The 70240-nt window shown below is 48.4% G+C and overlaps 4 protein-coding genes and 1 non-coding gene across 5 annotated transcripts; 3 read left to right on the forward strand and 2 right to left on the reverse strand.

Annotated features, from left to right (window-relative positions):
* Positions 1-4833: 4833 nt before the first annotated feature.
* On the reverse strand, positions 4834-32194 carry LOC137913643 (C-Jun-amino-terminal kinase-interacting protein 4-like). Its single transcript, XM_068757284.1, has 29 exons — positions 31497-32194; positions 25509-25629; positions 24951-25021; positions 24578-24672; positions 20622-20769; positions 18912-19362; positions 18686-18788; positions 18221-18345; positions 17651-17708; positions 16750-16902; positions 16623-16680; positions 16262-16392; positions 15931-15987; positions 14514-14693; positions 13511-13640; positions 13314-13403; positions 13016-13177; positions 12764-12935; positions 12462-12656; positions 10100-10253; positions 9718-9849; positions 9529-9609; positions 9383-9450; positions 9158-9306; positions 8684-8855; positions 8493-8606; positions 7829-8005; positions 6937-7071; positions 4834-6856 (listed from the first exon to the last, which is right to left on the reverse strand). Exons 1-29 carry the CDS (start codon positions 31794-31796, stop codon positions 6738-6740), a joined length of 4101 nt encoding a protein of 1366 aa, XP_068613385.1. The 5' UTR covers positions 31797-32194; the 3' UTR covers positions 4834-6737.
* Positions 32195-34515: 2321 nt separating this feature from the next.
* Positions 34516-41071, reverse strand: LOC137913633 (diacylglycerol lipase-beta-like). Its single transcript, XM_068757273.1, has 15 exons — positions 40951-41071; positions 40704-40855; positions 40154-40328; positions 39816-40083; positions 39551-39673; positions 38840-38967; positions 38369-38495; positions 38149-38232; positions 37769-37846; positions 37589-37669; positions 37353-37480; positions 36826-36894; positions 36539-36611; positions 36199-36452; positions 34516-35484 (listed from the first exon to the last, which is right to left on the reverse strand). The coding sequence occupies exons 1-15, from the start codon at positions 41043-41045 to the stop codon at positions 35286-35288; spliced, it is 2034 nt and encodes a 677-aa protein (XP_068613374.1). The 5' UTR covers positions 41046-41071; the 3' UTR covers positions 34516-35285.
* A 1652-nt stretch (positions 41072-42723) lies between these two features.
* On the forward strand, positions 42724-42795 carry trnaq-cug (transfer RNA glutamine (anticodon CUG)). The gene has a single exon. It is a non-coding gene; the product is annotated as a tRNA-Gln (tRNA).
* A 151-nt stretch (positions 42796-42946) lies between these two features.
* Positions 42947-44031, forward strand: LOC137913642 (large ribosomal subunit protein mL62-like). The gene is made up of 6 exons (XM_068757283.1): positions 42947-43087; positions 43161-43185; positions 43277-43336; positions 43409-43491; positions 43700-43869; positions 43947-44031. Exons 1-6 carry the CDS (start codon positions 42947-42949, stop codon positions 44029-44031), a joined length of 564 nt encoding a protein of 187 aa, XP_068613384.1.
* Positions 44032-60519: 16488 nt separating this feature from the next.
* Positions 60520-61402, forward strand: LOC137913620 (large ribosomal subunit protein mL62-like). The gene is made up of 5 exons (XM_068757261.1): positions 60520-60556; positions 60648-60707; positions 60780-60862; positions 61071-61240; positions 61318-61402. The coding sequence occupies exons 1-5, from the start codon at positions 60520-60522 to the stop codon at positions 61400-61402; spliced, it is 435 nt and encodes a 144-aa protein (XP_068613362.1).
* Positions 61403-70240: the final 8838 nt, after the last annotated feature.

Below are 70240 nucleotides of genomic sequence, written 5' to 3' on the forward strand. Positions count from 1 at the left end.
CGTCCCTCTCTGGGTCGTCCCTCTCTGGATCGTCCCTCTCTGGGTCGTCCTTCTCTGGATTGTCCCTCTCTGGGTCATCCCTATCTGGATCGCCCCTCTCTGGGTCATCCCTCTCTGGATCGTCCCTCTCTGGATCGTCCCTCTCTGGGTCGTCCTTCTCTGGATTGTCCCTCTCTGGATTGTCCCTATCTGGATCGTCCCTCTCTGGATCGCCCCTCTCTGGGTGGTCCCTCTCTGGATCGTCCCTCTCTGGATCGTCCCTCTCTGGATTGTCCCTCTCTGGATCGTCCCTCTCTGGCACACATGAGCTGATGAGGATCAATGGCAGATCAATGGCAGATCAATGGCAGCCGGCGTTAGCACAGACGCTAATAACGCTCTAAGATGTCCTTCCCTCTGCCGCAGGCACACACAGAAGCTCTCACTCTGTGGTTCCACTGGTGCAGCTCTCGTTTCAACACAACCAGAATAGAACGGGCTCAGAGCCAACCAGGCGCCTTTTCTTTCATTTGTTGACATGTTGGTGGCAAAAGGAAAAAGGGGAGCAGCTGTCAGAAAAGATGTGACAGTAAAAGTCAAGTTTCCTGCTCAGTATGCAAAGTGAGCACAGATGCAAATGCTTGTGGCAAAATCGATTAATCCTCCCGTTAAAATGAGGGAGTCTGTTCATCCGTGTTCTCGACACACCAGATCAGTTACTCCTGAAAGAAGGTGGAGCAGGAGGGAGGGTGCGATCAGCCAGAGAGAAGTTAAACGACATTTAAAGAGTTAAAAACAGGGTTTAATCCCCTCATGGGGCGTTCAGGGCCCACTTAAAGAGTTAAAACAGGGTTTAATCCCCTCATGGGGCGTCCAGGGCCCACTTAAAGAGTTAAAAACAGGGTTTAATCCCCTCGTGGGGCGCTCAGGGCCCACTTAAAGAGTTAAAAACAGGGTTTAATCCCCTCGTGGGGCGTTCAGGGCCCACTTAAAGAGTTAAAAACAGGGTTTAATCCCCTCATGGGGCGTTCAGGGCCCACTTACTGCTTTTAAAAGTGATAATATGCTGAATATGCATCGTGTACTTTAAACATTAAAGTTTACTTTTCAGCAGTAGATAATGAGTCAGGCGTTATTTAGCACAGTCATTCTCAGTGTTTTGATCAGTGATTATGATTCTGTTGTGTCCTTATTCTACCTACCCCCCCCCCCCCCCCCCGGTTTCTTTGCCAGCTAAAATCTCTGCTTTATATGTGCAACCACGATGAAACTATCAAAATAATTTATAAGGCCTCGGCCGTCGAGGGGAGGATTGCGCAGAGAGCAGCTTTCATTTTCTTTCCCGGTGTCGATCAAACCTTCCGAGGGATTTAATGTTTACTATTTCAGCGGATCCTAAATCATCCGTCAGCGTGCTACGACTGCTAAAGCGCACCGCGTTCGCCTGTCCTCCAGCTCTGACTGCGTGTGACGGACGCAGCGGGCGGGTTCGAGGCACGGCGGCGTGCTTTCAGACTGGGAACTGATGTCGCTCATTCACATGGACAGACTGATAAAAGCACGCGTGCACGTGCTGCTGCGTGCTGCTGCACCGCTGCTGCAGGCTGCTGCATGCTGCTGCAGGCTGCTGCAGGCTGCTGCACCGCTGCTGCATGCTGCTGCACCGCTGCTGCAGGCTGATCACAGGCGCTTCGCTGCAGCAGCTCAGCGTTCGTGCAGACACGTCCCATTAACCTTTGTGAGGTCACCCTCTGCTTCTCCCCGTCCCCGGGTCAACTTTAGCCCCCACTCAGACCAGACTGACTGTTTGTGCTCAGACCTTTCAGGTTCTGTTTCGTTAGATTTGGTTTAGAGAGAAGCATCGACGTACAGATTGTTTGAGGCTGACCGTAAACATTTTGAACGTGCCGCTAATAGGTTAGATAGGTAGAGCGATGGTCCGTGGCGGCTATGGGCCATCGCTCTATCTAGCTAACCTCTCGTCCATCTCAGCGAGGGCCTGTCCCGACACCCTGAGGACTCTCGGAAACAGCCATATGTCTCCTCTGCGTCGTCACAGCAACAATCCAGGACCATCATGCACTTCTCTCTTATCGTGCAAATGAGGCAGGGATGCAGACCGGCGGCCTGCAGGCAGACGCCGTGCACAGCAGAGACGGACCAGCTGCCTAATGGGCGACTTCCATATTTATTGCCTCTGCGGGGGGGGGGGGGTTAACTGGTGTAGGTTTGCTGGTTTAGCTTAAGGTTGACTCAAAAGATAATCATTTTGATGAAATTGCTTTTATAGAAGTCAGGTTTGGCCCGAGGAACAATCCATGGGGATGATCCGGTTTACTATCAGCGTGCAGAACTTCCTTTTTAAAGTTTTATAGTTCCCATTGTGGGATGAACCAGGTGTAGAGTATTCTCTCTCTAGTGATATTCCAGGTTTAGTGATCCTGAGTGTTAACATTTATAAAGAAAAATCTCTAGTGCACAAATAATAATTATCCGGACTTAAAATCAATCCATGAGCCTCATCCCTTTGAATGCTCCTTCAGAGATTCTGCACCCACGTAAAGGTACTCGGCATTGCTGTTAAAGCCCAAACAGCATCGGGCTGGTGTGAAGCAAAACTGAATCTACAGCCCTCACCATCTTCAGGTCTTCTTCTTCTTTTGTCCCCCGTCCATCCCTAACCCTCATCATCCTCCTCTCCTCCGACATCGCGCAGGCAGCATGCAGACAGAAGTGGGTCATCGAAAACCGGAAGCCAGCGGCTCATTTCAACTCCAGAGTCAGAACCTTGAGGCCGAGAATCAGATTCAAACGTCAGATTTTAGTCCTAACTAAAAACCTTTTTTTTTAAAGGATGGAGACCGTCTGCTCTTCTAGGTTCCTGTCCTGAACACCAAACTCGTCCATCACTTCTTCTTCTCCTCTATATTTCCTTCACCAACATGCCCATTGAGGTCTGCTCCAATCACGGCTCCCTCACTGCCCGGGATGCTCTGAACCACTCCAGAACTTCTCCTTCTCCTCCAGAGCAGTGTTCTCTGCAGCCCCAAGTCAGTCTGAAGGCAAATGCCCTCCATGTTTATCTCATCGAGACGCTTCACACGAGGCTAATCCAGAGAGGATTCAGCGGTGTCTTTTCAAACCCCCCCCCCCCCACCACCCTCTGTCTCCGGAGGACACCGGGGACTTCGGCTTGCTTCAGGATGGACTGGAATGGCACTAGAGCTCCACCAAAGCCCTGGAATTCAAACTCACATGATCCATCTATCGAGAGCCGCTGCTCTCGGTGTCCAACCAGACTCGTTTCATTCAGGGACGTTGATCCTGGGAGTGTTCGGGCAGATTTATGGGATGTGAGCAGCCCTGACAAAACAGATCAGGTGCAGAAGCAGCAGGAACGCAAACGGAGAGCAGAACATACGGACATTTGTTCAACGCTGGAGACAAATGAAGAAAACACAAGGATATGCAGCAAGGCTTTCAGAGCACACACACACACACACACACACACACACACGTTAATCCTTGTGTAGTCGGGACGTTACCTCAGAGCAGTTCTGTGTTTTGAACAGACATTGGTCAGTTAACCTTCCGCCTTCCCCCGGGAGCCACCATCTGACGCCCCTGCCGAGATTGTAGCAAATTAAAACAGTAAATTAAACATTATTTAGTAAAACTGGTCTTAATATTGGGATTTTTATTACGTTCAGCCTTTTTTCTGCCCCCATGCTCTAACTTCTGAAATCTCCACTGGCTAGATAAATTGAATCTATAAAGTATTTTATTTTATAATTTAAGTTTGTATTTGTTAGATTAATTTTTAGTAGGATGACGCGTGGCAACGACTGAAACCTGATTTTTTAGAATTTCTCAGTATGTAATCAATCTTGTTATTTATTAAGTTGCTATCAGATGAGAGAATCTTTGCAGTTCTGCAGATCACTGGTTTTTCTATTTTGTCTGTCGTCTCACAGTTTTGATTATCTCTGACAGAAGAGCATCCTCTGGCCTCTTTGAACACGAGCCGCCAGCCGCGCAGTAACGCGTTGTGTACTTCCCACTCCACTGTGATGACTGATCCATGAGAGCTGGGTACCCTGGAGATTAAATCATCGATGCGTCTCAGCCTCCTTCACTACATTGAACAGAAGAGTGGGGAACCAATCACAGGGAGGGGAGGGCTCGTCTCGAGGACGGTATTTGTGTAGCCCAATCATACCACCTAGTGTTAGTCCGGTACGCAGGATGACCACAAGGCAGCTCACTTTCTCCACTAGATCATTGTGGCTGATTGATGATGAAAGCCTGGAGCTAGAATATGTTTATTCCAGACAAACAATATTTCACTAACGGTTTCCTTCAGGATGTCAAATTTGACCCAAATGAACCCAAATAAGTTTGCTTCCCATCCCATCTTACTGTAATCAAAGTCTTTTGTAATCTCAGTGATTAATTTTCTGTCAACATTGGGGATGACTAGATTTGGAATATCACATGCCAAATGGATGTCGTCGTGTTTCTGCAAACATTTTATTCATGACGTTATTAGTAAAATACAAATTTGTGATTGCCTCTATTCAGACTTTCATGAATCTTTTTCTGAATCCAGATGATCCGGTTACCACCAAATCCTAATGGATCATCCCGTAGGTCAGATCAGGGCCCTGCAAAAATCAGTTCAATACCGGCGATATATATATACAAAAATAAAATAAAAACACTCGGGTTATGCAGAAAATATTCTTTGCAGAATATCGTACTGGTGGATCTGACGCGCTGAATACCTGTTTTATAATCGAGACCAGCTGTCAGAAGATTCTGGAGATGAAAACAAACTTTACAAGGAGACCAAACGTACAACCTTTTTTTTTTAATTGGGCTTTAAAAAAATAAGTCAGGCTCGAGGTGCTAGAAGTACAGAGAGAACGTCTGCCAAGGTCATGATGCTCGTATGCAGACGACGGGCGGGGCAGACTCTTTTAATGCATTAGAACTAGAAGGTGATCTGAGGACAGGCTGCAGCGTAGCTACTAAAAAAAGGTCCGACTCAAACGTCAGACGGTGCATAGCCGAGTGAAGTTAAGCCCTAAAAAGCAGATTCATGTTCTTCCAACACAAACAACTGCTGTCAAAACAATAAACCCAGGCTTGTCTCATATAATTATATATATTCAGCATCCAAAGATACATTCTGAATTGCAATGGCTCAATCTTCGCAAATAAATACTGCAATAGCGAAGATTGAGCAAGAGAGAGAGAGAGAGAGAGAGAGAGCGCACACACAATCATGATGAAATGACTTTGCTACAAAGATGAATACACGGAATGCAATATCATAGTACATGCAGAATATCATCTTTGCACGACAAGATTTTAAAAAGTTCATAAAAATAAGCAAAACGTTTTCAGACAGTCTTTTCCCACCAGGAGGGACATCACTGAGAACACAGTCTCGTACAAAAGGGCAGAGTGGAAAACAAAGTGTCCGGATTAAACCGGCTTGTTTTATGTTCCAGTAACGGCTCTAAAACATTCTCATCTCTCACGCATCGAAAATATTTCAATCTTCTAGTAAGAAAGTCTAAAAATATATCTAATCTATAAACCAGTTACAAAAACCTGCCGGGAGGTAAAGACGGTCAAGACGGCCATCTTTAGTTCTCCATCCTTTGGTAGTAAACATTACATTCTTTCAAGACAACAAATAATTACTTTGTGAAACTTGAAAAGCCTGAAAGTGAGTCCTTTCTAAGGCATTTTAATAAAGTGTCTATAAGACGGAGACATTCTTCAATACCCGACTAAATGTGTCTGAATATTCTAAGAACTTAAAGGGAGGACTTAGTATGTGGTGGCAGATTTATTCATGAATATAACCTACTGGGCTCCAATAGTGGTTATAAACTTTATATTTACGTTATAACACACACACATTCTGTGATGAAGCTAAATGCGAACGCTAAAGCCTTACTGATTTCATTACAATGCTCCTACTAGCATGTTGTTTAGCTCCCAATCATAGATCAGCGTTATGCGTGCTAACGTGCTAGTTAGCATTGATCACAACGTATAGGAAGTTCAGTTTGTAGTTGTTTGGTCTAATTTAGACCCGATGATGGCGCTGAAGGAAAAGAAGGATCCCCAGAGCTCTTAATTCATCCTGGGGGGGGGGATGATTCCCATGTTTAGAACCAGCTGCTCTGGGAGAATAGAAAACATGTTAAAATCCATTTTCGATTCGCACCAACTGGAATCTAAAGAAAAGCGTTTGTAGGGATGCCAATCTAAAACAACAGGCTACCCTTGCCCTCACATACAACTGCCCCATTATTGCATAATTGAAGGCAACGGGGGGAGATTATTGATCATTGTCTTCTTTTAACCATTTAATATAGAATGAGCTCTGACCAGGAGGAAGATTTATTGCTGTGCAAATATGACACAGAAACAAATCTGTACAAACACCTCAAATAATATTCAAAGAAATGAAGACATTGTAACATAATGAAATATATATTTATATAAACAAAAGAGAACAGCTAACACTAAACGATAGCATGCAGTCGAATCTGTCCTCGCTGCTCCAGTCTGGCTGATCTCTCTCCAGGCTTCTGCTTGTTTCTCTGTTCAGGTCTGAACGGGACAAAAAGTGCTGAGTAAAATGTACCAGCGGAGGGGAGCAGTCTGCCTGACTCCTCTTCCTCCTCCTCCTCCTCCACGGCAGCAGAGTTTAGAGAACGCTGGCCCGAGGTCAGAGGTCAGTCCTCGACGGCCAGGAGCTGCCAGACGATGAGGTGGCTCCGCTCGGCTTTAGCCAGGGAGGGCTGCATTTTCACGGGGGTGTCCTCGCCCTCCTCGGCCTCGCCATCCTCATCACCTGTGGACGGAGACAGAGACATCACACCCGTCTCCAGATCTGCCGAGCCGATAGTGAATGATATCCGTCATGGAACTCACCCATCCTAAAGTCTATGTATCCCTCGCCGCCGCTCATTACCAGCACAGACTTGGCTCCTCCCCGAGCCGAGGCATCCGCCACCTTGTCGCCTCCTCCTGCGTCTCCTCCACAGGACGCAGACGGAACTGTGTGACCTGAAAGAACACACAAACTAGAATGCGTCTTCCTGCTACAGACTATTATTATACCATCTTTAACAGGCTGAGCTCTCTGGCTCACATGGCATTCATTAATATAATATATGTTTTGTTTTAGATTTTATACTTCTACTAGAAAAGCACTCAGAGGTCAGACCTCCGCCAAGCAGCTCATTCTCCTCCTAATTGGGTTTACATGCTGATCTGGATCAGCACCAGAAGGTTCTAGATTGTTCTTGGTATCTTTACACACCAACCATGAAAAGTCAAAGTGAATCAATGTAAAAATGTAATATTTTCTTCCTGACCTCATTCTGGATTTGATCCGGATAAGATTCGGGGGTGACCCGCCTACATGACTGTGTAAAATTCCATAAACATCGGTCAATAATCAATCGAGATATTGAGGAAAACATTTTGAAGCTCCATTGACTGCAAAGTTAACAGAAACTTCAAACTGATCCAGAATCCAGATTCTGGATCGGCACTAAAATCTAATAATTTTGTCCTGGTAGCATTCCCAGCATTTCCTGGAAATGAAATCAATATCCGTCCATAACTTTTTGAGTTATCTTGCTAACGGACAGACGGCGGTGAAAGCGTGACCCCCGCCTCATGACCCCCTGATGGCGTCGCCTCGTTTGCGATTCCTCACATTGTGCTGCAATACCAACAAAAAGGATGTTTTCAAACATATAAAAATAGCATCGCAGAATGTCTAAAACAAGCTTGAGAGCGGCGGACTAAGGGTTACCTGGGACGGCAGTAAAGAACTTTACAGCGTCTCTGTGGCCGTGGAAGGACAGCTGAGCGTGAGCCATGGAGCAGTAGGGGACAAACGTCCCGGCTGTCACTCTGTCGCTGCTGTCATCACCATAGATACGAAGTGCGTTTCCTGGTTGGTTACCTGCCGTCTTGTTTTCCTTGTTGGCTGCTGATGGAAAAGCAAAAGGGAGGAGGAAGTGAAATCTAAACATTTAACATCCTTGTTCAACGTTTCAAAAGCGTAGTGGCCGTTATATTCCTGGTAGTGAGGACTCGGGAGCAGCGTCTGTATGAAACCATGCAAAGGGCGTCGTCCATCATTTCATTCAAACAGTGAAACTTTCCTAGATTCATTAAATTAAAATACGCTGCTTTTTTTGTTTTCACTTTGAAACTTAATTATTAAGGCTTATATTTCATGAAGATCAAAAATCTGCTATCTCTAAACTGTAGAATATTTCACAAGACCAATCAAAACACGGTTTTGTGATGAGGGAGACAAAGACTGTCCCTTTGAAGGGAATGCTTGAAACATGTTTACATGTAATACAAAAAATAGTGAAGCTTTCCGCAACATTCCAATCGTTTAGGATGCGCCTGAATAAGGAAAGGTACAGGCCGCACCAGGAAATACACCAGGCCCCTACACTCACCGTGCGTCAGGGGAATGGAGATGATGACTCCATTCCCAGTGCCAATCCACAGACGATTACACGACACCATGAGAGTCGTGATCCTCACAAATGAGAAGCCCAGTTTCCCTGTCCCTGAGAAGAAGAAATAAAAGCACGTTCAAAGACAAACGCGCGTTCTGGCTCGGTGTTGAGCGAAAGCGCGAACCGACCCAACATCTTGCTGACGTAGGGCTCGATGTCGACGTCCTGGAGGTGCTGGAAAGTGTGAGCGTGGTACAGCCGGAGGGTGGAGTCCAGTCTGATGGACACCCAGATGCCATCGCCATCCCACGCCAGCTGACGAACCTGGCTGTCCTGACGAGGGTGGGCATCGAAAGACTTCTGCGAAAGGATGATATACATGCACGGAGGAAAGGAGTGCAAGAAAGACAACTTCAATGTGAGGCTGTCAATAAAACGGAGGCAAACTACGCAGGAAAAAGAAATGTTGATGTTTTTTATACTCGATTCGCTCGCTTGCTTTCTGGTATGTCGTAGAAACGCCCGTAAACAGACAGACGAAAGCACTCAGCAGTAGCTGAGCTGCTCGGCTCCGTCCTCATCAGAATATTTATTGAGCATAAATGAACCTTTAAACGCTTGAAATCATTTTGCATTGGCGTAACGAGGCCAGGCAGCCGCACCTCTATCCTCATGGCTTTGGGCTGCACCACGTAGATCTTGTTCCTGTTCCCACACCACACCTTGTCGTGCACGACAGTCATGCAGCGGATGGAGTGTGGCGGCTTCCCCAACTCGACCAGGTGATAGTTGGTCAGGTCCCACTGGCCATCTAACACAAACAGGAAGTCAGTCGGAATGATTACGGAGCGACGCCACCTCCGGTGGACACAATGCGTCCCCCTCACCTTCTCCTCTGTGGAAGATGGCTACGGAGCCGTCAGAGAGGCCCACCAGCACACGGCCTTTCACGTGCCTGTGTGGCAGGAACGTTTGTGGAAGTCATCTGCTGCACATTCGAACCGGAAGCCATCATTAATGTCCAGCTACTCACACGACGCCGAGCACAGAGTCCTTCAGCTGGACAGAATGCAGACACTTCCTCCACTGAGCGACAGACGAGTGGACGTAAACACTAGAAGAGTCAGAGTTATTGAACGCCAGTCATTGTAGGCTCCAAAACTAACCAAGCCCCCTCGGCCGGGGGGTCAAAGGTTAATGTCGTCCCTGTGCGTCACCTCACCATCCATTCTGTGCGCCGAGCCACATGGTGGGCAGAACGCTGCTCATCTTCTGGGCCTCTTCCCTCATCAGGTCCTGCTGCTGCTCTGCGCTGCGGCTTGAACTCACCCCGTCCTTCCACAGGTCACTCTCCCTGCCAGTCGCAGAGAGTGGGTTGAGCGTGAACAACACGTCACTTGATCACGAAACAGCAAATAAAAAATAAAAAATCAAGAACAGAAAAGTCAGTCCTAGTTCTGAGACATTTTAACCACATAAAGCGTGACGCTGTACGCAATGATAATTTACCATCGTACATATCTTTCCTACTGCTCTGATGAAATAGTTTATGCTGCATTGGACTGACAGAAGGCTAATAAAGGCTAAGGGGCTACTGACGTCACCTCTGAGAGTAGTTGGGCCGAGCCTCTGTGTGTCGAGCTCTCAGTGGGTCCGTGAAGACGGCTTCGCTGTAGGCTCCCCTCAGACCTTCTATTTGGTCAGCAGGCCCCGAGCTGCCCTCCGTCGCTGCCGTATCGCCATCTGCTGCTCTGGAATCTGCACAGAGCAGCAATTCTGAGCAAACTATTTGCATATTGATGGTCATTATGGGATGCAGGTCTTTCCCTGCCACACATGTAGCCTTGAGATAATGTTCTGTTATGATCTGGTGCTATAGAAATAAAAATGAATTGAATTAAATAATTGTATTCTGTACTGTTGGTTTTGGGATTTTAAAATGCAGTGCATGGCTTCTACCACTAGAGGTCGCAATAAGAAACAAGACTGAACTGAGGGGACATTTCTCCGGGTTTTAACACACAAAAATGATCATTTCAAAACTACACAAAATAGATTTCCATTTTATATACATTCTATATTGATTATAAAAACTATTGTTCAATGTACCGTATTTTCCGGATTATAAGTCGCGGTTTTTTTCATAGTTTGGTCGGGGGTGCGACTTATAAATCGGAGCGACTTATATATGCTTTTTTTTACAAAATCTGTGAGCGCAGAGACAGTAGCCTACACATTTCTATAACAGGTGTTACAGGGAAGTCTGTGACCCGTCAGAATCTGTCGCGGTTTCTGGAGGTTCAGAGTTATCTGTCACACCTGTTATCTAAAAACACAAATTAGAAGGGCTGATTGAAAATGGCGCCGAAAAGAAAGTCATATTCCGCGGCTTACAAGCTTCAGATAGTGAAATATGGAGCTGAAAACGGCAATCGAGCAGCAGAAAGAAAGTTTGGAGTGAGCGAAAAACTTGTAAGGGACTGGCGAAAAGCGGAGGTTACACTTACTGAAATGAAGAAAACAAAGAAAGCTAATCGCGGGCGACAAGCTAGGTGGCCACAGTTGGAGGAACGAGTTCACGCATGGGTGCTTGAACAACGTGCTGCTGGGAGAGGTTTGTCAACGGTGCAGTTGCTTCTCCGCGCCCAAGTGGTTGCCAGGGAGGTGAATATAAACGGCTTTGCGGGAGGACCTTCTTGGTGTTACCGCTTCATGCAGCGCAAACGCCTCTCTATCAGAGCTAGGACGACACTGTCCCAAAAACTGCCAGCGGACTTCCAAGCCAAGGTTGACAGTTTCCGCGCGTTCATTGAAAAGCACGTAAGTGATCACAACGTGACACCGGATCATATTATTAACATGGACGAGGTCCCCCTCACTTTTGACATCCCCATGGGCCGAAGTGTTGCAGAGAAAGGGCAAAAAAGTGTGAATATCGTTACAACTGGTCATGAGAGATCACACTTCACAGTGGTGCTGGCATGTTGTGGAGACGGATCAAAACTGCCACCGATGGTCATTTTCAAACGAAAAACCATGCCAAAAATCCAATCCTCCTCAGTTGAAGTCGCCGTGAACGCGAAAGGGTGGATTGATCAAGAAATGATGAACTTGTGGCTTACAAAGTGCTACAATAAGCGACCGGATGGCTTCTTTAGAGCACGCAAAGCTCTGCTTGTGATGGATAGCATGAGAGCGCACATCACACCACAGTTAAAAAATAAATTAAAAGTTTTCAACTCCATACCTGCCATCATCCCTGGAGGCTTAACCAAAATACTCCAGCCACTTGATATCTCCGTGAATAGGAGCTTTAAGTCAATTTTGCGTAACCTGTGGGAGCAGTGGATGACGGATGGAGAGCACAGCTTCACGGCAACCGGGAGAATGCGCCATGCAACTTTCCTGGAAGTCATTGAATGGATCGACAAAGCATGGGCTTCAGTGACAACCGCAACCATCCTGTCGGGATTCAGAAAGGCTGGAATAATTGGAACTGCAACTGACGACGAGTCTGATGTAAGCGACGTAGAAGAGGAAGCGGCGTCTTGTCTACCTGCCGAGTTGGGGGAGTTGTTCAAAAGTGACACCGAGGATGAAGATTTCCTTGGATTTCGTGATTCGGAGTAAAACCTGATATTTTGGTAAACGTGTTAGCATGTTCTTTGTGCTATATGTTGTTTGGTGTTGGATTTTATCAAATAAATTTTCCCCAAAAATGCGACTTATCCTCCAGTGCGACCTATATATGTTTTTTTCTTCTTAATTATGCATTTTTTGGCTGGTGCAACCTACAATCCGGAGCGACGTATAATCCAAAAAATACGGTACTTTATGTGTGACTAATCTGGTTATAATTTTTTACCACAATTCAATATTTCAATAGAATTATTGAAGATGGAATGTTCAAGAATTCTGAGGCCTGTTGATATCAATGATAAACTTCTTATTAAGATGAACTCTGACCGGGGTCTCCGTCCGCTGTCTGAGGAACAGCCGCCGCTCCCTCGGCCTCACAGCCGACGACAGCGATGCCTCCGAGCACGCCGCCGGCGCCAGCTGAGCTGCTTGTGGTCGAACGCGAGCCACCGTCTCCTACTGGCTCTGTCCCGCAGCCCGGTGCCGTGTCCTCTCCAGCTGGGTAGTCGGTCTCTCTTGCACCTACATAATAATACACAGACAAATGAGAAAAGATGCAGAGCCTTGTTAAGTCGTCTACGGGCTTCTGGGTGAACACCCGTAAAACAAATTGACATGTTTACACTGACCTGGCACGCTGGAGATGCAGAGGATGTGGGAGCTGCACACAAAGAAGCTGTCCAGGATGCTCGCAGGCTGGTTGGCATCAATAACAACAGCTTTGGTGGTGGACTTTGTGCTGGTGCAGATCCAGACCAGCGACGACAGCTCATCCTGCTGACGCAACTCCTGCTGCTGCTCCTGCAGCATCCAAACACATGCGGATCTCAAGGTGTGCGTTTACATTACTGCACAATGAAACGATCACAATCAGTGCCTACCTTGAGTTCTTGGTCCAGTTTTTCCAGGCTGCTCTGGGATCCGATTTTCTTTTTGGGGCTCGCCGGTGTGGAAACGTCATTATAAAACACACTGGCTCCTACGATGGAGCCTCCGTCTCTGGTCTTTCCTCCAGAGAGGTTCACACCAGCAGCACACCACAGCTGAAACACGGCAAACACAAATCAGGACGTTTGATCATGTTACACACACCGTTTGCACCTATTGCCATGGTCTCGATATTGTGCTCTTAAACCCATTTGTATTTCGTGGCTGCCAATGACAACACGCATAAGATACCTTCATAGAAGCATCTTTCTCATCCAGCGGTCTGAGGAAGACAGGAACGGGTAGATTCTTCACCTTCCCCTCTAACTGACCACCATTGGCCTGAAAATAATAATAATAATAAAGAAACAGCACCAATACATTTCAGGCTGCTTCTGTTACGACATTCAGCCGTCATTTGAAGAGGAACCGCTCACTCGTCTGCTTACTTTGAATTTCTTCGGTAGACTCCAGCCGTTAGCCTGCACCCTGCCATCTTCCTTCTGGACGTGGGCTTTGACCTGCTGGTACTGAGCCCGCTTCTGCTCACGTCGAGACACCATGCCCCCGGCTGCCACTCTGCAGGACAGAAGAGGAGTTCAATGAGAATCTTTCCTCATGGAGAGTTCAGAACATTTGTGTTTACATTCAAATGTTAACGCAATAAATCTGACGCAGAATGAAGGGCAACGCCTTCGTTGGACGGTGTTGTTCAGTGCAACTTCCTGCCGATGTGTTACTAAGGAAGGGAGTGGTAAGGATGGCAGTGAGAAAAAAAGACCGTGGTGTCCGTAAGTGATGGGACACGCCAGAACGAGCGGAGTACATCGACGATATGTGCAATCCTCAACCAGAAGGATGAAGAACACAAAGCCTTCCAGAGGCACAACTACTATGTCTAAGTTTAAGTAAGTGTATGCGTAAAGTGCAATTAAGTTTTTTCCATTATCAGCGATGATTTTGGTGTTTTTAGATGGACGGAACAGGTTATATTTTGTAACTTTTTTTATATGGGAAACCTTAATTTGGCTTCCGAGTGGTTTGAGTTACGAGCTCGGTCCAGGAACAAATTATTCGCTTATGTCAAGGCTTTACTAAAAACATCACATCTTGTAAAATATGCATTCAATTCACTCACCAAAAATCACAGTCACAAACGGGTTCAATATGAACCATCATGAAAAATGTTTTCTGCACCTGATCCAGAATGAAGTCAGGAAACAATATTACATACATCAGCTCTGATTCACTTCATGGTTAGTGTTTAAAGATACGAAGAACAATCTAGAACCTTTTGGTGCTGATCCAGATCAACATGTGGACGTGTAGATCCAGTTAGGAGGGGAACGAGCTGCTTGGAGGAGACGTGCTTTTCTAGTTCCTTTTTTAAACTTAATCTTGATTTTTACTTTTGATTCGGTGGAGCATCGTGTTTTTCACTGACTGACTTACTCCTCATTGAGAAAATCAAAGGCTTTGCTCTTGTCGCTGGGCAGCTGCTGCAGGGTGCTGCTCCTCTTCTTGACGGATGGCTGAATATGAGAGGTGGGCGCATTGTACTTCAAGTTCACCGGGGCCTCGACCGCCAGCCTCTTGGTTGCCCCGCCGGACGAGTTGAACAAACGGCTGAAACTGTAGTCGTAAGGACGGGGAAGAAAAAGACAGACAAGAGACGGACGAATAGAGGGGTGGGCACCAGTAGTCGCTGCAGCAGCTCAACATTTAGGGGTAAGAGGGTGCCAGTCCCATGCCGATTCTCACACACTGATACCGGGCTCTCAAAACAGAGCAGGGTTAATAATGTGCACTAACTGGGATGCTGGTGAGAAACACAGAACATAGCAGGCCTGAACTGTCCCCTCCGCTGCACCCATCACATCAACCTGACAGTTTACTGCATCAGACTCTCTGAATGTTTTGGATTATTTTGATGATCTTTAGGTTCAATAAAATGCTCTGGTGAGTCTATCTCGACTTCCCTCCCATCTCTGCGTGAGCACTGCCAACACACCTCCTGTACAGACATCACAACATCAGGCAGAATACAGAGAGAGACAGACGCAGGGCAGGAGAGATGGCGCGGTCAGATTTAGCTTATCATATGCAGAACTAGCCCCAATCCTCCAATTAAAAAACAGATCCAAAGATATCCAGTAACACTTTCTATGAGGCTATGAATGGAGTGCACTGTGGAGGCATTCAAAGTGAACGCTAATCATTCATAATGCTTCATGACTACACTGAAAAACACAACAAAAGAGCTTTTATAGTCTAAAATATCATAGCTGCTGCAGTCCATGTGCCTTACGGAAGGTCTTAAATTATAAACTGGCTCATAATGCATAATCTCAACCTGCACTCACCTCAGTAATAAATCAGCATTATGTTATGAAGTCATGTGGGGTACACGTTGTTAAAGCATTATGAATGAGTAATAATTACCAATGACAGCTCTCACAATATGAAGGTGTTACAGAATGGCCTACTCCTGTCCGAAGCACACTCATTCCTCATGATACTCGACAAAGGAGAGGCCAGATCTCTTCATTCAGATTTACAAACAGGGGCTTTCTCCAGACCCAGATTATCTTAAAAGCTTCTGTCAAGCTTGATGTTTTTCCATAAAGAAAAACAGACACTACTGACAACGGAGCAGCTCAAATCTGAGATCAGAGCCTCTCCTTCCGTGTTAGCTTTCCCCCCTGTCGAGAGTTTAAACGTGGAAACACTTTAAACGTGGCAACGATTTACCTACATCCTGTAGAGCACAACCGTACAACAGGGAATACAAAAGAAAAGCACAATGAACAACGTAGTCGTCATGCTGCTGGTATCTCAGAGGCCACATGAAAAGAAACGAGGCGCTTACAATTGCCAGAGGCTGGATTTCTTCTTCTCTGGAAGAGCTGGGTTCTCCTTTGAAGCCCTTGAACAGATGATTTTCAACATGGGATTACAGTAGCATCCTCCATTTCAAACGTTGCTTTGGGTATTCATGTGATCTACCTACTACCTATATTATATGAGAAGCGGTGGAAGATGGATGGATCATACATCGATTGCTTCAATCGAACACTTTTTAATAATTTGTGATTACAGATAGTTCAATCATGTCTTATTTAACACGCAGCCCTGCTGTTTGGATGCGTTAGCGCAACCAATGACCGCTTCATTTTGTTCTCTACCAGCGTCCGTCCTACCGGATCATCTCTGTCCACCTAATCGCCTCCTGCAGCTCCATCAGCCTCTCCTTATACTGGTTTCTCTCGATCAGGACTCTGGCCATCTCCACCCTGGTGAAGCGCTTTCTCTGCGCTGTGGGCACATCGCTCTGCAGGCACAACATGAGCACTGAGCCGTGCATTCTGGTCACACACACATAATGCTCTTATTTTAAAGTGGGGATCAATGCGATGCTAGGAGGCTTTTCAAGACGCACCTTTTTGCTAAAGAAATGGACATGTGTGGAGAACCTTTAAACAGGCTCACCATTTAGCGCGCATTTGTTTAATACCCACTGATGTTTCACAAACTTGAATACAGCAGACAGCAAAGACTCACATCGTCTTCATTATCATTCTTGACCTTCTGTCTCGTGTCCTCAAGCTCTGCTCGAATCCTGCAAGCCAGTATACCAGCCTTGAACAGCCATCTTTAAACAGAATGAACTCTATGCAGAACTACTCACTTCTTGAGTTCTTCTTCCAACTCTTTGTTTTTCTCCTCCAGTTTGGCCTTTGCCTCGGCGACTGCGTCCAGCTCGCTCTGCAAGCCCTCCTTCTCACACGACAGCTCATCCATGCGAGTCATCAGATCATTTTTCACCACATTCAAAGCGTTCCTGAAAATGGCACGTGCAAATTTACAGTTGGACACTGAAGTTGATGATTTAAGAAACTGTTGGATGCAAAATTATGTAAGCACAATTGTAAATTAGCTTTGTCTGCAAAATATATTTCGCATCAACTGCTTGTTAAACCAAATCAAATGAGAACAGTTAAAATAACTCAACGCAAACATTTTGTTTTCTTCCTCATTCAACAACGAAAGCGGCATTAACTAACTATTGCAGTCTGACAGAAGGCCTCGTGGACTCTTATCAAGAGTTGAACCACTTACAAAGTGCAGCCAGTAAAAGTAAAAGGATTTAGTGTTCTATTAAGGAAAACACTTGAAAAAATATTGTATTCCCCTTTTTAAACTGTTCTTGCTTGATTGAGTTATTGTAAACAAATATTTAAACAGTATAAAGAAATCCATACGAACTATACCAACGACCACACAATAGATTTAACTTGTTTTTCTTCCCAAGTAAATCAAGTAGGAATATCTGTATTAAACACGAGGAGGCAGAACCGTCCCGATTCTCACAAATGCAAACGGTATCTCTGAAGCATTTCATATTTGTTCATATTTGTTCATTTTTGAGCTCGAGCCACACAAACATGTATTTTGCATGTTAACTTACATTCAGCAGCATCAAGAGGCGGTGAAAGTTAATAGCTAAAAGTCCGTTTTCTATTCATCGCTTCTAGTTCTGACTCATTTAACACACGCCAACTCTTCAACGGTTTGTAACGGGTACCAACTTGGTCTCCAGCAGCTGCGTGTTCTCATGGATAAGATGCTCCACCTCCCGACCCATACCTGAAAACGATTACCCACAATGCCATATTAATGCTTCATTTCTTTACATTTGATCCAAATGGATGATGCGATTTATTTAGAGTCTCATTTGCACACTCGTCTATATTATTAAATTCATTCACAGCAGAATGAATCTGAGCTGTAAATCTAATCTGTACATTCATAACGGTCACAGAGTGAACTGAACCGAGCCAGAGACACGAAAGATAAGAACAACAACTGGGCAATGAGAAGAGCTCTTTGATACACACCAGAAAAAAGGTTGATAAAACACACCCACAACAACAACAACAAAATTATATATAACATAAGAAAACACGTAAAGTTGGCAGTAGAACCAATGGCAAGGTTACAGGGGGTCGTCGACTTACGGCCACAATTGGTTCTGAGGGTTAAATTACCGTCAGCATATTAAACAAACACATCGTAAACAAACAACAGACCAGTGTTGTCGTAGGTTAACACCCCCCCAGTATATCATCATCACGTCACGGGACAGCGAGACTTCTCACCCAGCAGGTCGGCTCCTTCGTCCACATCTCCTATCAAGTCGTTTCCTGCAGATGAGAGCTCCTCAAACAGAGAGTCAGTGTTACGGTCAAATACCAGAGTCTCTATTCCACCTTTGGTCGGTGTGCTGGGTGGGTGGGTCGGGGGGGGGGGGGGGGGGGTCAAAGGAGAAGAGGAAAGTTAGGATTTTCAGAATGATAACATACAATGTAGCATTGTAGCCTCTGTGCTCCACTACTGACGACGCAGTGACATATTGCTGTGATCAATGCACACGTCATAAATAAATATATAGAGAATGCTCCTAACTTAATATAACACTTATTAACTTAAGTGACCAGAAGATCGTGGCATCCAAAAGGGAGGGTTGTGATTGGAAACAGCTAATTCAACTACAGTATATATATATATACAGACCCCTCCCTTATTGTCTAAATGTCCCACGATGAACAGAATCAGACATGTACCTTGTTGCTCTGCAGCCATTGAGGTCCATCCCCAGTTCAGGAGTTGACTCTATGATGTCCTGCAAGCCAGACTTGTCCAGCTTGTCCAAGTTATCTGCTCCATCTATTACAGCCAACAGAGACACAAAATGAATGAATGAGCAAGCCAGTGCCCTCAAAAGGAGGGTAGTGGGAGTTTAAGTGACAGTAGAGTACTCTGAGAACACGTTCTACCTGCAGTACTGACCGTTATTAAGGGCTGTGGAAACAAAGTTCTGATTAAGGCGTCCCAACTGACCCTGCTGTCCTTCTTGAACCACTGCAATGTTCTTGGTGCTCTCTAGTTTCCCACTTTCCATGTCTATCTTCTTGTTGATGATCATGTCCGGAACTTCCTGTTCCTGCAGGGGTGGGTGCAAAGACGCCATGGAGACATCAGATGCAGGGGTAGACAGGGGTGTCGCAGAAGCAGCCCCAACCCCGACAGCAGTCCCTGCAGGGGACATTCCATCGTGAGGACATAGTGGCGCAGTGGACAGAGGGCTCCACTTGGAGGATCCACCCTGAGAGGAAACTCGGGTGCTGGATTTGGATCCATCACCTCGTATTGTCACAGGAGTTCCACTTTTGGAGACATTTCCCCGGTTGACTGAATGACTGGACTTGGAGCTTCCACGAGTCGCATTGGCCAATTCGTCCTTAAGATGGAGGAAGGAGAGCGTCAGGAGGATAACAAGGGCAGAAAAGATGTCATTACGATCTTCAGGAAGCCAACAGGTTTGATTTTTTTAACACTTCAAACATTGTCTACTCCCAAAAAGTATTACAGCGCTCGACGTAAAAAAAAAAAACATTTTTAAGCACTTAAACTGGTTGAGCTCAGTTTTGTAAACTCCCCTTTACTCTCTTTCATACACATGACGACAAATTGAACTGTAACCAGCATGCGATGCGGCTAAAACCAACACAAACTCAAACGACATGCAACCAGACATGCCATCATATCCGTGATCTGCAAACACAGCTGCGTTTAAAAGCCTTGATCTCCGAGTGGCACTGCCAACACGAGCTGGTGCAGCTTCTTTGTCCACACAACATTTCTGGGGCTGGATGGAGCTCACGAGTCACGTTCACATGTTTATGACCAAAAAAGCAACGGTTCTGCTGCTTCATGTGGAATAAGAAACCGAAATCAGCTTTCCACTGGCATGGAGGAGGGGAAAGCTAAAGAATAAATGTGCATTTTAGTTGAACGCTACCATGCTAGGTACGTTTGGTAGGTGCTGCGGTTAGTGCAGTCTACCTGGTCCTGATCAGTCTCCAGAGGTTTATGATCGTCCACTGTGACTGGGGAGACCTGCTCCTCACACTGAGGGATATTAAAGACCTAGCCCATTCATATTTACTAGCATTCAATAAAGGTATTATGTAAACAACAGAAATGTGAACACTTATAAGAATACGCTGTTTAGACTTAAGGAACCTCAGCAGGCCCACTTAGGAAGCACGAGTAATGATTGTGATGAAAGTGGATTTATTGTAACAATCAAAACTAAGGTTTCCTCAGCAGCCAATCACAGCAGGCAGAATTTAACCCTGTGTGGTGATGATCTGTTAACAGAAGACCACACCGAGGTGCATGAATGGAACACGCACCTCGATCGCTTCTCAAGTCTGACCCCGAACTAGAGGGACGGCAGCAAATGAATACCGATTAGGTGGTCGTTAATATTCACGACGGAGCACTGTGGTGTCCAACGGCAGCAACGTGAAGTTCACAGGCTGCTAAACACTCATTTGTTTCTCTTAGAATAGAAATGAAGTTGTCCTTTATATCATTAACCGCCGTGGAGATGATGTCACTGGTCTGATCCGTGGGACATTCTAGCTTCAGGCAGGAACGTAAACCGTCAGTGGGCTGCAGCCATTTGCTTCAGTATCATACTACTGACCGTACCTTGAGGCTGGTGTTGGACCGTGGATTGCTGAGGCTGTTGAATCTCCATGGTTCCGACGGGGTGTCCACAGGTTCCCTCTGGATGTCAGGGGTCGTACCATCAGCCCCCGGATAGTGGAACATACCCATGGAGATGGAATGTTCCTTCCTATATACAAAGAACAATGGTCAGTATGGTCTGCTGCACGTAGATTAATAATGTCGTTGTCAGCGAGTCCTGTCACTTGCAACAAACTGTAAATACAGCCAAATATAATTCTCACTGCTGTTGCTGCCTCTCAGGCTCCCCTGGAGGAGACCCTAAGGAAATAAATCAGGTGTGTTTTACACCACCAGTCCCGACTCGTCCTCATAACTTTAACATTTGAACCTTCAGAAAACATGAAGGGAATGCTTTTGTGTTATGTAATAGCTATTGTTTGTCCCTAAATCTGAAGGTCATCCCAGATTATCAACTGAATTTGCTTTTACCAAATTAAACTGGCAGGCTGTTCATTTATGTCAGCGTGAAATTACATTTACGGTGGAAGCAGATCAGCATAAGGCCAGTCAGGCACGGAGGCGTTCTTATTCCAGCTTCCTCTGAACACAGGAGATAGACGCTCCTTTGATCCCGAAGGACGGGGCCATTCATATCGAGTCACATGCCCAAATGAACGTCCTGCACCAGACCAGGCTCACATTCACACCTTCTCACTCCCACAGTCACATACGGTGTGAGCCAGAACAATGGCCGCCACAGTGCAAAGAGCAGTGGGCAGGCAGCAATGAAAAACAGAGGGCCAGAAACAAAGGGCACAGCACCATGTTGCAAAGAATAGGTCACGAGCGTGGCAGAGATTCTGGCCAAGGCTGCCTTGTTTTACTTGAACTGAAGGATGAATAGAAAACAAACCACCAAAGATCACCATCCATACTACCATTTCACCTCCGATGGAACCATAGATCAGACTTTATATATGTCCAAGTATGACCCTGCCATGTTCCCTGTCTCAGACCGTCCGACTAAAACACGCCCACATAGCAGCAGCAACGATGCTGCCAGTCACTCCACAAAGACACCACTTCCGGTCATTTCAGATGCATTTCGATACACAGACACACGTAGTTATACCTGCTGGGTCTGGGTACGGAGGGTAAGGAAGGCAGGGCAGGCAAGCCGCCAGCAGAGAGCGAGTAGTGAACCAGCAGCAGCACTGACACAGACACCAGCACAGCAGAGTTGACGACCACGGCTCCCCCTACAAAGCCAAACACGAGCAGCAGCGTGCACCCCGGGCTCATGGCCCCCCCGCCGATCATGGCCAGGAGTGACCAGGAGGTTGGAGGGTCAGTGAAGCTTCAGATTCACCATGGCCGACCACAGTAAACGCATGCAAAGCTGCGGTCCGGGACGCTGTATCCGTCTGTCCGGGATGTGAGCGCCGGCGCGCAGGGCGGTCGACGGAGCGGGAGCAGATCAAAGGAAGAACAGTCAGCCAGCAGCAGCGACTGAATAAAGCACCGCGGCAACAGATCGTCCAGAGAGCAGGGAGAGGCTGGAGACATCAAATCCCACGCTGCCTCGCTCCAACCAGCAGCTGACTCTTGTCCTCGCTCACGCTTCCTCAGACGAGATGCTTTGTGGTCGTCGCGCTGCGCTCTAGAACACTCTATCCCTCTCTCACCGCGATGGCAGCCACTATTCCACGCTCGCTCTCGTGCATGCTGAGGCAGCTTGTTTCATATACGCAGCTTACCGGCGACGAAACAGGGAGACTGATCGAACGGTCGGTGGGGGAGGGGAGGGGGGGGTCGGCAGAGTAACTGGAGGCAGAGGGAAGGGCTAGGTCGGACACGCAGGGGCCTGAATACTCACATAAAGAACAGAATATATATACCGTATTTTCCGGATTATAAGTCGCGGTTTTTTTCATAGTTTGGTCGGGGGTGCGACTTATAAATCGGAGCGACTTATATATGCTTTTTTTTACAAAATCTGTGAGCGCAGAGACAGTAGCCCACACATTTCTATAACAGGTGTTACAGGGAACTCTGTGACCCGTCAGAATCTGTCGCGGTTTCTGGAGGTTCAGAGTTATCTGTCACACCTGTTATCTAAAAACACAAATTAGAAGGGCTGAATGAAAATGGCGCCGAAAAGAAAGTCATATTCCGCGGCTTACAAGCTTCAGATAGTGAAATATGGAGCCGAAAACGGCAATCGAGCAGCAGAAAGAAAGTTTGGAGTGAGCGAAAAACTTGTAAGGGACTGGCGAAAAGCGGAGGTTACGCTTACTGAAATGAAGAAAACAAAGAAAGCTAATCGCGGGCAACAAGCTAGGTGGCCGCAGTTGGAGGAACGAGTTCATGCATGGGTGCTTGAACAACGTGCTGCTGGGAGAGGTTTGTCAACGGTGCAGTTGCGTCTCCGCGCCCAAGTGGTTGCCAAGGAGGTGAATATAAACGGCTTTGCGGGAGGACCTTCTTGGTGTTACCGCTTCATGCAACGCAAACGCCTCTCTATCAGAGCAAGGACGACACTGTCCCAAAAACTGCCAGCGGACTTCCAAGCCAAGGTTGACAGTTTCCGCGCGTTCATTGAAAAGCATGTAAGTGATCACAACGTGACACCGGATCATATTATTAACATGGACGAGGTCCCCCTCACTTTTGACATCCCCATGGGCCGAAGTGTTGCAGAGAAAGGGCAAAAAAGTGTGAATATCGTTACAACTGGTCATGAGAGATCACACTTCACAGTGGTGCTGGCATGTTGTGGAGACGGATCAAAACTGCCACCGATGGTCATTTTCAAACGAAAAACCATGCCAAAAATCCAATCCTCCTCAGTTGCAGTCGCCGTGAACGAGAAAGGGTGGATTGATCAAGAAATGATGAACTTGTGGCTTACAAAGTGCTACAATAAGCGACCGGATGGCTTCTTTAGAGCACGCAAAGCTCTGCTTGTGATGGATAGCATGAGAGCGCACATCACACCACAGTTAAAAAATAAATTAAAAGTTTTCAACTCCATACCTGCCATCATCCCTGGAGGCTTAACCAAAATACTCCAGCCACTTGATATCTCCGTGAATAGGAGCTTTAAGTCAGTTTTGCGTAACCTGTGGGAGCAGTGGATGACGGATGGAGAGCACAGCTTCACGGCAACCGGGAGAATGCGCCATGCAACTTTCCTGGAAGTCATTGAATGGATCGACAAAGCATGGGCTTCAGTGACAACCGCAACCATCCTGTCGGGATTCAGAAAGGCTGGAATAATTGGAACTGCAACTGACGACGAGTCTGATGTAAGCGACGTAGAAGAGGAAGCGGCGTCTTGTCTACCTGCCGAGTTGGGGGAGTTGTTCAAAAGTGACACCGAGGATGAAGATTTCCTTGGATTTCGTGATTCGGAGTAAAACCTGATATTTTGGTAAACGTGTTAGCATGTTCTTTGTGCTATATGTTGTTTGGTGTTGGATTTTATCAAATAAATTTTCCCCAAAAATGCGACTTATCCTCCAGCGCGACCTATATATGTTTTTTTCTTCTTAATTATGCATTTTTTGGCTGGTGCGACCTACAATCCGGAGCGACGTATAATCCAAAAAATACGGTATATATATTCTACAAATGACTTTGTTCATTGCATAAAACTAACAATGACCAAAGTCAATAGAAAATATACTGCGTACCAAAGGATTACAACCTTATGTAAAGGTAATAAGTAAACCCCTAACCCGACTTCAAAAACACTAGTGGCTGATTTCTGATCAAAAGAGATTTAATAAAAATATAATATTTTCTTCACTATATTTTTCTGGCCCGTTAGAAGCGGTTCAAATCTATAAATCAAAGTGCCGCCAGACGGGAGCACTAGCACGGCTAAAACTACTGCTAATGAAGGACGCTGTTTCAGATTGACCGTGTCGAGACAATGAAACGGGAGAGGAAGCTGGCGTGGACCGTCTCACCGTGTTCGGACCGCTTTGCCTGCATCCGGCTCGGCTGTGGCCACTGCATGCTGGTGCTTATTTCGCTCCAGGTGCTCCATGTAACTGTGGATCATCTGTGCAACAGAAAAGTTGCTGTTAGTGTTCAACCATCGTGCAATACTCTCTATATTGCATTGCACTTTCTTTCTTTGGCATTACATAATCTGTAACTCCCAGGAGATTAGAGGTTTTAAACCTCGCCCAAGAATGAAGAAAAACATGTGCACTTAAAGTCATGCAACATCTTTCCTGTATATTATGCAAATGTTTAAAATGCTTGTTGTGTTGGTGAAACAAATAACTCTGCTGGCATGGCACACAGATGAAGAAAGCTGATCTGAAAGCAGCGTACCTCTGTGTGTCTCTGATGAAGAGCCGTGAACTCCTTCTTCAGCTCGGCTTCTCTCTCCTCAAATCTATTGACTGGATGAAAGAGACAACTGTCGAGAATAAATGCTAAACAAACCATCCAGCGCGACACGAGGGCTGCTGTAAGCTCCCAGAGCCACAAGAGGGCCACCGCAGCCCCCCCCCCCCCACACACACACTGCGCTGTCACGCAAACATCATGATGGTTTCTGTTGTTGCCGTGAGACGACCAACACGCTGGCTGCACCCTCCTCCTTCCAGACATCTGTTACTTTTAACAGAAATTCTTTGTAGAAACGTCCCGTTTTGACTTCTGGAGCTTTTACGTTTCTGGGCTCGGAGCGTACGGTCTCGTCTCTACCAGCTCCTTTAACAGACTTGGCAGGCAAACACTCGTACCACGTTACCAATGGCCTTTGTTCAGGAGACACGGGAGTCCATCTGCTACCGAGGGTCAGCGCTCACACAGCTTCTGGCTCTATAACGAAGCCGGTCCAGTAAAGCCTGGGTCTGTGACGGACGCAGAATGCGATGGTCTTACTCTGCTCTGCGTAGTTTCTCGTCTTCAGCGCCAGCTGGCGCGTGTGAGACTCCAGCTTCTGCAGTCGACACTGGAGCTCCTTCTTCTCGCCATCCTGGGAATCTTCAAAAATGATGTATCTCTGCAGATCGGGACAGAAAATAAAGAGGATTTATTATCAGTGCGTGGGAATAAACATGTGCTGTAAACTTGAGAGGAGGAGGACTGCCAGTCCTAAACCCTGGATGACCTCAAAATGACCCCCATCATTTATCAGGGGCTTTTCTAAACAAGGTAACAAGGGGGCTGCCCTCTTACTGTCGGCCTTTGTCCTGTTGATTTGACCTTAAATGTCACACACCGTGCAAACATACAACGTGTGCTCTACCTCAGAAAGACCCGTCTTCTGTTAAATAATGCAATTAAACAACAGTTCTGTTATTTAGGATAGATTAACTGAAGGAAATATTGCAGTTATGAAATTGTTACGAAAGAAAGATCCCTTTATTGATCCTGCGTGGGGAAATTCTTTTTTCACTCAATATACAATTTTCACACAAATTAAGGGAGAGAGAGAGAGAGAGATGGTCGAGTGAGCCGTGTAACAGCACCCAGGGAGCATCTTCTGGTGTTTCTTCAAACAGTCATCCCTCAAACCACCAGTCCACAGTCCCCACTTTTTGGTCCGCGCTAGTCTCGAGCCCCCCCCCCCCAAGCCAAATCCTTAGCTGCTGAGCTTCTGCCATTTTCTTTTAAATTGATTTAAAAGCTTTCCGCCAGCCATTTGACCTCGGCACAACAGGTGCACGGCGTCCTCAGAACCAACGGTCCCTGTCGGCATCGAGCACACAGCAGTCATTGTCAGTAATCCAAGATCGTCTCTCAGGGGATTTTACATGAACACTTTTCACATGAGGAGAAACGCGCAAAATAAAAAAAGCATCACATGGTCACACATAAAATTATTCACACACACTTCTAAAGTTGTAAACCGCCATGCTACCCCAGCCTGTAATCCATTTAACGAGGGGTTAACCCAGGCATGGGCAAACCCAGGCCCGGGGGCCATATGCGGCCCGTTGGTCTTTTTAATCCGGCCCGCCAAACTTGTCCAAATTATATCATTAAACAAAATTGTATTATAATTAAACCTCATTCATTTGACCTTTTCATTTGACCTTTTCCCTGTAATGCTACCTGTAAAAGGCCAAATCCTTGAATGCAATAGCTTTCATGTGTCATTTATATTAGTTCACACAAACACTCCATCCATCTGTTCTTGGTCCGGCCCCTCTGTCAAATTTTAGAACCTATTGTGGCCCGCGAGTCAAAAAGTTTGCCCACCCCTGGGTTAACCACTGCTCATTGATGCTACTTTATAATCAGTGGCTGAGACGGAACTGTCATCAATTATAATGAATTGCATCCATTGTTTCCTGAGACGTGATTCGACAGTTGCTCTCCTTCAGCAGGGAAATAAGCAGAATGTTGTTTTCCGTCAGACTGAACTGAAATATTTACCTCATGATGAGACGGGACAAGAAAATTATACAAGTCCAAGTAGCGTCGGGCATCACGGCTGATGGTGGAACAAACATCGCATCGCTGATTCAGAAGTGGAAGACTGAATGCTTCAGGGCCAACATGATAACAATCCAGTTCCTGCATCTCAAATGGAGATATTAACAATTTCTATTGATTTTCTATCAAATTGAAGTAAATATTTTGTGTTTGTTGACATTCACTAGATATAAAATTTGGATCGTTGTTGTTTGTGGGAACATATTTGTCGCGGCTTGGCTGGTTAGGTGAATCAGGTGTCTGCTAACAGGCAAACACTATAAACACGGCGTCTTGTGACGTGGGTGTAAGGATCACCGGGGGGGGGCTCTTCTTTACGTGCAGCTCACACTGAAACCTGCCAACAGAAGCGTTTCTTCAGGGCGCTTCTATGAACTTGAGGCACTGCTGAGGCCTTTACATGTCCACCTTATCGAGTTCCGTCTGACCAACAAAACTGGACTGATCTCGACTTCTTTAGAAATCTGCTTTGGACTGGAGGAATGGCTGCAACGTGACAATAAGCCTGGTCTAGGGGAGATCAACAGTCTGGGAAAGACTTGTGGAGAGCAAACAGCGGCTGGAAAGGCCAAGGGGCATCTCATCAAGTGAGGTAGATGACCTACTGAGAGCATTAGCGTACCAAGCTAAAGCTTTCCCCCTAAATCTGCAGCTCTGACAATAAACAGTAAAGAGACCTCAGCGTATGATAACTGAACCGCAGAAAGACATGCATGCACGCTAGACGTTCAGGATTCTGCTTAAATCTACCAACACAGCCATTTCTCTCTCTCGCTCCTCTCACCCTGATGCTCATCCCGTGACCCAGGAGGGAGCCGAGCGCCCCAGAGAATGAGCGTCCCAGCACTCTTCTGCCTTTATAATGCTCCCTTTGTCCCCTAGTGCCAACACACAAACACACGTGGCTCCAGCACAAGTGCAAGCGCACCCAGACAGGGCTCCACTGTGTAGACACCCAATTAAGAGGGAGTGGAACTGACTCTTCACTGGCTTTGACTCGCTACCGAGGAATTTGGTGAACAAGAGTGCGACGGGCCTCGGAATAAAATGACTTGAGAACTGATTCAGCATTTGAGACGCGATTCCTTCGTTATAATACGGATGTTACGAACCGTGCAAAGAGTTGGGTAAGATAAAGGTCGTACTAATGCAGCAAGTCGTGGTGACGCCTCCACACTGGAGAGAAATGACATCCTTCAAGTGAAAATGAAACATCACGTCATGCGAGTAGTCACGTCACCAATTCTCCTATTCTGTCTTCTAATAGATTTGATTTTGATGATGATTGATGACAAATCAGTTTCTATTATGAGAACATCAGCTCAGAAACTTTACTGGACAAAAGAACTCAAGGAAATGCCGTACCCCCCCCCCCCCCCCCAAGTATTTCCTGTCTTGCCCCTTCCTCCTCTCTGCTGAGGCAAACTGACCTCACAGAAGTTCAGCGGATGCAACCAAAGACATATCAATGTAATCCTGTCCAAACACAAAAGTATTATTTCTCATCTTGTTACTTGGAATTCTTGGTTTGCGTTTAACGAGACCGATTCAAGTATCATCTTAACCGATGTCTAACTTAAATCAAAATAAAAAAGTCACCGCGCTGACTTACAACAATTTTCCAACAGACAAATACTGTCACAGATTACCGGCAATTTTAATTTATATTTTCCCTGATGCTCGCATGCCACTCATATTCTACAAGGTTCAGAATTGAATTAGTCATATTTTCTTGTACCACGTTATAAATGTAAGGTTTAGTTTGCAATCATTTATTTCCTGCAGCATTCTTGCAGTGTTTGGATCAATAAAGTTAATTTTGAGGAATGTGACCTTTGGGATCAGGTAGAGACCGACCTCAGCTCAGCATGTTATCCCCTCTAAACCTTTTCTCTCTCTAGATGCATCTAATTAAAAAAAAAAGTTTAATCCATATAGAATTACTAAACATATAACTACCGTAATGTAGGATTAAGAGTACAAGTAGCACTGATAGAGTCTAAGAGCATAAGAAATATACACTGATGTTACTGTATAAGAATACAAAAGTGTTTGTAGGCATGTGTGAAAGCGTAATACAGTGTAGGGTGGGTTCATAAAAAGGTAAAAAGATTAAAAGATACAGGTCAAATAATAAATAAATATGGTGTTGCTCAGATATCACGGGAGGCCCTGAACCTTAACGCCATGACAAACGAAGGACGACTGAATCAGTCGCTCAGGCTCCTAAACTGGAGACTCAAAAAAAAGACCCACGGCATCACCTGAGCATCAGTATGTCCCTATCCCAGCAGTATGTCCCTATCCCATCAGTATGTCCCTATCCCATCAGAAATGTCCCTATCCCATCAGGAATGTCCCTATCCCATCAGTATGTCCCTATCCCAGCAGTATGTCCCTATCCCACCAGTATGTCCCTATCCCATCAGTATGTCCCTATCCCATCAGAAATGTCCCTATCCCATCAGAAATGTCCCTATCCCATCAGAATGTCCCTATCCCAGCAGTATGTCCCTATCCCAGCAGTATGTCCCTATCACAGCAGAAATGTCCCTATCCCAGCAGTATGTCCCTATCCCAGCAGTATGTCCCTATCCCATCAGTATGTCCCTATCCCAGCAGTATGTCCCTATCCCAGCAGTATGTCCCTATCCCAGCAGTATGAGAGCTAACTGGAGGCCTGGGAGGCTGAACTATTAACACGCAACAGCCAGAGGAAACACAACGATGGGGGTTCAGATCCTGTGTGAACAGGTCGATCATGACGCTGCAGCAACGCGTTACAACATGAAAAATGATCAACATCCAACTGTCAAGTCTAAAGTCAGCAGCTCAAACACACACACACACACACTGAACTTTCCCAAGCCTAGGCTATCATAAATAAAATCTGTTTTGGTCTTGCCTCCCAGTGTTTGTCTTACAATAAAGTTTTGCTGTGTATTTTATAAATCCCTTTTTCAGTCTACAGCATGCAACTCATGCTGTTGGGATTAAATGGTTGGAAAAATAATAAACCAGATTAAATAAATGCAATAAGTGCAGCGACTCAGGATTGTTCAGGATGCCTCTGGGAGGCGTCGTGTGTGTGTTTATAATGCCCAAGTACCTGGAGCAGGATTAACAGCAGCAGCTATAAGTCTACAGTACTGCGTAGCTGCTATACGTCTACTGCGTAGCAGTAATGTAGTATAAACTCATAGAGGTCAGATTTACTGTACATGTTAGATATTCGTTTCTGCTTGGTTTCAGTTACATCAAAGGTTCTGTGTATTTTGTATCTTAGAAATTGTCGCATACTTTTATTTTTATAAAGTCTGTTCCTGAACATCTCATCCTGTACACAGTACTGATAACAGGCTGTAACGAACACACAGTACTGATAACAGGCTGTAACGAACAACGAATGCATTCATTGTCTTAATGAGCGAACGCACCACGGGACATCGTAACGCTGCATTCAAACAGCAGCTTATTTATTTGTTGGACTCCCTTCACATTCTGATTTGAAGCCGGAACAATGAGAACCAAGCGCTTGCTGGACCTGCGACTGAGCCGAGAGACGCTCCTTTCATAAGCATGGCATGGAGGGTAGAGTGCAGAACACCAGAACCGAAGCACACAAACCAGGCGGAGAACCCATCGACTCCCTCCTGGGTTCTTTCTTTGACACTGTGCAGGATAAAACGCTCATTGGCCAGATGATTCTTCAAGATTTAACCTTCATTTCTCTTTTCCACAAGATGAGAACAAGAGTCTGTTTCTTCCCCACATATAATTTGTTTTATTAGCTAGCAGTTACCAAACAGCAACCGAAAGTCGTTTTAAAAAAAGAAAGAAACTCGTTTCACACTCTGGATATTTCTATTTCTGGCTCTGGACAAAGCATGATGTTGAATTATAGTCGCCCTGCATTGTGATAACGTGAACAAATATGACCTGGAACTTTATTCCACACTATCAGCAGCTGGCATTGGCTGTCTGAATCTATGGAGACTGCAGGAGTCAAAGTAGAACTTAGTGTTTGTACTGAGTCGTTACCGAGTTGTTACCGAGTCGTCACCGAGTCGTTAGAGTCGTCACCGAGTCGTTACCGAGTCATTAGAGTCGTCACCGAGTCGTTACTGCCAATCTTTGATTTTGTTGTTGCAAACACTTCTGCTTTCTAACAATCTAATAAAGTGATGAACACATGAGAAGGAAACAATGACGTTTTTATGCGACGTCAGTGAAACTGTCACGTCATCAGCAGTGAATCCTCAGATCGAAGCGCTTCTGGAATCAATCGATAAGCCATCAATAACACTTTTACTGCACTGAGGCTCGTCTCCCGACTCGATTCCCTCCATCACGAGGATCAAAGTGAAGACCAACAAACTACAAAGTGTGTTTATCATCAAAGCGGGGCCGCGTGAAGCCGCCGTGCACCTGTTCCGCGTGCTTCCTCAGAGCCTTCTCCCGCTCGTACTGCGTGACCAGCTGCTCGTTGTCCTCCCTCAGCAGCTCCAGCTCCACGTCCCGGTCCTGGTTGACGGAGAACACCGAGTCCAGGTTCTCCAGCGCGGCCACGACCAGCGGCATCAGCTCCTTCACCACGTCCTCGTCGTACTTCTCGATTAGCCGTTCGAACTCGCGATAAATGGAGCCGGCCAGGCCGGAGACCCGCTCGGACATCACGCTCGAGTGGCCGGACTCGTCCTGGTACAGAACCGCGTCGTCCAGCTCCATTTTCTTTGTTTGGTACTCGTTTAGCGGCTAACCTTAAGGAGCTAGCCGCGGAGCTTCGGCTGACCGGACCGGAGGGCTGCCCGCTCCTGTTTCAGTGGAACAGAACCGCGTTAAAACGAAACATGGCGACGTGCAGCGCAGAAAGGTCGCCGTACTTCAGACAGAGGGTTACTCCCCCGGAGTTATGGAGGACAGCTCGCCGGGCCGGCAGCTCGCAGCCCCGGAAAGTCTGACTGAGCTCATGATTAGTTTCCCTGTCCGACAGACGAGCTCCTGGTGCTGCCTTCAGGTGCCGTCGGACAAGCAACGATCAGTGAAGGAGCGCCGCATGATTCGATCCTCTTCACACTCCTGAAAGAAATGACGAAAGAAGCACTTAAAAAATTATTCAAATAAAAACGGGTGCAAACGGGTTTGTTTGTTTATTTGTTGCTTTAATTTTCTCTCGTTTATTGTCAGTTTATGTTGGATCTGTAGCCACACTTTCTCACGATTAATTGATTTCGTACATTTTTGCATGAACAACTCAGTTGTGTACTTCCCACGGTTAATTTATTGAGTAAATTCAGGGTCGAATGCGGAGATACGTCATTGTGTCAACTTTAACATTTAACCTAAACTACCGAGTTGAAGTTGGAGTAGAGAAATTCAGGCAGAGATGATTCCGAGGATCACGTGAAGATATCACTTGTTGATGACGGCAGGTCGAGGTGACGTCACGTACTAAATAGGACCGATGCGCGAAATAGTGAACAAACCTTCGGGTGGTAATCAGTGTTGGGCAAGTTACTCAAGATCAGTAATATATTACTTACTTACTTACTATATTACTTACAAGTAACTAATTACTAGTTACTTGCTGAAAAAAGTAATTACATTACTCTACTCTCTCCGGATCAACCCCCCCCCCCCCTTTTTTTTGTCCACCTACGTTGCACATATTAATTGCCTTAGTAATTTATTGTAATTTATGTAATTTATTGTCATTCATTGTCATTTTGCATCGGCGGTGTAAAATCATTTAATTTTTGTTTTTCTAATGTTACGTTGCGTCAATTGAGTTATTGAATATTGGTATTATTTTTATTTTTATTGTTAAATTTGTATTGTTAATTGTGGATGATTTATGTACGAAGGACTTTCAACGTAAACAAGACCGCAAGGGCTTTTTTGAAATGCTCCTCTTAGACAGGATGTTTGACTTTATTTGTACTGTAATACATTCTACTGTGTGACTGTACTTGTACTCTAACATTCTATCTAATAAATATATTCATTCATTCACACCTATTACTCCCTTCCAAAAGTAACTAGTTACTTATTACTTTAAGTTACTTTTTCTTCTCGCCCTCAGTAATTGCATCCTTTTTCCCCTAAAGTCTTACTTTGCATGTTCAACATTAGCGTATGAGACCTAAAATTGAATGTGAAATGTCTAAATTGTAAAAGCAAATCCTGATACAGAATAAATATATTTTTCAGTATAAATTAGACCCATATTCTGTGGATAAAGTGCACTAATTGTGTATTTTAGGTTTTCTGACTGCAGAGAAATTATTGAAAGTAACCAGAAATGGAAGTTGTTGCAAAGGACATTCTTTTAAAGGTCCCATATTATGGAAAAACTCACTTTTCCCATGTTTCTACACTATTATGGTGATTTTGGGTCCTTATCAAGCCGGAAACAGATAAAAGAAAAGAAAAAGAAAGTTAAAGTTAGACAATAGAGATGATAAAACCAGGGTTTGCAGGGTTAGGGTTAGGGCTCCTGGAGACCAGAAGCCATCCCGAAACGCGGATTCAGTCTCACCGTGGATCTGAAGGCGCAGGTTGACGCTTTTCAGCGGGCAGGATGGTTTGCGGAGGATTCTTTTGCACCGAAAACACACTCTCCGCTCTCAACGTACTTTATGTCGTAAGTGTTAAATCATTTAAATCTTTTTTGCTGATGGAAAGATAAGAACTTTCACGCAGCGGAACCCGTTTGTTTGACCGGGTTCCCTGTGTGAACACCGGCGACGGGTGTTCACACAGGGAACAGGTAATAAATCCAGTTTATCATCAATAGTAGTATTGTTACTGCAGTGACGAGATGCTCTTTGTTACATTTAATCTAAGCGATTTAAGAATGTCTAAACATCTCAGAATTTAATTAAGACCTACAAGTTTCAGCCAAGAGACAAAATTATGCTGCTTTCGTGTCTCAATTAGAACGTAGGAAAATACCAAACTGTACAGAGAAAATTATTTCAATCATTTTTGCTCAGTAAAGTTTACTGATCAACGTGCCACTTCTCATTAATCGACATGAGCATGATTGGCTATTGTTATGGCCGTTGAATCATTGAAGGGCGGAGACATACCTACACACTTCCGGTTGAATGTTTTGATTCTAACACCATCGAGTTTAAAAACAGACGAGGACGAATCGTTCCCGTATCCGGTCGGAGTGGAAAAAGTAATATATTACTTTTGAAAAAAAAGTAAAAGTAATATTACTCAAAATGAAAAAGTAATTCGTTACACTACTCGTTACTGGTAAAAAGTAATATTACTTTAAGTTACTAGTTACTTTCCCAACACTGGTGGTAACACATATTGGAAACTAGTACTCACTATCATTTTCATATCATTCCGCTGAATCTTATGGGTTCACTAAACATATTTCTGGCTTGTAGAAATGTCGATTAGATCACACACATTCATCAGGATGCTGCTGTATGATCAGAAACCTTTTATTTACACTGAGGAATCAATGCATTCGATTAAGAATGTGAAATAGTTACACAGGGATGAATGGATACACACTGTGATGTACATTACTTAAAATAAAGATGGAATCTCCATGGCAACTTCTTTCCCCCCAAAAAACATGGACATCCAGTCTATCTACCTCTTACGTCTAGCATCGTTTGCCAAACAACATGCATTGTTTAAAATGCAGAACAAAACTTAATGTAAACATCAGTATTATTATTTTGGTAATGCATAGGCACCGTTCACCCAGATGTGTTAAGGCGTTTCAAAAAGGCCAGACCAACCACAGTCACTAAGCAATGGATGATGCTCCAGGTCACATTTGGAGGTCATCCTGTGTCCTCTTCCACACAGGTAAGGTAAGGAAAACGACACTGGACACTTTTAGTGACCAGGAAGCAGCTTCTACCGCCCATACTGCACTCACACAAACAGTGTGGAACACTGACATTACATTAGAACTGCAGCACATTCACATATTGTACACAACGCACATTCAGAGGCTTAAGAGTTAAACTCAAAATAACTGAATAAAACCACAAAAAGTGCAATTTAACGAAGGATTTGTGATTTAATGAATCACATCAATTCAAGGCGACCCCGACTGGAAACGCTCTTTGATTACTGCGTTACTACGCAGAGTTCAGCCGTTACTACGCAGAGTTCAGCCATTACCACGCAGAGTTCAGCCGTTACTACGCAGAGCTCAGTGGGTGCAGGGCGAGCCGGTCTCTATGGTGCTGGATCGTGTTGGCTGCTGGCTGCAGATGATGGGCAGAGAACGTAAGGCCCGTCGCTGGTAAGCGTGTCGAGTGCTTGAAGGAGGATGTCGGGCATGTGATCGGCAAGCATCCTGGGGCTGATCAAAATACTCCTGAACGCCATTTCATTGGACCATTCAGCACGGTACCGCACCGGGGAAAAACAGGATCTGAAGATGAACCACAGAAGAGGTTTTGTGACGGGTCAACCTACCATGAGTGGACAATACATGTGAATGACGATGCCATATTTATGATGACAAATTGAGTTTATTCAAATTGTAGACACTTGTATTACTGTGCCCCCCCCCCCCCCCCCATTTTAAAGGGAGAATAAACTCCCGACATGAGAAAGTACACTGAACAGCTCCATACTAAAACTACATCGTATGTGGGTTTTAGTATACGATGAGAAAGTAGTTGAGGCTAGACTAAGAGTACCACAGACGCAATGTTAGCATTGAGGCTAGCAATGGAGAAGTACAGGGAAGGTCAGAAGGAGCTGCATTGTGTCTTTGTGGATCTAGAGAAAGACTATGACAGGGTGCCTAGAGGGGAACTGTGGTACTGCATGAGGAAGTCTGGAGTAGCAGAGAAGTATGTCAGAGTAGTTCAGTGTCAGCGAGGATGAAGGGAAAGGTCTACAAGACGGTGGTGAGGACAGCCATGATGGACGGCTTAGAGACAGTGGCTCTGAGGAGAAGACAGGAGGCGGAGCTAAAGGAAGAGATGAAGAGGCCGAGGTTCTCCTTGGGAGTGACCAGGTTGGGTAGGATTAGAAATGGGGTAATAAAATCAGCAGTAAAGTGGAGAAGGCAGATTTGCTGTGGCAACCACAGACAGTAGTAGAAGCTACAGGAGCATAAAGTGAACATCAAACAGACCTCCGCGATGGCCCGGCTTCAGTGATATGCAGGATGCGTCCTGGCAGGAAGAGAGGCAAGTGTGCAGCTGTGTGGACAGACGAGTCATCTGACGCCAGGCTCTGATAGGACGACGAGTGCTGAATAATCAGTGTCGCCTCCCCCAACAGAGGCCGGCTGAGCTGCACTTCCCTCCTGTCATCCATCTCAGTGGGGACGTCACCCGGGTCTCCTCCAAACAGCTCGTACCAACATCCCCGCAGCAGGATGCAGTACTGGAGTACACAGAAAAATAGCTCAGGTTACTGTATGGGACTAACATGACCGGCGTCAGGGTGTAAAACCAGGCTACTGTTTTTACCTTGGGCTTATTGCAGTTGGAAACTACCTTCAGTAACCTTCTCTTCAGATCCTCAATATTAGGAATGCTTAATCTGCACAAAAACGATGACAGCAGCGTGTTTAAAAGGAAGAACAGCAGAAAAGAGGAATTGAACAGGAGAGCAAAGGGGAGCATGTAAGTTGTACTTTTATTTTCTGCTTCTGTGTGCACATAATAACAAGAAAGAAAAAGTCATTAAAGCCACAGCATGTTGAACATTTCCTGCTGAGAACATGCAGTAAAAAAATAAAAAGGATTTGTCTCACCTGGGAACGAGATCCTTTCCCAGCACGACTGAGATCACAAAGTCTTTGGAGTAATCTGCTAAAGCTTTACTGTACAATAGAGAACAATGCGTTTCAATGGAATCTGTAATATTCAGCAGTGCCACAGGGGGGCTGGAGCCTATCCCAGCTGACACCGGGTCGGAATCAGCTCGTTTTGATGGCAGCGACTCAGAACCCCCCCCCATGAGCACACATTTGGTGACAGTGGCGAGTAAAACCTGAGAGCAGACCCCGATTGACGTCCATAATAAAACCTTTAAGCTGGGATGGGCTCCAACAAACCCCGGGGACCGAAAAGCGGCTGCAGTTGAGACGATCGTCTCGTCGACAAGACAATGGATGGACAACTCAAATATTAGCCTGCTATTAATAACGGATTTATTATACAACTTAAGGGTCTCCATCATCCATGTGTCCTTTTGAATCGATGCCATGAAAGAAATGATCCTTATTAACGGTATACAATGACTTACAGTATATAAACCTGACCACATAGGACTCCTCACCTCAGGAGTCCCCCTGGTGGAGAGAACGCGTAGCACTCCAGGGTGGGGAAGGAGTTACGCAGGAGGACAGCCAGCACGGAGGCTGCGCCGGCGCCGAGACTGTGACCAGTGATAACCAGATTATACTCCTAAAACACAGACGCAGGCCGACATCATGCACACAGACAAGAGCCGATTATTCACAATGCAACTTCCTGCCAGGCTAGGTTTGTCCCGAAGCCGGTTGGGACTGTTACCGGGGCAACGGAGAACGCTTGGTTCAGGATGCCGTCGTTCACCAGCTTCTTATAGATATAAGTGGCTGCCTGGCAAATGCCCTGCAGTGAGAGAAGAAGAATACGCATTAACCTCCTGGAGACCGCACCCCCCCCCCCCCCCCCTCACACACAGGTGGACGGAAGCGCTTCGACACGGACCTTGTGAGCGTAGCAGGCTCCAGCCACTCCCTCTATCGGCAGGTTCTCACATTCAGCCGACAGGTCTGTCAGGACGTCCTGCAGAAACGACACCATGCGGGATTACTAGCGCAGCAAATCTCCCGTCAAAAGGAAGATTACGGATACACGACAGCTGAGCAAGAGACGGTGTTTATTTAAATCACATGTGGACGAGTGTCGATTCACTGGAAGTTTATTTTAGATTAATCCGTCATGTCTCTTTACAACAAATGTGCAAATAAGAAAACTAAAACCCTCATTATTGTCTACCTGCCCAGGACACAACACATTAAAATAAATACCATAAAAATAAGAACAGCTATGTCTTTAAAAAATAAATCACAGCCTCCCACACTCACCCTGAGCGACAGCGTTCCTCTGACAGCCACCAGAATGGCTTCTCTCTTATGGTCCAGTGCCACATAGAAGGGGATCTCATAGATCTGCAACAAACACGGCTTTCTTTACAGTTTACACGCTCCATGGACTAAACCTAATCACTGAATCTATTAGCAGTACACTTCTAGAATAAAACACATATGGGTATTCTCCACTGGTGCAAACTGGCAACCTCCTGACCTGGTTGTGGAAGCTGACGAAGATGAAGTCTCTGTATTGTAAACCAGTGGTTTGCAGAATAGAAGAAAAATGGCAGCCCAGATGGTCTCCGCCGATGATGTCATACTCGGCTGTGCGACTCCTACAGCTGATGGATACAATCAGTTAAAGAGGAAATCATATTAACACAAAGGAAGCATGAAACATGAGTTTATATCTGGCTTAGTGACGCTGACCAAAAGCAGAATGACCGATTCTGATGAAGATCAGTGCAGATATTTGAGATGTGAAACAAGAAGACAAGAAACGAAAGTTTAAAATCATCTTCTCTAATGTTTCAGGCGTCCTTGTCCTGCTGAATTGATCCTTTGGTTACATTATATTATCATTTTCTTTGATCAGGTCTAGACAAAGGTTTACCGTTTGCTTTGTGGACCGGCTTCCTTTAACATGAACAGGCGGGTCTTGTGGCCAGACAGGCCCCACTCTTACCAGTCTCCGCTGAGTCTGCATGGCCCGGTAAGTAGGTGGGAGTAAATGTACAACGGCCAGCCGTAGGCAGCCGCAGCAAACTTCATGTAGTGTGCTGCTTTCTCCAACTCGGTCTCCAAAACGTCTCCCTATAAACGCACACAAATATGGAAACCTTAGACACAAGGATTCTGATTTACAGACTTGCATGAATAAAAAGTGTAAATAACACGCAGAATTACACTTTTCCCAGTTTTTTATCCAGTAATTAAGCATCACACACCGACTGTATATTTTAACGTGTTATCACTTCACCAATTTCAATAGAAACTTTAAGCAGACACATTTTATTACTGTGTTATTATTTGATAATTTTTTGATTAGGCTGTTCCTGATAGTGTTTTCACAATCATTGCTAGTTTTATTGACTGTGTATTTTGTCATCAATATGTAAACATACAAAACAAGAGTTATTTATAGCTATAAAATACATATTACTTATTTAAACCACTGCCTAGAGCTGTTATGGCAAATAGCCTACTACATCAGGTTCAGTGAGTGAATCACATGTGTTCACAAATATCATATGAATACATGCATTTACTTCCCAATGTTTGACCAAGGCAGAACTCGGTGATTTAACTGTTGAGTAAACTCAGATATGATCCAAGCACGATGCTGACGTGACATCCGTCCACGTAACACACACGATCGAACCCCAGCTTCACTTACGGTGGGAGAGGAAGGGCTGTGATCGACGATGACATCTGGATTTCTGCTGAGCTCCATCTTATCATGCTCCTGATGCAGCAGAGCCAAACCAGCTGCAATGTCGCTGGGGACGAAGTCTATATCCTGCCCCAAAAACAACAAAACACACACACACACACACACACACACACACACACACACACTTCCAGGTTTTTGTATGACCTAATCAGAAACCCACTACTGGTCACGTGTGAACGACAGAACAATGGGAGAGAGGGCGTCTTACAGAGAAAAATCCAGTGAAGAGCTGCGCGATACTAGAGAACGCTGCACGGTAGCTTTCATCCTGCGGCACACAACAGCAAAGAAGCCGCAGCCTGCCTTCCCACACCTTGACAGCCAGGGAGCGAGCTGTGGAGAAGAACCGGGTGCCCTCGTGGCTCCCCTTGTCTGGTACTCCCAGTGGCTCCATGCTCGCTGGCTGAGGACGGCGGTTCCCCAGCGGGTCAAACACAAACAGCACACCGACCGCGGTGAACAGCAGGATGATCCAGCTGTGGTGACACAACAAGAAAAATCCTTTAAATCTAGAAAATCGCCCAAACACAGACTCGAGCATCGTACCTGGCAGCCACTGCAGCAATGACAGCACCCACAGTGGCAGGATCGCAGCCCCGGCTGTTATCAGAGGCCCAGAATGAACCGAGGCAGGCCCACACCAGCTCAGGAATGTACAGGAGAGCTCGAAGGTAAACCAGGGCCGGGATGGCCCGCCGCGGACCACAGTTTGTAATGGTTCCTTAGCAACAGAGTAATCCACAGAGATATACATTTGCTCTGCACTCCTAGCAGGTGAACGTTTGATCAACTGCAACGCAGAGGTAGAACCGGAAGCGAGACGCGCCACGTCCGATGGAAAGGACACATTCCTTCGTTTTAAACCTTTGGAGGACGGTTTCCGTGGGCATGCGGGGAATAAGAACTAAAATGAATTGGACTGCGTGAGACTGAAGTTGGGCGCCATAGCGCAGTGGCGGTCTCGCAAACTTCCTGCTTTGTAAATTGCAAAATACACCAGAACTTTCACACGATTAATGTGTGTGTGCAGCCTAAATGGTGTAAAGGCCAACCCATTCCACCCCCCCAGGGTGAAAGCTGCTTGGTGTTAGCTTACCCTGGGCGCTGACGTAAACAATGGCACACAGCGACAAGACGATGAGCGCCAGCACGACCAGCGAGCCGATCAGGTAGATGTGAAGCACTCCTTTCCCGTGGCAGTCGAAATGACCCTTGTGGTAAGTGTACAGGAACATGGTGCCAATCCACCTGGAGAGAGGATGAAATACACGAGCGGAGCCCAGTCACGTTACCATGACGACGCTTGTCGGTCCGTCAAGTGTCCAGATTCGTGAATAACTCACCAAATGATGCGAATGAAGAGCTCGAAGGCGCCGGGAAACACAAGGTCGTCACTGGCGATTCCCCATCGCCGACCAAACACAACCAGGCCGGGCATTTTGAGAAAAGGCCCAGAACCTTCGACCTTCCTACCGCTGGAGCAATGGACGCCTGAAGCCTTGCATGTCTTCGCTGGCAGAGCAGCAGCTAACGCAACATCGGCTTCTCCTCCCAACTGTCACATCGTACTTCCCGATGTTGCTCAAGCGCGAATGATTTCTGCTTCCGGTCTCGCTGCTCTTCCGCTAACGGAAGCGGAACGCTATGAATAAAACGCATTAGAATCCGGGTGTCATTAATGGCGCCGCTCACGACCTATCACGTAGTTTGACAGACATTTCGTCACGTTAATTCGGAGAACGCCCTCCAGAAAAAACGAGAGTTGCGTGACTAAGATTAGCGATAACGGTAGCTATCCAGCTAGCTAAAAATACTCGAAAGCCCCGCCCCCTAAAATATACAGATAATACTGATTGATAATCCAACTATCCTTTATCCATTTATATATCTACAACTTACTTTATATAGAATATAGAATATTTAAAATCACAGAACATTTCAAGCGTAACCGGATGGTCGAGAGGTGTTTTTATTGAGCGAGCAGCGGCCGTCCGCCGACGAAACCCGAACGCAACACAGACCAACGCATAAAGGTTCCGGATTTTTTTTCTTCCCCTAATACTATTAACATTGATAATAAGAGTTGGAGCAAGCCGATAGCCGATACCGTTAATTCAATGAAATGGAACTAAAATTGTGACTGAAATAATAATGGGCTACAGGGGGCAGCACGGTGGATACGCTGTCACCTCACAGAAAGAAGGTCACAGGTTCAAATCCAACGTGGGGCCTTTCTGTGAGGAGATTGCGTGTTCTCCCCGTTTCTGCGGGTTCTCCAGCTTCCTCCCACCAAAACATGCAACTTGGGTGAATCGGTGACGCTAAATTGTCTGCATAGGTGTGAGCGCGTCCTTGAATGATTGTCTAGATGTGTGGCCCTGTGATGACCTGGCGACTTGTCCAGGGTGTACCCTAGTAGACTAACTGGGACAGGTGCCAGTAGATCCCGCGACCCTGATTGCGGATGACGTGGTTAATAAAATGAATGAAGAATGGACTAAAGGATGAATATGCCTCTGAATTAATTCAGCTTTATTATTATTTAGTATCAATAACACATTACACACAGACGTACTGGTGAGGGGGTCGGCGACAGGGAAGGATGTGAGCTATTGCATTACTGAAATCACTGAAACTGTTCCCCGATGATATTTGTGTTGCAGTGATTGCAGACTGCAAACACTCCGATCTTATCACACTGTGAGCTTGTTTCAGCTCTCTCAAGAAGAAGTGAGAAAGTGTACCTTTCTGTAAATTTCGAGCAAACACTCTCAACTTGTGTCGGGATGTGAAAAACCTTTTCCAGCATTGGCAGGGCTGTGCCTCCCCCCTGAAGAGTTGTGCTCAGTCTTCCATGAAGTACAGCTTTTTCAGAACTGTTGTTGTGTGGGATCATGATTATTCAATGTTAACCGGTTTATGTTTATGTTTATTAAATGTACAATCTCGTTTATTGTGCATTTTTTGTAACATGATTTATTTGTCGCATTTAAATATATAATGTAGCTGCTACCTTGGACAGCTCTCGCTTGTAAAACAAACGATTATTATGTCAAATTATGTCAAATTATATTCATGTAATCTTTTAATAAACATTCTCCAATTCGGGGACATGTGGTTCCATGGTGTAATGGTTAGCACTCTGGACTCTGAATCCAGCGATCCGAGTTCAAATCTCGGTGGAACCTGAATTTATTGTTTTAACAAAACGTGATCTTATCGTAATGTATTAACAAGTCAGTCTAAATGTAAACTGGGTCATAGTTAATGCAAGGCCACATGGATTTTGTAAACTTTATACGCGACAGATCACGTGACTAGTAAACACGTCGATCCAACATGGCGGCCCGCATGGCTCGTCTCTGCTGGAGAACACTAACACTAAACTTCTCCCACAGACGTGTAAGAATTAACACGAATCATGAGAATTCCTGGCAGTCGACAGTTTGTTACGGGACGAGCGAGGAAGACGCCGCGCAGGTGAGTAATGACGTCACCTGGTCATGGCAGCAACCGAGTCTTTAAGTGATTTCTTTCATTCATGCTTTTCCAGGATTCCAAGATTCACATTCCAGTGGGTAAATATACAAGTAGCCATGTTTAATTATTATTATTTTTAAACATTGTAGTCCTCTTTCTAGATGAAACATTTCTCCTCTTGGCCCTCAGACCGTCTGACAGTATCTTACAGCAGAAGCAGTGGCCCCGGCGGTCAGCACGTCAATAAAGGTGGTCAGAGCTTCACCTAAAGACTGGACACAGGATGTTCTTCTGTGTAATAAACGACATCTCGATCCACAGCCAGCACAAAAGCAGAGGTCCGTTTCCATCTGCACACGGCAGACTGGATCCCGGAAGATGTTCGACAGAAAATCCGTGAAAAGGTTCGTCTTCACGTGTCGTCAAATCAAGACAAAAGAGACGGTCTGATTTGAACTTAAATTATAATGTCGGTCTCAAAATAGAAGTTTCATTCCCATCACGCTTTATATTCTACTATCAGAAAGTCAGCGTGGTTCGTATTTCAACAACCTCTGGATTGTTTTATTGTGCTTTTTGATCATTTGTTTTACGTGTTGCTGTGAAACACAGAACGGAAACCGCATTAATAAGGCCGGGGAGCTGCTGGTCGCCTCAGAGCTGAGCCGGAGTCAGCAGAGGAACCTGTCTGATTGCATCCAGAAGATTTCTGCAATCGTCGCCGAGGCCAGCAGAAAGCCGCACGAACCTACGGCAGAAGATGTAGCTCTCAGGGACTACAGGTACGGCTGACATGTAGTCCAGGACGTGTTGTTTCTGTCCCTCTTGATAAAGGTGTCTTTGTTTTTATGTATCGCAGGTTGGAGCAGAGGAGCAAGGAGCGACTCAAACAGAAGAAGATCCATTCAGTTATCAAGAGGAGTAGACGAGGGGATTTTGATTGATTGTCATGATCCTCCCTCCTTTTATTGTCAATTATATCCTATTTACATTTTTTTGTGTGTATTTAATTTTATGTGAATAAAGGAGCAATTTTTACTCCACATTTGTGCAGGATGTTATCAGTAAATTATCAGCACAGCTACAATTCACACTTTAAATACATTAAATTCTGAATTTCATTTTTATGTAGGTGATCCTTTTGTGACCCAAAATCGAGTCTAAAAATTCCCAACAAGATTTATTTCTGTCCATCCAACCATCTTCCACCGCTGATCCGGGGCCGGGTCGCTGGAGCAACAGTCTCATCATCAGTGTTGGGCAAGTTACTCAAGATCAGTAATATATTACTTATTACTAGTTACTTGCTGGAAAAAGTAATTACATTATATACTACTTATTACTCCCTGCCAAAAGTAACTAGTTACTTATTACTCTAGAAGAAGAATCAGAAGTAGTTTATTGTCAATGAGGGGTCACTGACTAGGAATGTTTCTCGGTGAAGTCGTGCTACATGTAACAGTAATGACAAAATACAAAAAACATACAAGTACAGACACATCACCTGAACACACGACATGATGAGACCTGAACACACGACATGATAAGACCTGAACACACGACATGATGAGTCCGCCTGAGTCAATCTGGACCCTCATTTGAATTAAATGAACACGAAGACTTTTACTTTGTAGGAATTCATAAATTCACAAAATGAAACCACATCTGGACTCAAACTGAAAACGAAACACACTTTGTGAACAACTTCAGTTGTTTATTAAAGCAGAGGAGCTCAAAGTGCTTCTGGGCCATGAGGCAACGTGCGCTGGTGCATTTCAATGCAGACAATATGCACATTAGTGTAATAAGAATAACAAGAAAAACATTTATTTTAACTGTCAGAAGTTGTGCAGAAGGTGGATCAGAACATTCTGAATGTATCAATACTACAAACAATTACTGCAATTTAAATACATCTCCAATATTCATGTAAATATTAATCGACATTTTGTATTCTAAAATTGAATGTGAAATGTGTAAATCGTAAAAGCAAATCCTGATACAGGATAAATATATTTTTCAGTATAAATTAGACCCATATTCTGTGGATAAAGTGCACTAATTGTGTCTTTTAGATTTTATTTCTCACTAGTTTAATCCTCGTCTTTGCATGCAGCCCTGGTGACTGTCTAACTAACCATAGAACAAACATTTGGTAACTTAAACTCAGCGACTAGTTTATGCCTTTTTATTCCGGGTTGTGATTTCAGTGCTAAATTAATACGGTCCCGATTTAAACGTTGTGGTTTCCTGGTTTATTCACGTCCCTCGTCCAGGACACGTGATTCAAAGGATCATTTCATGAATCCCTGCAGAAGCCTGCTGACACTAAACCAATGCTTTAATGGTTATATTATATTAACCGGTAATAGTAAAAGTAATATTATTACTCAAAATGAAAAAGTAATTCGTTACACTACTCGTTACTGGTCAAACGTAATATATTGCTTTAAGTTACTAGTTACTTTAGTTACTTTCCCAACACTGTTCGGGACCCTCGAGTTGAACGAGGACCGGTGCGCGTTCAGGAAGCAACGCGCAGCCGAAAGGTTTAACAGAGCCCTCTGAACTATCGGAACATTGTGACGCCCTTTTAAAATACGCTTTGGTGTACACCCCGGAGAAGAGCAGTTTGTCCTCTGGCTGGCCCAGCAGAGACACAATGTCCTTCATCTGCAAACGACAAACAGAGTCCCGTCAGTCTCCGGCGTGGAGACCGGCTCGGCTCGGCCGTGCGCTGCGGTCCGCTTTACCATCTGCACGTTGCCGTCGATTGAAAAGACGTTCTCGGCCCGGCGAGGAAACCAAAAGGTTTAGCAGAGCCCTCTGAACTATCGGAACATTGTGACTTCGGGACACGCAGCGAGGACATCAGAGACCGGATGGAGGCGGGACAAAGAGGCGTCTCGTAAACCGCCGTCACGATATCCCGAGATGCCGAGGAGGTGCACCAGCAGGGAGAGGAGGTGGGGGGGCGCCATATTCCCTCGGGGCGGTCGCAGACACGAGCAGCGAGAGCGACCAACGGACTGTTGAGACTGTAATCGGCCCAACGGCGGTTACATTTCAGATTGACGCAGATCTGAGCGTTCTGGAAGGAGAGCCATTCAACACGCGAGCAGAAACTGGAGCCGCACGGGGGCAATTTCAGGCAGAGGCCAAACACGAGGAAAAGAACGAGTCACTCCCAGCGAACGGGATCCAGAGCCAGACGGCTAACGACCTGCACGGGCAACGGGACCAGCCGAACGCATCGAGGAAGGAGACAAAGCAGGACGACAGCAACACAGATGAAAGAGCCCCCCCCCCACCGTCCACGTCTCCTGTCCTAAAGTTCTGCGATGCGGATCGGCGTTGGAGGCACGACGGGGACTAGAAAGCGTTTTGGGCCTGAGAAAGATTTGAGAAGTATCTGGTTGTCATTTGATTAAAGTACAAAAAATAAAAAACTTCAGTCCTCCACAGTCGTTGGTCGGAAGCAACGAAAACAGCGCCGGAAAAGCCTCCCCAACGCCTTTCTGACTCGTTTCTTGAAGCTCCTGGTGGAGTCCGGAGGAGCTTCTAGATCTCGTTTGGAAGCTCCTTCTTGTTCAGTCCCATCTGGCTCCTCCAGCAGAACCTCATCAGACGCTTCCTTGACCGGAGCTTCTGCAGCGTCGTCTGCGACGTTTGAGGCCAGAGGAGCTTCAGGAACTTCTGGAACTTCCGGAGCTTCCGGAGCTTCCGGAGCTTCCGGAGCTTCTGGAACTTCTGGAGCTTCCGGAGCGTCAGAGCTCGTACCTCCAGTAGCAGCAACATTGTCCGTGGCCGGAGGAGCGTCTGGAGCGGCAGCGTCTTGCTCCGGTTGTCCACTGCAGTCACTGTCCTCTGTCAGGTGGGACATGGAGATGAACGGGTGCAGCAGGGCCTCACGGGCGGACATCCTTTCAGCGGCGTCCAGGCGCAACAGGCATTTGAGCAGGTCAACAAAAGCCCGCCGGTCCCAGAACTGGACCAGGTCGCCTCTCGGATAGACCTGGATGGGGAAACGGATTCAGGTCAGTTGATCCTCTCAGAGACGGGTCATCAACAGGTACTGGTTCTGCAGCAAAGAGCGCTCACATCCAGCAGGCTGTCCAGAGACGGGCCGCGCCAGTCGCCGGGTGTCCCGCCTCGTACCGGGACGTCAGCGGAGCTGTCCTGTGAGGTCTGCGGGGACAAGACGTGAGGATCGCGTCAAAGGATGTCGAGCACAATCGATGCATTCAGACGCACTGGAACGCGGCTCGCCGTACCTTGAGCCTCCACCTCGGCCTGGCGGAAAGGGGCGCCCTTTTAAAATACGCTTTGGTGTACACCCCGGCGAAGAGCATCTTGTCCTCCGGCTGGCCCAGCAGAGACACAATGTCCTTCATCTGCAAACGACAAACAGAGTCCAGTCAGTCTCCTGCGTGGAGACCGGCTCGGCTCGGCCGTGCGCTGCGGTCCGCTTTACCATCTGCACGTTGCCGTCGATGGAAAAGACGTTCTCTACGAGGTAGAGGGACGCCAGGACGCATCCCACGCTCCACACGTCAATGGCTTTGTCAAAGGGCAGGCCGAGGGACACTTCTGGAGCTCTGAGGTGAGAGGACGTGCGAGGATCAACCCCCGCCCCCCCACTTCCATGGCTTGTCCAAAGTCAATCAGCTTGACCCTCAGCGGCTGCTCCAGACGGTCCACCAGCAGGATGTTGTCCGGCTTGATGTCCGTGTGGACGACGCCAAGCGTCTCCAGGGAGTCCAACGCCACACACAGCTGCAGGGACAGAGACGGGACAGTTTTACGTGTCCTGCTGCTGCTTAGCAACAGGGTGATTGATGTCATATTGCAGCACACACCTGACGCCCGATTGACCGGAGCTCATCCAGGGACAGCAGCTGCCAGTTTAACCCTTTCACTCTAGCTCAGCGAAAGCACTGTGTGGACATCCGGTTGCTTCACACGGCGTCAGAAGCTGCTGACGGACGTGCGGCTTCAAGGAAACGGTGAAGTCGAACCCCCCCGGAGGATTTCCCGTTCGACCGGCCGACTGAACGGCGAGATTGGAAGCAGCGTTTCCAGCATTTTGGGGCGGCGACAAGACTGAATACGGAGGACGGTGAAGTCCAAGTCAGTCCCCCGATTTATGGCACGGGAACATTTTTAAAGCATTCACTGTTGCGGAAGGAGGCGGAGCTAAAGAAATTTGAGGTCGTGTTAGAAAACTACGATGAATACTTCTACCCCCAAAGGAACGTTATCCACGAGCGTGCACGTTCCCACCAGAGAGCGCAGCGGCCCGGAGAGGAAACCAAAAGGTTTAGCAGAGCCCTCTGAACTATCGGAACATTGTGACTTTGGGACAAGCAGTGAGGACATCAGAGACCGGATGGAGGCGGGACAAAGAGGCGTCTCGTAAACCGCCGTCACGATATCCCGAGATGCCGAGGAGGTGCACCAGCAGGGAGAGGAGGTGGGGGGGCGCCATATTTCCTCGGGGCGGTCGCAGACGCCAGCAGCGAGAGCGACCAACGGACTGTTGAGACTGTGATCGGCCCAACGGCGGTTACATTTCAGATTGACGCAGATCTGAGCGTTCTGGAAGGAGAGCCATTCAACACGCGAGCAGAAACTGGAGCCGCACGGGGGCAATTTCAGGCAGAGGCCAAACACGAGGAAAAGAACGAGTCACTCCCAGCGAACGGGATCCAGAGCCAGACGGCTAACGACCTGCACGGGCAACGGGACCAGCCGAACGCATCGAGGAAGGAGACAAAGCAGGACGACAGCAACACAGATGAAAGAGCCCCCCCCCCACCGTCCACGTCTCCTGTCCTAAAGTTCTGCGATGCGGATCGGCGTTGGAGGCACGACGGGGACTAGAAAGCGTTTTGGGCCTGAGAAAGATTTGAGAAGTATCTGGTTGTCATTTGATTAAAGTACAAAAAATAAAAAACTTCAGTCCTCCACAGTCGTTGGTCGGAAGCAACGAAAACAGCGCCGGAAAAGCCTCCCCAACGCCTTTCTGACTCGTTTCTTGAAGCTCCTGGTGGAGTCCGGAGGAGCTTCTAGATCTCGTTTGGAAGCTCCTTCTTGTTCAGTCCCATCTGGCTCCTCCAGCAGAACCTCATCAGACGCTTCCTTGACCGGAGCTTCTGCAGCGTCGTCTGCGACGTTTGAGGCCAGAGGAGCTTCAGGAACTTCTGGAACTTCCGGAGCTTCCGGAGCTTCCGGAGCTTCCGGAGCTTCTGGAACTTCTGGAGCTTCCGGAGCGTCAGAGCTCGTACCTCCAGTAGCAGCAACATTGTCCGTGGCCGGAGGAGCGTCTGGAGCGGCAGCGTCTTGCTCCGGTTGTCCACTGCAGTCACTGTCCTCTGTCAGGTGGGACATGGAGATGAACGGGTGCAGCAGGGCCTCACGGGCGGACATCCTTTCAGCGGCGTCCAGGCGCAACAGGCATTTGAGCAGGTCAACAAAAGCCCGCCGGTCCCAGAACTGGACCAGGTCGCCTCTCGGATAGACCTGGATGGGGAAACGGATTCAGGTCAGTTGATCCTCTCAGAGACGGGTCATCAACAGGTACTGGTTCTGCAGCAAAGAGCGCTCACATCCAGCAGGCTGTCCAGAGACGGGCCGCGCCAGTCGCCGGGTGTCCCGCCTCGTACCGGGACGTCAGCGGAGCTGTCCTGTGAGGTCTGCGGGGACAAGACGTGAGGATCGCGTCAAAGGATGTCGAGCACAATCGATGCATTCAGACGCACTGGAACGCGGCTCGCCGTACCTTGAGCCTCCACCTCGGCCTGGCGGAAAGGGGCGCCCTTTTAAAATACGCTTTGGTGTACACCCCGGCGAAGAGCATCTTGTCCTCCGGCTGGCCCAGCAGAGACACAATGTCCTTCATCTGCAAACGACAAACAGAGTCCAGTCAGTCTCCTGCGTGGAGACCGGCTCGGCTCGGCCGTGCGCTGCGGTCCGCTTTACCATCTGCACGTTGCCGTCGATGGAAAAGACGTTCTCTACGAGGTAGAGGGACGCCAGGACGCATCCCACGCTCCACACGTCAATGGCTTTGTCAAAGGGCAGGCCGAGGGACACTTCTGGAGCTCTGAGGTGAGAGGACGTGCGAGGATCAACCCCCGCCCCCCCACTTCCATGGCTTGTCCAAAGTCAATCAGCTTGACCCTCAGCGGCTGCTCCAGACGGTCCACCAGCAGGATGTTGTCCGGCTTGATGTCCGTGTGGACGACGCCAAGCGTCTCCAGGGAGTCCAACGCCACACACAGCTGCAGGGACAGAGACGGGACAGTTTTACGTGTCCTGCTGCTGCTTAGCAACAGGGTGATTGATGTCATATTGCAGCACACACCTGACGCCCGATTGACCGGAGCTCATCCAGGGACAGCAGCTGCCAGTTTAACCCTTTCACTCTAGCTCAGCGAAAGCACTGTGTGGACATCCGGTTGCTTCACACGGCGTCAGAAGCTGCTGACGGACGTGCGGCTTCAAGGAAACGGTGAAGTCGAACCCCCCCGGAGGATTTCCCGTTCGACCGGCCGACTGAACGGCGAGATTGGAAGCAGCGTTTCCAGCATTTTGGGGCGGCGACAAGACTGAATACGGAGGACGGTGAAGTCCAAGTCAGTCCCCCGATTTATGGCACGGGAACATTTTTAAAGCATTCACTGTTGCGGAAGGAGGCGGAGCTAAAGAAATTTGAGGTCGTGTTAGAAAACTACGATGAATACTTCTACCCCCAAAGGAACGTTATCCACGAGCGTGCACGTTCCCACCAGAGAGCGCAGCGGCCCGGAGAGGAAACCAAAAGGTTTAGCAGAGCCCTCTGAACTATCGGAACATTGTGACTTTGGGACAAGCAGTGAGGACATCAGAGACCGGATGGAGGCGGGACAAAGAGGCGTCTCGTAAACCGCCGTCACGATATCCCGAGATGCCGAGGAGGTGCACCAGCAGGGAGAGGAGGTGGGGGGGCGCCATATTTCCTCGGGGCGGTCGCAGACGCCAGCAGCGAGAGCGACCAACGGACTGTTGAGACTGTGATCGGCCCAACGGCGGTTACATTTCAGATTGACGCAGATCTGAGCGTTCTGGAAGGAGAGCCATTCAACACGCGAGCAGAAACTGGAGCCGCACGGGGGCAATTTCAGGCAGAGGCCAAACACGAGGAAAAGAACGAGTCACTCCCAGCGAACGGGATCCAGAGCCAGACGGCTAACGACCTGCACGGGCAACGGGACCAGCCGAACGCATCGAGGAAGGAGACAAAGCAGGACGACAGCAACACAGATGAAAGAGCCCCCCCCCCACCGTCCACGTCTCCTGTCCTAAAGTTCTGCGATGCGGATCGGCGTTGGAGGCACGACGGGGACTAGAAAGCGTTTTGGGCCTGAGAAAGATTTGAGAAGTATCTGGTTGTCATTTGATTAAAGTACAAAAAATAAAAAACTTCAGTCCTCCACAGTCGTTGGTCGGAAGCAACGAAAACAGCGCCGGAAAAGCCTCCCCAACGCCTTTCTGACTCGTTTCTTGAAGCTCCTGGTGGAGTCCGGAGGAGCTTCTAGATCTCGTTTGGAAGCTCCTTCTTGTTCAGTCCCATCTGGCTCCTCCAGCAGAACCTCATCAGACGCTTCCTTGACCGGAGCTTCTGCAGCGTCGTCTGCGACGTTTGAGGCCAGAGGAGCTTCAGGAACTTCTGGAACTTCCGGAGCTTCCGGAGCTTCCGGAGCTTCCGGAGCTTCTGGAACTTCTGGAGCTTCCGGAGCGTCAGAGCTCGTACCTCCAGTAGCAGCAACATTGTCCGTGGCCGGAGGAGCGTCTGGAGCGGCAGCGTCTTGCTCCGGTTGTCCACTGCAGTCACTGTCCTCTGTCAGGTGGGACATGGAGATGAACGGGTGCAGCAGGGCCTCACGGGCGGACATCCTTTCAGCGGCGTCCAGGCGCAACAGGCATTTGAGCAGGTCAACAAAAGCCCGCCGGTCCCAGAACTGGACCAGGTCGCCTCTCGGATAGACCTGGATGGGGAAACGGATTCAGGTCAGTTGATCCTCTCAGAGACGGGTCATCAACAGGTACTGGTTCTGCAGCAAAGAGCGCTCACATCCAGCAGGCTGTCCAGAGACGGGCCGCGCCAGTCGCCGGGTGTCCCGCCTCGTACCGGGACGTCAGCGGAGCTGTCCTGTGAGGTCTGCGGGGACAAGACGTGAGGATCGCGTCAAAGGATGTCGAGCACAATCGATGCATTCAGACGCACTGGAACGCGGCTCGCCGTACCTTGAGCCTCCACCTCGGCCTGGCGGAAAGGGGCGCCCTTTTAAAATACGCTTTGGTGTACACCCCGGCGAAGAGCATCTTGTCCTCCGGCTGGCCCAGCAGAGACACAATGTCCTTCATCTGCAAACGACAAACAGAGTCCAGTCAGTCTCCTGCGTGGAGACCGGCTCGGCTCGGCCGTGCGCTGCGGTCCGCTTTACCATCTGCACGTTGCCGTCGATGGAAAAGACGTTCTCTACGAGGTAGAGGGACGCCAGGACGCATCCCACGCTCCACACGTCAATGGCTTTGTCAAAGGGCAGGCCGAGGGACACTTCTGGAGCTCTGAGGTGAGAGGACGTGCGAGGATCAACCCCCGCCCCCCCACTTCCATGGCTTGTCCAAAGTCAATCAGCTTGACCCTCAGCGGCTGCTCCAGACGGTCCACCAGCAGGATGTTGTCCGGCTTGATGTCCGTGTGGACGACGCCAAGCGTCTCCAGGGAGTCCAACGCCACACACAGCTGCAGGGACAGAGACGGGACAGTTTTACGTGTCCTGCTGCTGCTTAGCAACAGGGTGATTGATGTCATATTGCAGCACACACCTGACGCCCGATTGACCGGAGCTCATCCAGGGACAGCAGCTGCCAGTTTAACCCTTTCACTCTAGCTCAGCGAAAGCACTGTGTGGACATCCGGTTGCTTCACACGGCGTCAGAAGCTGCTGACGGACGTGCGGCTTCAAGGAAACGGTGAAGTCGAACCCCCCCGGAGGATTTCCCGTTCGACCGGCCGACTGAACGGCGAGATTGGAAGCAGCGTTTCCAGCATTTTGGGGCGGCGACAAGACTGAATACGGAGGACGGTGAAGTCCAAGTCAGTCCCCCGATTTATGGCACGGGAACATTTTTAAAGCATTCACTGTTGCGGAAGGAGGCGGAGCTAAAGAAATTTGAGGTCGTGTTAGAAAACTACGATGAATACTTCTACCCCCAAAGGAACGTTATCCACGAGCGTGCACGTTCCCACCAGAGAGCGCAGCGGCCCGGAGAGGAAACCAAAAGGTTTAGCAGAGCCCTCTGAACTATCGGAACATTGTGACTTTGGGACAAGCAGTGAGGACATCAGAGACCGGATGGAGGCGGGACAAAGAGGCGTCTCGTAAACCGCCGTCACGATATCCCGAGATGCCGAGGAGGTGCACCAGCAGGGAGAGGAGGTGGGGGGGCGCCATATTTCCTCGGGGCGGTCGCAGACGCCAGCAGCGAGAGCGACCAACGGACTGTTGAGACTGTGATCGGCCCAACGGCGGTTACATTTCAGATTGACGCAGATCTGAGCGTTCTGGAAGGAGAGCCATTCAACACGCGAGCAGAAACTGGAGCCGCACGGGGGCAATTTCAGGCAGAGGCCAAACACGAGGAAAAGAACGAGTCACTCCCAGCGAACGGGATCCAGAGCCAGACGGCTAACGACCTGCACGGGCAACGGGACCAGCCGAACGCATCGAGGAAGGAGACAAAGCAGGACGACAGCAACACAGATCAAAGAGCCCCCCCCCCACCGTCCACGTCTCCTGTCCTAAAGTTCTGCGATGCGGATCGGCGTTGGAGGCACGACGGGGACTAGAAAGCGTTTTGGGCCTGAGAAAGATTTAAGAAGTATCTGATCGTCATTTGATTAAAGTACAAAAAATAAAAAAACTTCAGTCCTCCACAGTCGTTGGTCGGAAGCAACAAAAACAGCGCCGGAAAAGCCTCCCCAACGCCTTTCTGACTCGCTTCTTGAAGCTCCTGGTGGAGTCCGGAGGAGTTTCTAGATCTCGCTTGGAAGCTCCTTCTTGTTCAGTCCCATCTGGCTCCTCCACCAGAACCTCATCGGACGCTTCCTTGACCGGAGCTTCTGCAGCGTCGTCTGCGACGTTTGAGGCCAGAGGAGCTTCTGGAGCTTCCGTAGCTTCCGGAGCGTCAGAGCTCGTACCTCCAGTAGCAGCAACATTGTCCGTGGCCGGAGGAGCGTCTGGAGCGGCAGCGTCTTGCTCCGGTTGTCCACTGCAGTCACTGTCCTCCGTCAGGTGGGACATGGAGATGAACGGGTGCAGCAGGGCCTCACGGGCGGACATCCCTTCAACGGCGTCCAGGCGCAACAGGCATTTGAGCAGGTCAACAAAAGCCCGCCGGTCCCAGAACTGGACCAGGTCGCCTCTCGGATAGACCTGGATGGGGAAACGGATTCAGGTCAGTTGATCCTCTCAGAGACGGGTCATCAACAGGTACCGGTTCTGCAGCAAAGAGCGCTCACATCCAGCAGGCTGTCCAGAGACGGGCCGCGCCAGTCGCCGGGTGTCCCGCCTCGCACCGGGACGTCAGCGGAGCTGTCCTGTGAGGTCTGCGGGGACAAGACGTGAGGATCGCGTCAAAGGATGTCGAGCACAATCGATGCATTCAGACGCACTGGAACGCGGCTCGCCGTACCTTGAGCCTCCACCTCGGCCTGGCGGAAAGGGGCGCCCTTTTAAAGTACGCTTTGGTGTACACCCCGGCGAAGAGCAGCTTGTCCTCCGGCTGGCCCAGCAGAGACACAATGTCCTTCATCTGCAAACGACAAACAGAGTCCAGTCAGTCTCCGGCGTGGAGACCGGCTCGGCCGTGCGCTGCGGTCCGCTTTACCATCTGCACGTTGCCGTCGATGGAAAAGGCGTTCTCTACGAGGTAGAGGGACGCCAGGATGCATCCCACGCTCCACACGTCAATGGCTTCGTCGAAGGGCAGGCCGAGGGACACTTCTGGAGCTCTGGGGTGGGAGGACAAAGGTCAAAGGTGAGAAAACTCACCTTTGCGTGCGAGGACCAACCCCCCCCCCCACTTCCATGGCTTGTCCAAAGTCAATCAGCTTGACCCTCAGCGGCTGCTCCAGACGGTCCACCAGCAGAATGTTGTCCGGCTTGATGTCCGTGTGGACGACGCCAAGCGTCTTCAGGGAGTCCAACGCCACACACAGCTGCAGGGACAGAGACGGGACAGTTTTACGTGTCCTGCTGCTGCTTAGCAACAGGGTGATTGATGTCATATTGCAGCACACACCTGACGCCCGATTGACCGGAGCTCATCCAGGGACAGCGGCTGCCAGTTTAACCCTTTCACGTTAGCTCAGCCAAAGCACTGTGTGGACATCCGGTTGCTTCACACGGCGTCAGAAGCTGCTGACGGACGTGCGGCTTCAAGGAAACGGTGAAGTCGAACCCCCCCGGAGGATTTCCCGTTCGACCGGCCGACTGAACGGCGAGATTGGAAGCAGCGTTTCCAGCATTTTGGGGCGGCGACAAGACTGAATACGGAGGACGGTGAAGTCCAAGTCAGTCCCCCGATTTATAGCACGGGAACATTTTTAAAGCATTCACTGTTGCGGAAGGAGGCGGAGCTAAAGAAATTTGATGTTGTGTTAGAAAACTACGATGAATACTTCTACCCCAAAAGGAACGTTATCCACGAGCGTGCACGTTCCCACCAGAGAGCGCAGCGGCCCGGCGAGGAAACCAAAAGGTTTAGCAGAGCCCTCTGAACTATCGGAACATTGTGACTTCGGGACAAGCAGCGAGGACATCAGAGACCGGATGGAGGCCGGACAAAGAGACGTCTCGTAAACCGGCGTCACGATATCCCGAGATGCCGAGGAGGTGCACCAGCAGGGAGAGGAGGTGGGGGGGCGCCATATTTCCTCAGGGCGGGGGCAGACGCGAGCAGCGAGAGCAACCAACGCACTGTTGAGACTGTGATCGGCCCAACGGCGGTTACATTTCAGATTGACGCAGATCTGAGCGTTCTGGAAGGAGAGACATTCAACACGCGAGCAGAAACTGGAGCCGCACGGGGGCAATTTCAGGCAGAGGCCAAACACGAGGAAAAGAACGAGTCACTCCCAGCGAACGGGATCCAGAGCCAGACGGCTAACGACCTGCACGGGCAACGGGACCAGCCGAACGCATCGAGGAAGGAGACAAAGCAGGACGACAGCAACACAGATCAAAGAGCCCCCCCCCCACCGTCCACGTCTCCTGTCCTAAAGTTCTGCGATGCGGATCGGCGTTGGAGGCACGACGGGGACTAGAAAGCGTTTTGGGCCTGAGAAAGATTTAAGAAGTATCTGATTGTCATTTGATTAAAGTACAAAAAATAAAAAAAACTTCAGTCCTCCACAGTCGTTGGTCGGAAGCAACAAAAACAGCGCCGGAAAAGCCTCCCCAACGCCTTTCTGACTCGCTTCTTAAAGCTCCTGGTGGAGTCCGGAGGAGCTTCTAGATCTCGTTTGGAAGCTCCTTCTTGTTCAGTCCCATCTGGCTCCTCCAGCAGAACCTCATCAGACGCTTCCTTGACCGGAGCTTCTGCAGCGTCGTCTGCGACGTTTGAGGCCAGAGGAGCTTCCGGAGCTTCAGGAACTTCTGGAGCTTCCGGAGCTTCTGGAACTTCCGGAGCTTCTGGAGCTTCTGGAGCTTCTGGAACTTCCGGAGCTTCTGGAACTTCCGGAGCTTCTGGAGCTTCCGTAGCTTCCGTAGCTTCCGGAGCTTCCGGAGCGTCAGAGCTCGTACCTCCAGCAGCAGCAACATTGTCCGTGGCCGGAGGAGCGTCTGGAGCGGCAGCGTCTTGCTCCGGTTGTCCACTGCAGTCACTGTCCTCCGTCAGGTGGGACATGGAGATGAACGGGTGCAGCAGGGCCTCACGGGCGGACATCCTTTCAGCGGCGTCCAGGCGCAGCAGGCATTTGAGCAGGTCAACAAAAGCCCGCCGGTCCCAGAACTGGACCAGGTCGCCTCTCGGATAGACCTGGATGGGGAAACGGATTCAGGTCAGTTGATCCTCTCAGAGACGGGTCATCAACAGGTACCGGTTCTGCAGGAAAGAGCGCTCACATCCAGCAGGCTGTCCAGAGACGGGCCGCGCCAGTCGCCGGGTGTCCCGCCTCGTACCGGGACGTCAGCGGAGCTGTCCTGCGAGGTCTGCGGGGACAAGACGTGAGGATCGCGTCAAAGGATGTCGAGCACAATCGATGCATTCAGACGCACTGGAACGCGGCTCGCCGTACCTTGAGCCTCCACCTCGGCCTGGCGAAAAGGGGCGCCCTTTTAAAGTACGCTTTGGTGTAAACCCCGGCGAAGAGCAGCTTGTCCTCCGGCTGGCCCAGCAGAGACACAATGTCCTTCATCTGCAAACGACAAACAGAGTCCCGTCAGTCTCCGGCGTGGAGACCGGCTCGGCTCGGCCGTGCGCTGCGGTCCGCTTTACCATCTGCACGTTGCCGTCGATGGAAAAGACGTTCTCTACGAGGTAGAGGGACGCCAGGACGCATCCCACGCTCCACACGTCAATGGCTTCATCGAAGGGCAGGCCGAGGGACACTTCTGGAGCTCTGAGGTGGGAGGAAAAAGGTCAAAGGTGAGAAAACTCACCTTTGCGTGCGAGGACCAACCCCCCCCCCCCCCCCACCAAAGGTCACCTGTATCCACACGGCTGCAGCATCATCCCCAGCCGGATTTCGGACACTTCCACGGCTTGTCCAAAGTCAATCAGCTTGACCCTCAGCGGCTGCTCCAGACGGTCCACCAGCATGATGTTGTCCGGCTTGATGTCCGTGTGGACGACGCCAAGCGTCTTCAGGGAGTCCAACGCCACACACAGCTGCAGGGACAGAGATGGGACCGTTTCACGTGTCCTGCTGCTGCTTAGCAACAGGGTGATTGATGTCATGTTGCAGCACACACCTGACGGCCGATTGACCGGAGCTCATCCAGGGACAGCGGCTGCCAGTCCCGACGTTCCATCAGGTCCAGCAGATTAATGTCGAGCAGCTCGAACACTTGACAAACGTTGCCCCCATGCTCAAACTGCTCGATGACCTTGGAGATGTTTGACCGGTCTGGGTTCAAGGCCCTCAGGAGCTCCAACATGTGGAACTGGGGAGTAGAGACGGGAGACTTGGTTCGTGTTCTGGGGGAGCACACACGCACGCACACACACACACACACACACACACTGAAGAACTGCACCTCCTTCTCCAGGTGGAGTTTCCCTTTCTTCTTGTTCAGGATCTTCACGGCCACTTTCTCCTGCGTTTTCAGGTTGGCACAGATGTTGACCTTCCCAAAAGTCCCTTCCCCGATGAACTCCTGCACCAGGTAGCAGGAGGAGACGCTTCGGAGGAGCTGGCCTTCCTGGATCTCAGTCGCTTCGGGTGATGAGAGAAGATGGAGAGAATTTACTCAGCGAGGGAGGGAAACACAACCAAGTGGTTGTAACCCCCCCCCCCAGCATGAAACACAGATGATTCTGGAATCTGTCATTATTTCACAAAGCAGACTTTAACAGATATTTTAGATTATCAAGATAAAATAATCATCGCAGCAGCAAAGACTGAAACTCTTCCGTGAGACGATGGAACATTTTCTGCTTCTCCTCTCTCTCCGCAGAGGGCGGGGCATAGTCGATGTTTAACCACTGCTCAGCCAATTAGCGTCCTGAGCGCTGACAACGCGGGGACTCGGATTGTGAGTTCCGGGCATAATTTTGACGATGATATAAGGGCACCCCCTACTGGGCAAAAGGAAAGAAACTGAATCTTCCTGCTTTTATTCTGCATTAATGATCAATTATTACTGAAACTCGATGGATTAAACGAAGCTGCCCCCCCCCCCCCCCCCCCCAACCGCCACTGATTTGAATGAAAGGAACAAAAAACAAATAATATTAAAGTTCCTTATATCCTGCATGGCGTTACGTCCCTTCCTGTGATAATATAAAACATTGTATTTAATAATAACATCATCACGTCTGGGTTTCTTCCTGCCTGCGTCGTAGCTTCCGTTACGCTCTTAGTAACTAGTTTAAACTAGTTTAAATAAAGGTTGAGCCCCCACCCAAAAGAGAATGATGATTAAGAACATATATTTTTTAAACTCTGGCAGAGGAGATAGCATCCTGAATTGACACGAAGGCTTTACTTTCAGCTAGGACGTGTCCAGGATTTCATTTGTCCAACAGTCCAACTGTTGTCCCCAAAGTCGGCACCATTTAAATCATTATTTGACATTGATGCATTGCAAACAGCAGATATTAGCATAAACATATATTTATCTTCTTAACAAGACTTCCAGTCTTTGCATCAAATAAATTTGGGTTCATTTAATGCAAAGACCGGACGTGTTGGTATCGATCCCAACAGCTTCAGCAGACAAATATCCAGCTCGACCCTTCTCAGCCCCCTGCTGGACTAAAGGAAAGTTACTTACGTTCGGGGACACGTGAAGTGGACGCTTTGACTTCCGGTGTTTCCGGCATCGTCATATTTGAAGTTGTCTCGAAGTTGAATTCTTAAAAAGAGCAGCAACGAAGCAAGATCCTCAGACGTCACTGTCGTTTCTATCGATATACTGTACAGTACTAGCCGTTGTCATGACAATGGGCTTTGCTCCAAATGATGTGCGAGGTGCTGATTGGTTGAATTTGGCGTTTCCTTAAGTTTAAAAGTTGGAATAAGATAATTAACTAGTTTATCACTCTGATAGAAGAATTTACAATAACTTTAAATAAAAGAAAGAAAACAGTTTACATATTTTATAGTTTAATATGATTAAATTGTCCACCAGACAAAGATTTAAAATAAATAAGAAATCCATGTATTTTTTTAATTATAAGATTTATAATCAATCAATCAAACTATCAATCCTACGTTGTACATATTATGTGTCTTTTTAATTTTAATTTATTGTGATTTTGCATCTGTGGTGTAATTTATGTTTATTTTATTGTTATTTTGCATCAATTGAGTAATTGAATATTAGTTTTATTTGTATTGTTAAATGTTGATGATTTATGTACGAAGGACTTTCAACGGAAACAAGACCGCAAGGGCTTTTTAGAAATGCTCCTCTTAGACAGGATGTTTGATTGTATTTGTACTGTAATACATGCTACTGTGTGACTGTACTCTAACATTCTATCGAATAAATATATTCATCATCATCATCATCATCACATTCAAACGTCTCGCTTTCGGTATCACAAGTGCTCCGGAAATCTTCCGGAGGAAGACGGCTGAGACGCTGAGTGATCTCGGCGGAGGGCCGCCTGCATGGTCGGGAGTATGACAAGTCTTTAAGTGATTTCTTTCATTCATGCTTTTCCAGGATTCCCAGATTCACATTCCAGTGGGTAAATATACAAGTAGCCATGTTGAATTATTATTATTTTTAAACATTGTAGTCCTCTTTCTCGATGAAACATTTCTCCTCTTGGCCCTCAGACCGTCTGACAGTGTCTTACAGCAGAAGCAGTGGCCCCGGCGGTCAGCACGTCAATAAAGGTGGTCAGAGCTTCACCTAAAGACTGGACACAGGATGTTCTTCTGTGTAATAAACGACATCTCGATCCACAGCCAGCACAAAAGCAGAGGTCCGTTTCCATCTGCACACGGCAGACTGGATCCCGGAAGATGTTCGACAGAAAATCCGTGAAAAGGTTCGTCTTCACGTGTCGTCAAATCAAGACAAAAGAGACGGTCTGATTTGAACTTAAATTATAATGTCGGTCTCAAAATAGAAGTTTCATTCCCATCACGCTTTATATTCTACTATCAGAAAGTCAGCGTGGTTCGTATTTCAACAACCTCTGGATTGTTTTATTGTGCTCTTTGATCATTTGTTTTACGTGTTGCTGTGAAACACAGAACGGAAACCGCATTAATAAGGCCGGGGAGCTGCTGGTTGCCTCAGAGCTGAGCCGGAGTCAGCAGAGGAACCTGTCTGATTGCATCCAGAAGATTTCTGCAATCGTCGCCGAGGCCAGCAGAAAGCCGCACGAAAATACGGCAGAAGATGTAGCTCTCAGGGACTACAGGTACGGCTGACATGTAGTCCAGGACGTGTTGTTTCTGTCCCTATTGATAAAGGTGTCTTTGTTTTTATGTATCGCAGGTTGGAGCAGAGGAGCAAGGAGCGACTCAAACAGAAGAAGATCCATTCAGTTATCAAGAGGAGTAGACGAGGGGATTTTGATTGATTGTCATGATCCTCCCTCCTTTTATTGTCAATTATATCCTATTTATATTTTTTGTGTGTGTATTTAATTTAATGTAAATAAAGGAGCATTTTTTACTCCACATTTGTGCGGGATGTTATCAGTAAATTATCAGTACAGCTACAATTCACACTTTAAATGCATTAAATTCTGAATTTCATTTTTATGTAGGTGATCCTTTTGTGACCCAAAATCAAGTCTAAAAATTACCAACAAGATTTATTTCTGTCCATCCAACCATCTTCCACCGCTGATCCGGGGCCGGGACGCGGAAGCAACAGTCTCATCATCAGTGTTGGGCAAGTTCCTCAAGATCAGTAATATATTACTTATTACTAGTTACTTGCTGGAACAAGTAATTACATTATACTACTTATTACTCCTTGCCAAAAGTAACTAGTTACTTATTACTCTAGAAGAAGAATCAGAAGAATCAGAAGTAGTTTATTGTCAATGAGGGGTCACTGACTAGGAACGTTTCTCGGTGAAGTCGTGCTACATGTAACAGTAATGACAAAATACAAAAAACATACAAGTACAGACACATCACCAAACAGCAGCATCGGGAGTGGATACACAGATGTATATTAGTATTTAAGTTACTCTTTTTTTCTCGTCCTCAATAATTGCATCCTTTCTCCCCTAAAGTCTCACTTTGCATGTTCAACATTAGCAGATGAGACCTGAACAAACGACATGATGAGACCTGAACACACGACGTGATGAGACCTGAACACACGACGTGATGAGACCTGAACACACGACGTGATGAGACCTGAACACACGACGTGATGAGACCTGAACACACGACATGAGATCTGAACACGCGACGTGATGAGACCTGAACACACGACGTGATGAGACCTGAACACACGACATGAGACCTGGACACACGACATGATGAGACCTGAACACACGACATGAGATCTGAACACACTACATGAGACCTGAACACACGACATGATGACACCTGAACACACGACATGATGACACCTGAACACACGACATGATGAGACCTGAACACACGACGTGATGAGTCCGTCTGAGTCAATCTGGACCCTCATTTTGAATTAAATAAACACAAAGACTTTTACTTTGAAGGAATTCATAAATTCACTAAATGAAACCACATCTGGACTCAAACTGAAAACAAAACACACTTTTTGAACAACTTCAGTTGTTTATTAAAGCAGAGAAGCTCAAAGTGTTGCTGGGCCATGAGGCAACGTGCGCTGGTGCATTTCAATGCAGACAATATGCACGTTAGTGTAATAAGAATAACAAGAAAAACATTTATTTTAACTGTCAGACGTTGTGCAGAAGGTGCATCAGAACATTCTGAATGTATCAATACTACAAACAATTACTGCAATTTAAATACATCTCCAATATTCATGTAAATATTCATCGACATTTTGTATTCTAAAATTGAATGTGAAATGTCTAAATCGTAAAAGCAAATCCTGATACAGGATAAATATATTTTTCAGTATAAATTAGACCCATATTCTGTGGATAAAGTGCACTAATTGTGTCTTTTAGATTTTATTTCTCACTAGTTTAATCCTCGTCTTTGCATGCAGCCCTGGTGACTGTCGAACTAACCATAGAACAAGCATTTGGTAACTTAAACTCAGCGACTAGTTTATGCCTTTTTATTCCGGGTTGTGATTTCGGTGCTAAATTAATACGGTCCCGATTTAAACGTTGTGGTTTCCTGGTTTATTCACGTCCCTTGTCCAGGACACGTGATTCAAAGGATCATTTCATGAATCCCTGCAGAAGCCTGCTGACACTAAACCAATGCTTTAATGGTTATATTATATTAACCGGTAATAGTAAAAGTAATATTATTACTCAAAATGAAAAAGTAATTCGTTACACTACTCGTTACTGGTCAAAAGTAATATATTGCTTTAAGTTACTAGTTACTTTAGTTACTTTCCCAACACTGTTCGGGACCCTCGAGTTGAACGAGGACCGGTGCGTGTACAGGAAGCAACGCGCAGCCGAAAGGTTTAACAGAGCCTTCTGAACTATCGGAACATTGTGACTTCGGGACACGCAGCCAGGAGGACATCAGAGACCGGATGGAGGCGGGACAAAGAGGCGTCTCGTAAACCGCCGTCACGATATCCCGAGATGCCGAGGAGGTGCACCGGCAGGGAGAGGAGGTGGGGGGCGCCATATTCCCTCGGGGCGGTCGCAGACGCCAGCAGCGAGAGCGACCAACGGACTGTTGAGACTGAGCGTTCTGGAAGGAGAGACATTCAACACGCGAGCAGAAACTGGAGCCGCACGGGGGCAATTTCAGGCAGAGGCCAAACACGAGGAAAAGAACGAGTCACTCCCAGCGAACGGGATCCAGAGCCAGACGGCTAACGACCTGCACGGGCAACGGGACCAGCCGAACGCATCGAGGAAGGAGACAAAGCAGGACGACAGCAACACAGATCAAAGAGCCCCCCCCCACCGTCCACGTCTCCTACCCTAAAGTTCTGCGATGCGGATCGGCGTTGGAGGCACGACGGGGACTAGAAAGCGTTTTGGGCCTGAGAAAGATTTAAGAAGTATCTGATTGTCATTTGATTAAAGTACAAAAAATAAAAAACTTCAGTCCTCCACAGTCGTTGGTCGGAAGCAACAAAAACAGCGCCGGAAAAGCCTCCCCAACGCCTTTCTGACTCGCTTCTTGAAGCTCCTGGTGGAGTCCGGAGGAGCTTCTAGATCTCGTTTGGAAGCTCCTTCTTGTTCAGTGCCATCTGGCTCCTCCACCAGAACCTCATCAGACGCTTCCTTGACCGGAGCTTCTGCAGCGTCGTCTGCGACGTTTGAGGCCAGAGGAGCTTCCGGAGCATCTGGAGCTTCCGGAGCTTCCGTAGCTTCTGGAACTTCTGGAGCTTCCGGAGCGTCAGAGCTCGTACCTCCAGTAGCAGCAACATTGTCCGTGGCCGGAGGAGCGTCTGGAGCGGCAGCGTCTTGCTCCGGTTGTCCACTGCAGTCACTGTCCTCTGTCAGGTGGGACATGGAGATGAACGGGTGCAGCAGGGCCTCACGGGCGGACATCCTTTCAGCGGCGTCCAGGCGCAACAGGCATTTGAGCAGGTCAACAAAAGCCCGCCGGTCCCAGAACTGGACCAGGTCGCCTCTCGGATAGACCTGGATGGGGAAACGGATTCAGGTCAGTTGATCCTCTCAGAGACGGGTCATCAACAGGTACTGGTTCTGCAGCAAAGAGCGCTCACATCCAGCAGGCTGTCCAGAGACGGGCCGCGCCAGTCGCCGGGTGTCCCGCCTCGTACCGGGACGTCAGCGGAGCTGTCCTGTGAGGTCTGCGGGGACAAGACGTGAGGATCGCGTCAAAGGATGTCGAGCACAATCGATGCATTCAGACGCACTGGAACGCGGCTCGCCGTACCTTGAGCCTCCACCTCGGCCTGGCGGAAAGGGGCGCCCTTTTAAAATACGCTTTGGTGTACACCCCGGCGAAGAGCATCTTGTCCTCCGGCTGGCCCAGCAGAGACACAATGTCCTTCATCTGCAAACGACAAACAGAGTCCAGTCAGTCTCCTGCGTGGAGACCGGCTCGGCTCGGCCGTGCGCTGCGGTCCGCTTTACCATCTGCACGTTGCCGTCGATGGAAAAGACGTTCTCTACGAGGTAGAGGGACGCCAGGACGCATCCCACGCTCCACACGTCAATGGCTTTGTCAAAGGGCAGGCCGAGGGACACTTCTGGAGCTCTGAGGTGAGAGGACGTGCGAGGATCAACCCCCGCCCCCCCACTTCCATGGCTTGTCCAAAGTCAATCAGCTTGACCCTCAGCGGCTGCTCCAGACGGTCCACCAGCAGGATGTTGTCCGGCTTGATGTCCGTGTGGACGACGCCAAGCGTCTCCAGGGAGTCCAACGCCACACACAGCTGCAGGGACAGAGACGGGACAGTTTTACGTGTCCTGCTGCTGCTTAGCAACAGGGTGATTGATGTCATATTGCAGCACACACCTGACGCCCGATTGACCGGAGCTCATCCAGGGACAGCAGCTGCCAGTTTAACCCTTTCACTCTAGCTCAGCGAAAGCACTGTGTGGACATCCGGTTGCTTCACACGGCGTCAGAAGCTGCTGACGGACGTGCGGCTTCAAGGAAACGGTGAAGTCGAACCCCCCCGGAGGATTTCCCGTTCGACCGGCCGACTGAACGGCGAGATTGGAAGCAGCGTTTCCAGCATTTTGGGGCGGCGACAAGACTGAATACGGAGGACGGTGAAGTCCAAGTCAGTCCCCCGATTTATGGCACGGGAACATTTTTAAAGCATTCACTGTTGCGGAAGGAGGCGGAGCTAAAGAAATTTGAGGTCGTGTTAGAAAACTACGATGAATACTTCTACCCCCAAAGGAACGTTATCCACGAGCGTGCACGTTCCCACCAGAGAGCGCAGCGGCCCGGAGAGGAAACCAAAAGGTTTAGCAGAGCCCTCTGAACTATCGGAACATTGTGACTTTGGGACAAGCAGTGAGGACATCAGAGACCGGATGGAGGCGGGACAAAGAGGCGTCTCGTAAACCGCCGTCACGATATCCCGAGATGCCGAGGAGGTGCACCAGCAGGGAGAGGAGGTGGGGGGGCGCCATATTTCCTCGGGGCGGTCGCAGACGCCAGCAGCGAGAGCGACCAACGGACTGTTGAGACTGTGATCGGCCCAACGGCGGTTACATTTCAGATTGACGCAGATCTGAGCGTTCTGGAAGGAGAGCCATTCAACACGCGAGCAGAAACTGGAGCCGCACGGGGGCAATTTCAGGCAGAGGCCAAATACGAGGAAAAGAACGAGTCACTCCCAGCGAACGGGATCCAGAGCCAGACGGCTAACGACCTGCACGGGCAACGGGACCAGCCGAACGCATCGAGGAAGGAGACAAAGCAGGACGACAGCAACACAGATCAAAGAGCCCCCCCCCCACCGTCCACGTCTCCTGTCCTAAAGTTCTGCGATGCGGATCGGCGTTGGAGGCACGACGGGGACTAGAAAGCGTTTTGGGCCTGAGAAAGATTTAAGAAGTATCTGATCGTCATTTGATTAAAGTACAAAAAATAAAAAAACTTCAGTCCTCCACAGTCGTTGGTCGGAAGCAACAAAAACAGCGCCGGAAAAGCCTCCCCAACGCCTTTCTGACTCGCTTCTTGAAGCTCCTGGTGGAGTCCGGAGGAGTTTCTAGATCTCGCTTGGAAGCTCCTTCTTGTTCAGTCCCATCTGGCTCCTCCACCAGAACCTCATCGGACGCTTCCTTGACCGGAGCTTCTGCAGCGTCGTCTGCGACGTTTGAGGCCAGAGGAGCTTCTGGAGCTTCCGTAGCTTCCGGAGCGTCAGAGCTCGTACCTCCAGTAGCAGCAACATTGTCCGTGGCCGGAGGAGCGTCTGGAGCGGCAGCGTCTTGCTCCGGTTGTCCACTGCAGTCACTGTCCTCTGTCAGGTGGGACATGGAGATGAACGGGTGCAGCAGGGCCTCACGGGCGGACATCCCTTCAACGGCGTCCAGGCGCAACAGGCATTTGAGCAGGTCAACAAAAGCCCGCCGGTCCCAGAACTGGACCAGGTCGCCTCTCGGATAGACCTGGATGGGGAAACGGATTCAGGTCAGTTGATCCTCTCAGAGACGGGTCATCAACAGGTACCGGTTCTGCAGCAAAGAGCGCTCACATCCAGCAGGCTGTCCAGAGACGGGCCGCGCCAGTCGCCGGGTGTCCCGCCTCGCACCGGGACGTCAGCGGAGCTGTCCTGTGAGGTCTGCGGGGACAAGACGTGAGGATCGCGTCAAAGGATGTCGAGCACAATCGATGCATTCAGACGCACTGGAACGCGGCTCGCCGTACCTTGAGCCTCCACCTCGGCCTGGCGGAAAGGGGCGCCCTTTTAAAGTACGCTTTGGTGTACACCCCGGCGAAGAGCAGCTTGTCCTCCGGCTGGCCCAGCAGAGACACAATGTCCTTCATCTGCAAACGACAAACAGAGTCCAGTCAGTCTCCGGCGTGGAGACCGGCTCGGCCGTGCGCTGCGGTCCGCTTTACCATCTGCACGTTGCCGTCGATGGAAAAGGCGTTCTCTACGAGGTAGAGGGACGCCAGGATGCATCCCACGCTCCACACGTCAATGGCTTCGTCGAAGGGCAGGCCGAGGGACACTTCTGGAGCTCTGGGGTGGGAGGACAAAGGTCAAAGGTGAGAAAACTCACCTTTGCGTGCGAGGACCAACCCCCCCCCCCACTTCCATGGCTTGTCCAAAGTCAATCAGCTTGACCCTCAGCGGCTGCTCCAGACGGTCCACCAGCAGAATGTTGTCCGGCTTGATGTCCGTGTGGACGACGCCAAGCGTCTTCAGGGAGTCCAACGCCACACACAGCTGCAGGGACAGAGACGGGACAGTTTTACGTGTCCTGCTGCTGCTTAGCAACAGGGTGATTGATGTCATATTGCAGCACACACCTGACGCCCGATTGACCGGAGCTCATCCAGGGACAGCGGCTGCCAGTTTAACCCTTTCACGTTAGCTCAGCCAAAGCACTGTGTGGACATCCGGTTGCTTCACACGGCGTCAGAAGCTGCTGACGGACGTGCGGCTTCAAGGAAACGGTGAAGTCGAACCCCCCCGGAGGATTTCCCGTTCGACCGGCCGACTGAACGGCGAGATTGGAAGCAGCGTTTCCAGCATTTTGGGGCGGCGACAAGACTGAATACGGAGGACGGTGAAGTCCAAGTCAGTCCCCCGATTTATAGCACGGGAACATTTTTAAAGCATTCACTGTTGCGGAAGGAGGCGGAGCTAAAGAAATTTGATGTCGTGTTAGAAAACTACGATGAATACTTCTACCCCAAAAGGAACGTTATCCACGAGCGTGCACGTTCCCACCAGAGAGCGCAGCGGCCCGGCGAGGAAACCAAAAGGTTTAGCAGAGCCCTCTGAACTATCGGAACATTGTGACTTCGGGACAAGCAGCGAGGACATCAGAGACCGGATGGAGGCCGGACAAAGAGACGTCTCGTAAACCGGCGTCACGATATCCCGAGATGCCGAGGAGGTGCACCAGCAGGGAGAGGAGGTGGGGGGGCGCCATATTTCCTCAGGGCGGGGGCAGACGCGAGCAGCGAGAGCAACCAACGCACTGTTGAGACTGTGATCGGCCCAACGGCGGTTACATTTCAGATTGACGCAGATCTGAGCGTTCTGGAAGGAGAGACATTCAACACGCGAGCAGAAACTGGAGCCGCACGGGGGCAATTTCAGGCAGAGGCCAAACACGAGGAAAAGAACGAGTCACTCCCAGCGAACGGGATCCAGAGCCAGACGGCTAACGACCTGCACGGGCAACGGGACCAGCCGAACGCATCGAGGAAGGAGACAAAGCAGGACGACAGCAACACAGATCAAAGAGCCCCCCCCCCACCGTCCACGTCTCCTGTCCTAAAGTTCTGCGATGCGGATCGGCGTTGGAGGCACGACGGGGACTAGAAAGCGTTTTGGGCCTGAGAAAGATTTAAGAAGTATCTGATTGTCATTTGATTAAAGTACAAAAAATAAAAAAAACTTCAGTCCTCCACAGTCGTTGGTCGGAAGCAACAAAAACAGCGCCGGAAAAGCCTCCCCAACGCCTTTCTGACTCGCTTCTTAAAGCTCCTGGTGGAGTCCGGAGGAGCTTCTAGATCTCGTTTGGAAGCTCCTTCTTGTTCAGTCCCATCTGGCTCCTCCAGCAGAACCTCATCAGACGCTTCCTTGACCGGAGCTTCTGCAGCGTCGTCTGCGACGTTTGAGGCCAGAGGAGCTTCCGGAGCTTCAGGAACTTCTGGAGCTTCCGGAGCTTCTGGAACTTCCGGAGCTTCTGGAGCTTCTGGAGCTTCTGGAACTTCCGGAGCTTCTGGAACTTCCGGAGCTTCTGGAGCTTCCGTAGCTTCCGTAGCTTCCGGAGCTTCCGGAGCGTCAGAGCTCGTACCTCCAGCAGCAGCAACATTGTCCGTGGCCGGAGGAGCGTCTGGAGCGGCAGCGTCTTGCTCCGGTTGTCCACTGCAGTCACTGTCCTCCGTCAGGTGGGACATGGAGATGAACGGGTGCAGCAGGGCCTCACGGGCGGACATCCTTTCAGCGGCGTCCAGGCGCAGCAGGCATTTGAGCAGGTCAACAAAAGCCCGCCGGTCCCAGAACTGGACCAGGTCGCCTCTCGGATAGACCTGGATGGGGAAACGGATTCAGGTCAGTTGATCCTCTCAGAGACGGGTCATCAACAGGTACCGGTTCTGCAGGAAAGAGCGCTCACATCCAGCAGGCTGTCCAGAGACGGGCCGCGCCAGTCGCCGGGTGTCCCGCCTCGTACCGGGACGTCAGCGGAGCTGTCCTGCGAGGTCTGCGGGGACAAGACGTGAGGATCGCGTCAAAGGATGTCGAGCACAATCGATGCATTCAGACGCACTGGAACGCGGCTCGCCGTACCTTGAGCCTCCACCTCGGCCTGGCGGAAAGGGGCGCCCTTTTAAAGTACGCTTTGGTGTAAACCCCGGCGAAGAGCAGCTTGTCCTCCGGCTGGCCCAGCAGAGACACAATGTCCTCCATCTGCAAACGACAAACAGAGTCCCGTCAGTCTCCGGCGTGGAGACCGGCTCGGCTCGGCCGTGCGCTGCGGTCCGCTTTACCATCTGCACGTTGCCGTCGATGGAAAAGACGTTCTCTACGAGGTAGAGGGACGCCAGGACGCATCCCACGCTCCACACGTCAATGGCTTCATCGAAGGGCAGGCCGAGGGACACTTCTGGAGCTCTGAGGTGGGAGGAAAAAG

The sequence above is a fragment of the Brachionichthys hirsutus genome, unplaced genomic scaffold, assembly GCF_040956055.1.
Source record: "Brachionichthys hirsutus isolate HB-005 unplaced genomic scaffold, CSIRO-AGI_Bhir_v1 contig_882, whole genome shotgun sequence".
NCBI lineage: Eukaryota > Metazoa > Chordata > Actinopteri > Lophiiformes > Brachionichthyidae > Brachionichthys > Brachionichthys hirsutus.

Bases quoted from the DNA above. Each gene is read 5' to 3' on its own strand.
- LOC137913643 (XM_068757284.1), bottom strand. From the start codon at position 31,796: ATGGAGCTGGACGACGCGGTTCTGTACCAGGACGAGTCCGGCCACTCG. The intron at 20,770-24,577 runs GTGAGACGGTCC...CTTTGTATATAG, and splicing joins GGCAAAGCGGTCCGAACACG to GAAGGAACATTCCATCTCCA. The intron at 12,936-13,015 runs GTAGGCACTGAT...TGGATGCTGCAG, and splicing joins AACTGGACCAAGAACTCAAG to GAGCAGCAGCAGGAGTTGCG.
- LOC137913633 (XM_068757273.1), bottom strand. From the start codon at position 41,045: ATGCCCGGCCTGGTTGTGTTTGGTCGGCGATGGGGAATCGCCAGTGAC. The intron at 38,968-39,550 runs GTAAGTGAAGCT...GTGCGTTTATAG, and splicing joins ACAGCCCTTCCTCTCCCACC to GGAGACGTTTTGGAGACCGA. The intron at 36,895-37,352 runs GTGAGGAGTCCT...TCTATTGTACAG, and splicing joins CCACCAGGGGGACTCCTGAG to TAAAGCTTTAGCAGATTACT.
- LOC137913642 (XM_068757283.1), top strand. From the start codon at position 42,947: ATGGCGGCCCGCATGGCTCGTCTCTGCTGGAGAACACTAACACTAAAC. The intron at 43,088-43,160 runs GTGAGTAATGAC...ATGCTTTTCCAG, and splicing joins GCGAGGAAGACGCCGCGCAG to GATTCCAAGATTCACATTCC. The intron at 43,492-43,699 runs GTTCGTCTTCAC...TGTGAAACACAG, and splicing joins GACAGAAAATCCGTGAAAAG to AACGGAAACCGCATTAATAA.
- LOC137913620 (XM_068757261.1), top strand. From the start codon at position 60,520: ATGCTTTTCCAGGATTCCCAGATTCACATTCCAGTGG. The intron at 60,708-60,779 runs GTGGTCAGAGCT...CTCGATCCACAG, and splicing joins CGGTCAGCACGTCAATAAAG to CCAGCACAAAAGCAGAGGTC. The intron at 61,241-61,317 runs GTACGGCTGACA...TATGTATCGCAG, and splicing joins GTAGCTCTCAGGGACTACAG to GTTGGAGCAGAGGAGCAAGG.